Source organism: Acartia tonsa, chromosome 8 (genome assembly GCF_053477335.1).
Source record: "Acartia tonsa isolate MP-2025a chromosome 8, ASM5347733v1, whole genome shotgun sequence".
Taxonomy (NCBI): domain Eukaryota; kingdom Metazoa; phylum Arthropoda; class Copepoda; order Calanoida; family Acartiidae; genus Acartia; species Acartia tonsa.
The window spans coordinates 7864229-7936317 of record NC_137267.1 but is presented as its reverse complement, the minus strand read 5'-3'; the positions used below and the strand labels follow the sequence as shown (position 1 = coordinate 7936317).

Below are 72089 nucleotides of genomic sequence, written 5' to 3'. Positions count from 1 at the left end.
GACAATTTTGGATGTATAAATGCCAGTGTTAGATTATTATGACAGTTACATGAAGTATGACTGTATTTTTGGCAGAGTTTTTTACACTTTAACAAAAAAACATCTAGCTATATTTCTGCTGGTTGTTAAATAATAATTCATATGGATTTTCTTAACAATATTTTGTTTGACAATCCTATTCCTTGACCTCAACTAAAAAAATCTGTCCATCCCCCCTTCCTCTTCACCCCAAAATATTATGAAAAATAATCCGAACCCCTCCCCACTTCTCTGCCAGGGTAGTTTTTCACTTTTACTTTTGAATCTAAAGGGAGGAGACTATGTACTATATATCAAACACTATATCTTTCTGATCAGATTTACCAAAGATATTCATTTCATATTACAGTCGCAGACACGGAAATATATAATTGATAAAGAATGAAAATCTGAAAATCACAAATTAACCAACAGCCAATGGGAGATATTTCTGGTGTTCAGTATACATAAAAAGAGAGGGAGAAAATTTGGAAATATAGAGAAAGATGTAAAATATATATATCTGATGTATGATTTGTGCCACCAGCCTACAAATTGTGTGAAATTTCGTTTTCCTTATTCAGTTTCTTATGAAGCACAAGCAAGCATATTAATTTATAGAGTAGCTGCGCTTCTATTTATATTATAGCTTTGCTTTGCTAGTAATAGGAAATAGAAGGCAGAGAAATTAACCTGCTAAATTGGAAAAAGGGATAGTTAAATGACCTATACCTAAACCCTCACCACCCTCCTAGTGAAATTCAACACTTTGACCGTTGATACTAGCTGTCTTGAAATAGAAGCCAGAGTGGAAAAGAAGAGCAAAGGGGAAGAAATTGGAGAAATTCACCACCCCTTTTTTTGGATGCAACTCCTGCTATGCAGTTTCTCTAAGCCCACCCCCATGGCTAATCTTAATTAAGAAGAAGAATGGGGGAAGGGGTAATTAATTTTACCTTTTGAACCTTTGTCAGGGTTACCCATGGATCTGATAGCCTGATATCTAGTTGCCGAAAGTGTACGCAGTTTCCTGGGTGTTTCCTCATCCTCGCTCAATATTTACTACTAGCTACAAATCTTCAAACTTCCCTTAAAAAAATCAAAATTTGAATGTGTAAACGATTTATACAATATACATTATAAATTTGAATTTTTTAAATTTTGATTTTTTTTTTTGAAGTTTGAAGCTTTTTTAGCTAGTAGTAAATATTGAGCTAGGATGAGGAAACACCCAGGAAACTGCGTACACTTTCGGCAACTAGATATCAGGCTATCTTGGATCTTATTACAATAAACTGGGTGTTGTAACAAAGAAACAGATATTAATGACACTGTAAAAATGTAAATTTTCCCAGCCATAGCAAGTTTTTGGACATCTGTGGATTTGTCTGCAAAGTTATTCTGAGAAAGTACTTCATACTGCAGAAGAGGAGTTCTGTTTTGTGTGCTGAAGCTGCATTTTTAAATTTATGCATATTTTCCCATAGAGTAGTACTATGGATGCCTATAGAGTAGTACTATAGATGCCCATGGAGTAGTACCATGGATGATGTCTGGTCAATGGAGCAGTACCATAGCTGGATGAAACAATTTTACAACAACCTGATGCTTCCTGTGGAGTAGTACCAAGAAGGAAGACAATATTATGTTGTTTATGGAGTAGTACCATAAATTCTTCTTATTAGATGAATCATAAATAAGTTAAACATGATAATAATAACATTAATTTTATCAAAATGTAGCTATTAGAACAAAAACATTATTTTATTTTGTATTGTGCATGTACAATTTTAGTTATTTATGTATGGTATTTTCCTCAAGATGAAATATATCATTTAAAACACAAAACACCTAGTCTTGAAATGAAACTCATTATTTGAAAAGTACTTAGACTAATGTAAAAAATTATGTATATAATTAATTGCTAAGAAGATAGAAAAAAAAACTTTCTTCCATTTACCTAATACTTGTCTATACATGTAAATGATTATGAGGATGAATAAATTTCATCAAAAAGACATCTCTTTATCCAAAGAGAAATAAGTTTGGTCAAAGCAAGATGTTTTACAGAGAATGATAAATTAATTGAAGGAAGTGGGGGGCGGAAATTTTCCAAAACAAAGTATTAATTTTTAGCAGTTTTTCAACAAATTTAATTTTAATTTTGTTTCGACTTTATACATTTATATTCTGATTATTTAGTTCTGACACTTTACAAGTGTTTATGTTCGTTTGTCCTACTGTTTCTGAGCTTTGCTTTTATAAATGTTGTTTGTCATCCTCATTAAATTGAACTAATATCATTATAGACTGAGTTCCATAAAATAGCGTAAAACCTGTCCTTAAGCAATATATGTGCTAACAGCTAAACTAATATGGTTCTCCTTAACAACATAGCTTCGGATTAAACCACCTGTATTTCTTCAAGTGCTTTAGAGGCCTCTAGGGGAGTGGCTGCTAGTTATAAATAAAAATTACTTAACAAGAATGACAACATTCATAAGTACATAAATCCGACACATTACAATCATTATTTAACACAACTTGAAAAAAATCTTTGGTGCTTTCCTTTAAAGTTCCTAGCGAGTTCAGGCACTCCATCTTTATTATTGAATAAATTTCCCTTATTAAACAGAATATCTTTAAAACAAATTTTCACTTTACTCTACCTCTAGTGCCCGTAGTTGCCTCAAGGGGCGAAAAGGCTTGTTTATACTTCACTTGTCTATTTTATTTATTGTTTTTTTGGAGTGTTTTCTATTGGGAGATTGGTGGTACTCTTCCCTAAAATAGTTATAAACCCTTCCTATGGGAAGTTATCATTCTTTCAACGTCTTATCCCCTAAGATCCCTGATATTTCCTATTGACAATAATGATTATTACTAAAGTCAGACAGACCAACCCTTATTTTGGATAAGCTTTGCTTTTGATAATAAATAAACTATTACTTGAGATCAGACGTCCAAGGGGGGGTAAAGTTGGGATTTCCCCCCCCCCCCATTTAGGAGGAGGTATTACCTCCCCCCCCAAAAAACAATTTTGGGGGTAAATATCCCCCCCCAAAAAAAAAAAAAAATTTTAACAAAAAAATTTTGGCGCGCTTCGCGCGCATTTTTAATGCTAATTATTTCATAAAATTTAAATTGCCCTCCCCTTAAAAAAATTTTATCCCCCCCCCCACAAAAAAAGCTTGGACGCCCCTGCTTGAGATGCAAAGAAAGGATTGAAAGATTTAGTGTGAGTGGGATGGGAAAAACAAATGAAAATAATCCCCCTCCCCCCCCCCTAAGTATCATGTTGTAACATAATTATCAACATTTCTTTTCGGACTCATAACTTGACCTCGTTTGACCCCCCTTTCCCAACACACACATCTATCTATATTTTGAAGAAGCGCAGCTTCTCTTTAATTTGTTTGTCTGTACGTCACAACGTATCTCCATCAAAATAAACATGTAATCTTTTGTAACCTAAAGTAAAAATTTGTATTAAAAAATTTTAAAAGATAAATAAAAATTTTAGACATACTTCAAGCTCAAACTGATTTATATTTGGATATTATTTTCCTTGTTTCAATAATATTTCAAGGATTATAAGGAAATTCAATCATAAATAATAAAGAATAAGGATAATTTTCATTAAAAGGGAAAATATCATACATGTAAATAAAAATAGATTGTATAGTTTGTTCTCAGGGTAACGTATTAAATAAGACAATTAAAATTATACATTTTTTATTGCTAAAAGGACATCTGTTTTTAGTCCAATTTTCAACATAATCACTTAAAAAACAAGATGACAACATCATAAGAGCGTACCTTAAGGGCATATATGCTTGATGTTGTCATCCTTTTTAAAAATAAGAGGTCCATTCTTACATTAAGATATCTATTTGAACAAAAAATGGCACCTAAACATTAACAAGATTCGTTGAATGTTGTCATCCTTTAAAAAAATAACAGGTCAATAACAATTACGTGAGTTATAGAGTGGCTACAGCATTGAAAGATATTTTGTTAAACAGTTCCTCGCCGCCAATTATTATATTATTGTCAACTATATTTTTAAGAAGCGCAGCCTCTTGTCCGTACGTCAAATTAATGTAAAAACAAATATCAATCCAAAATTGTATCCTTAAGTTAAAAAAATTTATTAAATATTTTTAAAGATCAGGAAATTTTAGACATGCTTCTAATATTTTCCATGTTTCACTAATATTTCAGGGATTATTGGGAAATTCAAAAGATTCCCCCCCCCCTCCCACCAAAAAAAAAAATAAGTTTTTTGTTTAAATGATTTAGTTTACGAAAAATATCATCCTAATAATAAAGTAACAGGATGTGTGTTTGTGTGTCTGTACAAAAGGATCTTGCTAACTGCTGAACCAATTGGATTTTCCTTTACAGAGTAGCTTCTCATAGGTCCCGGAAAGGTTATTACCTATTTTGGGGGAGGGTACCACCACCCTCCCAAGAGAAATCGCCCCTAGAAAAAAATTACCACCCACCCAAAAAAAAAAATTATTATTTTTTTAGAATAAAATAAAAAATGGGGTATTAAAAAAATTTAATTAAATGAAATAGGTTTTGAGATTCAACTCCCCCCCTCCTCAAGTGCCCCTAGAGGCCTCTAGGGGGCGTAGCTGCTAGTAGATAATAAAGAATAAGAATAATTTTTAGTAAAAAGGTTAAAAAGCAACATGAAAACAATGATTTGTAAGCCTTCACTAGGTTTAGTGATTTTGTTGTTAAAATGATTTATTCTTTTAGAAAAAAATCATACAAAATGAAATAAGTAAAATACGATAAATAGATGTGTTAGTAGGTTAAGGGTTAGCTGTTATACATATAAAATATAAATAACTAACATAATAAACTAAATACACAATTAAATTAATAATGTTTAAATTGGTTTGGTGTTTGAGTTTCAGTTTGTTGGTTGGTTGGTTTGTTTGTTTGATAGCAAGCATTTTGGGCAGGAGTAGATTATGGAGTTGGAGGTTTCCCAGTTTCAGCTTACTGGGCTCTTTTGGGGTCTTACAAAATTGATGAAAAGTCAAAATTGTAAGGTAGTCTTATAGTAAAAAAGACTACAAAGGTTCTTGTCAAAGATTTCTTAAAATTCACAATAAGTGATCCGCTCCTTGACATATGCGGATAAAGATAACCCCATGATATGGGGGAGAAGGCACCAGAATAAAAGGGAAATATATTTCCCTTTTTCACACATTAAATAGAATAGTAATTAATAGAACACAGAAATCAGGCGGGAAGACATTCAATCCAAAAGGGGTAGAACAGGTGCAGCAGAAAGGGGTGGAGGAAGGGATGGTGGCAGAAGTTGGAGGGGAGGGAGGTAGATCAGACTGTTGTTGATAGGGCGGGTTTCTTAGCGTCATCTCGACTCAGCTTGGTTTCAGATTTCAAAACAATATTTGCAGCACAAAAACTGGATATATAATAACCGAAAAAAACTTGAAGCAGGAAAAAAATATAGGCAGACAGAAAACTGATTCTTCTCCAGTGATGGTAGAAATCGTCTGTGACCGATTACCAACATTATCTTCAAAGCACCTAGCGGAAAACAACGAAGATTTTGTTATAGAACAAATAACAAAGAATGTTGACACAAATAATGTGTGCAGCGGTTAGAGTAGCACACATGATGCGTGTTACCCGCTCCGCGTCCTAGCGCAAACTGAGGTTTAGTGATTTTAAAATAAAAAAGAATTACCATGTTTATATTAAAATCTATGAATATTACATAAAAAATCCATTAAACCTGCAATATATATGAAATTGTATAATATTGCAAGTTAAATTGTAAAAAAAATATATTTTACATTCACAAAAGATAATTAATTCTTCAATATTTCCTGTATTTCACAGTTAATGATGTTTACTTTCTTGTTAATGGATGAATATTGCATATTTTTAAACAAAAATTTATGTCATAACAGGTAATTAGTATTGTCGCAAATTAGCAATATTACATGAATTTTAATTTCGTCAGCCCAAGGTACTATGTCTGGTTTTTTATTAAATGAATAAGTTAGGGTACAATGTTTGGCACTTTCGATATAAGTAAATGATAATAAAAAACCCATAGAATGCGATAATAACTTCAGAAAAATCGAAGAAAATAGTTTTAATACTTAATTAACGTTTTTAAGTTTTTCTTCAAAAAGTTTAGATAAGATGCCTTTAAAAGTCGTCTATGATTTTGTCAGGGATAAAAATGTAACTTTAAAATAAGAATTACAACATATTTTTTCAATTAGTACAAAGTAAAATTTTGAACATTTTATTGATCAGTATATTTTTTAAAATGTGAAGTAGAAACCTGAATATTTTATCATGAAAATTGTGTTATGATTTGATTGTCTGCTAGATTACAAGAAAAAAGATACTGACAGTACTTGTTGGTTCTTTAAAAATAATTAGGTAGATTACTTTCAGAACCCCTCTTTTTGCAACGTTATTTCAATAGAACAGAGCCGTAGTCTTAGTGTACTCAATATCCAGACAGCCAACCATTGTTTTAGAATTGTTCAATTTTTTTAACTTCTGATAAAAACAGAATTAATGGTATTTTTGTAAATATTATACCTCCAAGAAATGGCTATACTTCCCAATCATATGTTGTGTGATATTTAAGAGGAATTATTTTGATATAATGTCATTAAAATATTCGTTAAAAAAAGTGCTATTCTAGCTTATACTTTACATTTTAATGTGTATGATAATTCAAATAAAAGATAATGAAGATTTATATTATATTTAATTGTTATAATTATAAAGAAAAACCTGGAAACAGTAAAAAACTGACTTTATTTTATTGACGTAGGGAAAATTTTGTCAAATATTTGAATAAAAAAACACTATAAAACAAAATAAATTATTTTTAATATAGTCACAAAAAGGCTTAATGAGTTTAGGAAATATTTCATTCACTAATCATGTCATTTAAACTCTATTACACAGAATACATTGTAAAAAGATGTTCTCGTTTTAATTTTAAGTAATTTGAAATGCATTTTAATACCTTTTAATGATTTATTTTTTGAAACATCTTTTTATAAAATGTTATTGATTTTTGAAGTTATATGTTAAAATGTTTTGAAATTTTGTTGACATTTTGTTTTAAATGTAGAAAATTGGTAATTCTAAACATTCAAAAAATGATTTTATTAAATTTTCATCACTTAAATTGCATGTTTGATGAAATTTTCAACTGATAATTCAAGAAAAATCGTTTAAGTTTTATTATATTTTACTTTGAAATGTTAAAAAAATATAATTATTGTCAAAAATGTGGAAGTTATACTTTCCTCAAAAAAAGACCTAAAACATGCAAATTAACACGTGTAATGAGATTTTTTTTCTTTCAGGTTTAATTTTAAGTAATTATTGATATTTTTTGTAAAAAGGATTTTATATAAAAAGTTTTAAAACTCGAGTTATGTAGTGGTTCTAAAAAAGGTTGCGAATTTATGCAATTTTCTTGCAAAAAAAATTTTCTAGGATTTTAAAAATAGCAAAGGGTGTTATTAGACGTACTTACAGATACAATTGCAAAGTCATTTTGGCCAAACACTAAAATAAAGTTTTGACATCTGAGGGTCCAACCGTGGTAAGTTAGCTAGTGTGTTTAACTAAAGCTAAAAAAACTTTAAAACATTTTTATGAGTAACATGTAGATAAAAATGGATAAATAGTTTATTCGAACTTAGGCACAAAAAAAATATAATTTAGATTCAAGCAATAGCTTTCATTAAATTAAACAATATATTTACTGATTAATATATAATATCAAATATATCTTGCTATTAACTAAATAAATTTTTTATAAAATATGACTTTCATTTTTTACTATGCTACTTTTGAACCCCAAATAATTTATATATATTTAAATTGGCTTAATGACTTTTTTGTTATAAATTTTGACTCAATATAGGGCATGTTTTGGTTTTAAAGCTCCCCTGAAATACAGCTACTCTATAATTACTTATTCTTTGCATTTGCTAATGTACCTGGATGGGGGACTGCCATTTACACATCCAGCAAACTTACAGTAGATGTATTTTTGCCAGTGCATTTCAATAAGTTTGGCAAGATATTTTGACTGTATGACAATAAAATCGATTCCCCTGGCAAACTTTCAAGTAGAACATTATTTATGCTGTTAATAATACAACTATGACTGACAAAAGGACATCTATATGTGTGTCTGTTTATATTTCGTAACCGTTTTTCAGACACCAGTTTACCCATTGTTTTAATTATTCAGGAATGCTTAGTGTTAGACTAAAATAACTCCCGTTAGAAAATAAATAAATTCATTTTGTTCTTTCTCAATTGGTGGAATTTATAATGAAATTGTTTGCATGTCCATAAAAACTTAATTTTATAATTAAAGCAAAATTTTAATTTTCAATGAACTTAATACTTTGAGCCAAAACTCCATACATATAATAATATAAATTTCATTTAGTATTTTTTTAGTTTAAATTTTCGCCACGACTCGTATCGATGGAAACTCATCGGTACAAGTCACGGAGAAAATCAAAAATGGATATAATATTACTTGGATCTTGACACAGATTTTCATGTTCTCATGCGAAACTTGTAGTGGGCTAAAATAACTATTTCCCCCTTCTACCCAATTTTACCCCATCCCCTCTCCTCCTACGAATGAACGAACTGACCAACACACGAGCTCCACGTTAGCAACCTAAATTGACGACAATTTTAGCCCTGTCATAAAATCCACGTATATTCTACATCCATTTCTAATATAGTGTTGAGAATTTAAAATCTGAATGTTTAATGACAGGTTAATTCAGAGACCCATTTTGTTCATATTCTGTACATATGAGTTTTTCTCGAGTTCTAAAAAAAACATTTTGAAAAAAAATTATGTACTTTAATATACAAAACATCCATAACATATGACAACATCCATAAAAGCAACGCACTGAAATCAGACTGTAGAACTAACAAACATGAACACTTGTAAAAGTGTCAAAATCTAATAAGTAGAATACAAATAAGTATAAATACTTGTATAAACCTGTTGCAAAATTGCTTAATATAAGTTAGCTAGTGTGCTTAACTAAAGCTAAAAAAACTTTAAAACATTTTGATGTGTAACTTATAAAGATAAAACTTTATAAATAGTTTATCTAAACTTAGGGGAGAACCTTTTTATGCCTAATACCCTTTAATGACATACTTTTTTTTTTTGAGTTGAATATAGAAATGGTTCTATTAAAGTATTGTACCCTGTTGTTCTGGGAGTCATCATCGAATTATATGAGTAGGATAATTATGTCACATAAAAAAAGATCTATATGTAACATATGGACGGGCCGACCCTAATTAAGTTTCAAAAAGAGTTTTGTGGAATGGGATTTTTTCTTCCACTGTGGGCCAACCCAAATTAAAGTTGCCCCTTGAATAAATTCACAAGCATATAAATAGAATAATTTCAATATCATATAATTGTTTTTAGTTGGATGTCTCGGTACACTTCGTACATTATTAAAAACAAAGCTTTGGTGACAGATACCCAGTACATAGAAAATGTACTATATCAAAAAAATATTAAATTGAAGACAATTTATCTATAATACAAAGTAGAACGATGTCTGTTTGTTTGTAGCGAAGGATCTCGCTAACCGTTGAACCGATCGGGTTCTCCTTTACAGGGTAGCTTCTCATAGATCCCGGGAAGGTTTATAACTATTTTCTTGGGGGGTGGGACACTCCCAACCCCCACAAAAAATGAAAAATACCCCCCCCCAAAAAAAAAATCTTTTTTCCTTTTAAAACTAAAATTAAAATAGTGGTGTCGACTACCCCCCCCAAAAAAAAAAAAAATTCCCCCTTCCAAAATTTTTTTTTCTTAAAATTTTTCTTTTAAATCCAAAATACGAAAACTTGGTTTGATTAAACCTCCTGGGGCGAAGCCGCTAGTTTATAGTACAAAGTAGAACAATATCTGTTTGTTTGTCTTTCTGTTTTTAGCGAAGGAAATCGCTAACCGCTGAACCGATCGGGTTCTCTTTTACAGGGTAGCTTCACATAGATCCCGGGAAGGTTTATAACTATTTTCTTGGGGGGGTGGGACACCCCCAACCCCCCCGAAAAATGAACAATACCCACCCCCCAAAAAAAAATTCCCCCTCCAAAAAAAAACTCTTGGGGCAAAGCCCCTAGAGGCTAGGGGCGAAACCGCTAGTATATATAAGAGTAACAGGATGTTTTGTGTCCGTTTGTGTGTAGAGCAGGATATCGATAACTACCGATATGGTCCCCCTTTTAAATTAATTTTCATGTAGGTCCAGGGAAGGTTTATAATTAATTTTGGCAGGATATAAAGTATCAAATTATAAATTATTTCAAAAAAGCTAAAACATTTTTATGTTAAAAATGGACATATGGGCTTTTTGGAAATGATAGTAGAGTTACTACGCTCTTGAAATGGCAACTAACGATAAAGCTTACCGTTAAAGTTAAAAATTGTTAAAACGCTACGCCAAAGGCCCAAAATGTTTTTTTACCATCCTTGTTTGTTGCTAAACTCGGCCAATAACCCGAGGCTTTATATTTACATGCTTTCAAAATTCAATTAAAAAACGACATAAAAGTTGTTTAATAGTTAGTTATTGCATCGTATTATAGACAGCTTTCCGCGGATATTAAATGAAAAACAATAAGATTAAACTAGTTTTGTTAGTCCCAAGAGGCCGAAAGTCCGGGCTTATAAAACTGTTATTGATTTTATGATTTAAATTTTATTATTCGTGGAAAATTGTCTGTAACACGATGCTATACATGTTCATAAAGTATGGCTGATAACCAGTTCTAATCCAGCGGATATTAATCTGTTTCGTAGCCACACTGGAAATTTTCTTCTATTCATAGTACAAGTAATAGACCTAATTTAGATTCAGCAAAAAAACATTTTTCACAAATTGTTGTTAAGAAATTTAATCAAGGGACGTCGAAGCTTTTTTTTGATGGGAGGAAAATGAGGAGTTTTATAAGTTTGAGGGGGGTAATCACCCCTTTACCCCTATCATTGAACGTCTATGATTTAATCCTTATCTTTTTTTTTTACAATTTAACATATTTTTATAATATATGCTGAACTTCCATTGGCCAATTATAATGTATACTGGCCTATGAATTGGCCTATCATTGGTCATTTGTATTGTATGACGTCATTTTTTATAGGCACTTTAAAGATCTTCATTAGAAATATATAACGCTTTTCGCTTCTTCTAAAAGTGACCTGTTGACTATAATAATCAGTATGTAGTAGTTATCCAATAAAATGACAAGAAACAAGGATGATAACATCCATAAAAGCTAAGCACTGAAATGGTAGGAAAAACGGACAGTAACACTTGTATAGTGTCAGATCTGAATAATCAGAATATAAAAGTATAAGAGTCGAAGCAAAATTGTAAGTAAATTTGTTGAAAAACTGTTTGATACAGGATAAAGTTTACGAACATACTTATATTTTTAGGGCTTGATTATAGAGTTGCTTCGCTTATAATATTGTACTTTGTTGTCCCAGGAATCAATATACCAAAAATCAGATCAAACGGATAATTAGATCTCATAAAAATTTGTTTTTAAAAAAGTAGAAAAATCAACGTGTTTAAAATGAACGTACGGACATTCTAGTAATGATTATAGAGTTGCTACGCTTTCTAAATCGTACCTAACTACTACAGGAATCACCATGCAAAGTTTGAAATCGATAGGACAATTCTAACATGCCTAAATTAACAAATAAAAGCTATCTATCTCGGGCGGACGTATGGACGGACGTACGGACGGACCATTCTAATTATAGAAAATCTTCGCTTTTAAAAAAGGCTTCTTAAAAAGCAGAATTCTAGAACCTCAGTTGGTCAGGCACCGTACTGCTTTGTTTTCTTTGGATGTTGTCATCCTTCCTTGTATTATAAATGGATGTAGAATATATGTGGATATTACGACATGGGAAAATGTCAATTTAGGTTACTATTTCCCCTATTTCATTTATTGATCAGATCGTAAATTTAATAGGGGAGGAGAGGATGGGGTACAGGGGGGAGATGCGGAATATGTCTCTTTTAGCCCGCTACAAGTTTTACTTTATTAGAGTATATGATACTCTGGTGTAAGATCCAAGTTATATTGAATCCATTTGTATAGTGGTTTATCTGAGCATAAAAATATATTACCAACATGAGATCCTAATAATTCGGACATTTTGTAATAATCTTTTATAAAAAAGGAAATGTAATCCTTTGGTGAGGGTACATGTCATTGGTCTAAAGGGATAAGACAATAGCCAATGATTTGATGTACATCCCCAATGATGATAAAAAAAACTTTCCCCTTATGTAGATTGCAATTAGTGGTTAAAACTTTTGGACACTCAACTGAATGATCCAACCAATCAAAATCCAATAAAAAGTCAGTAAAGTTGTTAACCCTACAAATAAGAAAAGGTTTTTATAAAACTTTGAAATGAACAGCCCTTCCTCCCTGTTTTTTTTTTACTTTTTTTTCTGTTGAAAAATTAGTGCTCTGTGTCGGTCATGAGAAAAAAGACCAAAAATGACTGGAATTCTCTCTTTGTTCATTTTTGTCAATCAAGGCAAATTTAGAAATACGTTGGATGCTTTTAATGGTGTTCCTAAGAAGCTGCAGAGTCTTTAGAAAGTGGATAGCTCCAAATTCCTAATATTTTGTTTGGCTACCCAGAAATATTTAGTGGCTGCCAAAGTTTATGAAATTGTTGAAAATATAACTGCGGCCGTTGTGTTTCTGGATAGGGCGGCTGTCTGTGGCAATCAGTTAAAATAATTAGGGTTGCGACGGTTGAGTAATGAAATAGTGAGTATAGGATATACGTGCATTTATTGACAGAGGGGAAATTTGACGTCAATATAGCTTGCTAATATAGACCTTATTTATTGATCTGTTCCACATCTATTAGGAGGGAAGGGGATAGGTGTAGCGTTAGTTTAGCCAGCTGTGAGTATTACTTTATCAAAGTATATAAACAAGTAAGACAGTCACTAAAACCCATAGAACAATTTTCTCAATAGTCTCTTTGCTATTATGCTAACATTACCCTTAAAAATGCCCATTTGTAAATTTTTATTTAATTTTAAAAAGGATTTGCTGTTCATAAATCTAATATTTAAATTTTTTTATTGCTATTGCCTTTGCCCCTACAGTCTAGGGCTTCTTGATTCAAAGGAGCAGAAAAAAAACTAAACCCATACCAAGAATATATTAAACTAAACCTATTCTGTAAGCGATTTTACTTTTTCCTAAAATGGATAATTAAATTGGTAAAAAGGTTAGCGAAATATTCAAATAAAGATATAAAAACAGAATGACAGTTCGCTGTTCTTTTTAATATGGTGTTTATTTGTGTGTTGTGATACTTATGGCAATAAAAAGCTTTTGAAGAATTGTATACTTTTATAATTTTTACATTTTTAGCTTTTTCGTTCGGACACTTCTTTTACGTACTACCCAGGGAGTAAGGGAGGGGACAATGGATCGAATATTCAATTTTTAGGAGTCTCAGACTTTGGGCTCTGGGTTAAAGGGAATGTGCAAGAATTTAGCAGGTTCTGACTGACTTTGGGTACTAGCGCATCATTGCCGCTAACTCGCTGAGTTAGTTTTGAATATAGCAGACAAGTATCAATAAACTTAATTTCTAGCAGGCAGAAAAATGTGTTATGAGATGGCTGGTTTTAACAATTTTTTTTCTCTATAAAAAAATTTTATAGATAAAAACTTTGTTGTGTAATAAACAATCTAAGAACCCTTAATTTTAATTCTTGTACATTACAAAATGGATGATCTGGTAATCTAATTTTCAAATGAATGCTTTTTTTCTTAGAACTTTTTTTCTTATTTTATAGTTTTCTAAATTTTATTAACATACCCTTCACAATTTTCTTCAAATTTTCTGGATAATTCTGGATTTCATGGCCTTTCAGCAAAAACTGTTAAATTGAATCAATTACCCATTGCCCTCTCCCTTACTACCACTCTTCAACTCAATGAAAGGTCAATATATTTGAAAATTTTTTACAGAATTCTTAACATTTTTCAACTATCTGTTTTACTGTAAACATTCAGCTAGTATTTGTTACATCTTTTAAAGAAAGGTTTAGCTGGTAGAATGGATAAGACATTGGATGATAAATTTATGTACTTTCAATTATAATAAACAAGATTTGATTTAAGTCCCCTAATGTTTTTAAAGCTATTAGATAAGAGAACATTGGGGACCAGTGTTATTTCAATCTTATGCCCACTGACAAAAGTAAAGTTAACTTAACAATTAACAATTTAACAATTATTTAAATGGATAAAGAATATTCGTGCATATAATGACAGGGGAAAAATTGTCGTCAATTTAGATTGCTAACATGCAGGGAAAATGAAATGTGATTCTGATAAACAATTCTAAAGGAAAATTTCCCCACAATCCCTTTCCCGTTTTCCTCCCCTTCTTACCCAACCCTCTTCAGTTACATAAGAAACAAGATATATCCCCACTTTACTTTAAAAGGTTTCATGATTTTTTGTAGAATTGATTGTTAGAATAGCTAGGCCTGGCTAACATGGAACTCATTTATTAGTCAGTTTATTTATTCTATAAGAGAGGATGGGGTAAAGGGGGTAGATGGGGGATATCGTTAGGTGGGGGGGGGGGTGGGGGTATAAATGCTAGTTTCCTTTTTTAATCCAAGTAATAATAAATCCATTATTAATAACCAAACTAAATTGTTAGTAGTGCTTATGGACAAGCCCTAATTATAAAATCGTTTTCCTACTAAAAATTGGATGCAAAAGTACTTTTGCATGATTTAATTATTAATCATAAAAATTTTAATTTGATTTTTCTTTAAAAAAATATTTTATTTCATTACATAACACTTTTAACCTTCAACGCAACAAACATTAACATAAACAAGGATGACAACATACATAAGTAGAGAATCACATAGAAACACGTTTTGTCAAACAGAAAAATGAATCATGGATGAACAAGGATGACAACTTCCATAAAAGCGAATCTCTGAAACGGTAGGACAAACGGACATTAACACTTGTATAGTGTCATAACTGAGTAATCAAAATACATATAAATGAATAAGAGTCAAAGCAAAATTGCGAGTAAATTTGTTGAAAAACTTCTTGATACAGGATAATATTTATGGACATACTTACATTTTTAGGACTTGATTATAGAGTTGCATTGCTTATAATATTGTACTTTGTTGTCCCAGGAATCAGTATACCAAAAATTTGAACAATCGGATAATTGATCACATAAAAATTTGTTGATAAAAAAGTAAAAATCAACATGTTTAAAATGGACGTACGGACATTCAAGTAATGATTATAGATTTACTACACTTTCTAAATCGTACCTAACTACTATAGGAATCACAATGCAAAGTTTGAAATCGATATGGCAAGTTCTAACATGCTGAAATTAACGAAAAAAGCTACCTCAACAGATTATGACGTCTTACGATAAATAAGCCAATTAGATGCCAGTATAAACTGTAATTGACCAATAGTAAAATTTATGCTGGCCTCTCATTGGTTATTTTATCGTATGACGTCATAATCTGTTGAGGGACTCTAATTATCCATCGCATCGTTTCATAGTTTCCACGGATAGTGAAATAGAAAAATTTTAGGATTAATTTCAGCCATGTAAGCCCTTATAGGCCAAAGACCCAGGCTAACAAAACTGGTATTTATATTATAACTTTTATTTTAATATTCATAGAAAATTGTTTACAGTACAATGCATGAATTTTCAGTATGGCTAAGAACCGATTTTGTTCAAGCAGATATAAATTGGTTTTGCAGTTATACTGCAAAAGCTCATAAAATCATAAAATTTTTATGTGGAAAGACCTTTTTTGTATACTATTTCAACTGGGCAAAATTAGATTTGGGCATTTTTTAAAACCAAAGCATTTCTATAATTGTATATTGTATGTAAATATATAATAACTTTTAATAGGGACTTAACTGCATAAGTAAGGTTTATTGTTTTTTTTATAAATGACTTAGTTATGTGATCGTTTAAAGCATTAATTTAAGTTGCAATGCCACTCTAATATAATTAGATTAGCCCCGAGGTGCCAAAGGCACCGGCTAAAAAAACTGGTTTTAATCTTATGATTGTACTCTTTTATATTCGTAGCAAGCTGGATATAATACGATGCTAGACATATTTTTTTCGTATGGATGAGAACTGGTTCCTATCCACAGGATTCGAATGATTACGAGAAATTCTTTTTATCCTTGTAAAACAACAGATTTTGAGAATTTTTTTAAAAATTTCAAACGAGAAATATACGAATGTAGCTACTGTGTACATGAATCCAAAAGTAAGCTTAACTTTTATGAATTTTTCCATCCTTGTTTTTCTTCTATTTTTTATGCGGTAAGGTCTCTTTCATTTTTTGCAAAGAGGTCCCTCTATTCACGATCTAATCTCATTACCCTTTGTATTACAGGGTTGCAAAGGACTGAGCATAGAAATTTATATAAAACTATAATACCACATTTATAAACGCTAGTACTTACATTTATACAAAGCTATAATCTCACATATATAAACGCTAGATCAATCTAATTGTCAGGGCACGGCAGCCTCAAGGCTCAGCCACGCATCCTATATAAGCCAAGAAAGGAGTCTTAGCCGCAGCCACACCCATGCCGCATTTATCAACGCGGCTAAAAGAACAGCTGCCGACCCGTGCTAATTGTATTTATTAAGAATTGCACGAATGAATAATGAAATTGCGAATAGTCAAAGAAATGGATATAGGATAAATGGATATATTGACAGGGGAACATTTTTCGTCAATTTACCTAGCTAATTTGGATCTTATAAATTGGTCAGTTCGTTCATACAGCAGGAAGGAAGGGGAAGGAGTGAAGGGGTTAAAGGAAAGCATTTTAGCCAGCTGCGAGCATCACTTTATCAGAGTACATGAAAATCTGATGCAACATCCAAGTAATATTATATCGATTGTCAAAGATGACGACAAATTAGCATGAAGAACCGAAAAGAGATATTGAGATGTTGAGGTCACTTTTAATTCTATCTATCGTAAACAAGGATAATAATATGCACAACAATAACACATTCAATAATCTATAATACAAAGAAGAACGATGTCTATCTGTCTGTTTGTTTGTCTGTGTGTCTGTTTGTCTGTTTATCTGTTTGTTTGTAGCGAAGGATCTCGCTAACCGCTAAACCGATAGGGTTCTCCTTTACAGGGTAGCCTCTCATAGGTCCCGGGAAGGTTTATAACTATTTTCTTAGGGTGATGGGACACCCCCAACCCCCCAAAAATGAAAATTCTCCCCCCCCCCCAAAAAAAATTTCTTTTTAAAACTAAAATTAAAATAGTGGGGTCGATTCCCCCTCCCCCCCCCCAAAAAAAAAAATCCCACCCCCCGCAAAGAATTTTTAAAAAAATGTTTCTTTAAATCTAAAATAAGAAAAATTGGTTTAATCAAACCTCCTAGGGGTACAGCCCCTAGAGGCTAGGGGCGAAGCCGCTAGTTTTAATAATAGAAATAGAAAATTTATTTTTAATTGATTAATAAATTCTTTTTACTTTCATTTAGCCTCTGATAGCCTTTAGAGGACGAGATACATGTATATCAAATCTTGCTTAATGATGCGAATTATTATATGGTCAAATAACATTCAGACAACCAGCCCTTTGATTGATTTTGTTTTTGGCCAAGGCATTCCCTCTACTCTAACTATTTATCTCGTGTACCTGACATAGCAGCAGTAGATTTTTTATGTCCCTAGTTATGACTCGGTGTTAGGCAGAGATTCGAACATATCACCATTACGATATCGATATTTTCATTATGACATGCCATATTATGGTTTATGTTTTTATCTGACATATGTAAATTTTTATTTGTGCTTGATAACTTTGTTTATAATAGTCCTTGTTTAAGTTTGTAGATTCAAATGCATGTCCTCAATTAAAGGTTGCAAATAGATTTTAGAAAGGAATATTTGGAATATCATACTGACATTAGAGTAAATCACTAGAGTTAGAAAGGGTAAATAACTGTATCGCAACCACCTTGTACAACCTTTCTATTGAGTCATTAAAATCAACCAATGGTGTCGCTTATATTAACACAGCCAAGTAGCAAAGAATAATTTAGAAGCAGACGAAGAAGGTCTTTGAAAAAAGGAAAGGAGGTAGTTGTCTGTATATACATCTATACTATATGTAGATATGTTATAACAAATACTGGATTTGGCTTATTTAATAGGTCTTAATACAGTGGCTTGCACATGGTCGGGGTGCCCGAAATACACCCGAAAAATTTGACATCCCCTTTAACCCAAAATCAATGGATACACCCCCTTCTACACGCCTCTGACTTAATAATGTCTGAAAAGCTACAGCCAACGTAACCGTTCTTGTTAGTTACATTATATTTTTCAGAACCATGAAAAAAACAAGGATCATTTTAGCAGATTTTATTTAATTTTTGTAGATCTTTTATGTGATTTTGGAGGATTTTTTACGAAAATTATTTTGCGACACTAAGCGATTAGTGGGGCAAATTTCTTTTAAGAATCCACCTCAGCAGGTATATCCACAATTGAAATATTATTTTTTAAAAGAGGATATTAAAATCAAACCCACTTTTTTAACAATTAGTCTGACTTACACGAACGAGACCCTAATCATACAGTAGCTGCACTACTAACAGTTAAAAGTATAATTATTTCTAAATCAATAAGTTTGATGTGCTCTGTGTATCTAATTCTTTACTTTGTACTACAAAATGTTTTTCTGGTTAAGGTTCACAAAATTTTATTTTTATTTTAGCATCGAAGCTACTCTAAAATTTACTATGTCTGTCTGTCCGTCAGTCCGTAACGCTTTGTGGGAAAGGGATTTATTCAGCCGCTATTAAAGCAAGACCTCTGAATTTTCTTGTCAAAATTCCATTCATTGTAGTCTTATTTCTAGCAGCTTTTTAGCCGCCTTTTTCTATATTTACTGATTACCACGGTGTTTTTTGTCCGATTTTCATAAATAATTTTGGCAATAGAAATAGAATTAAATTTCCCTTCGTTAAACGGGATTTTGTGTTCATAGAGGAAAGAACAATAGTATTTTTTATTTTTTATATATTTATGATTATCTCTATTGCTATTTAAGATAGATTGCTGATTTTATTTGTTTGCTTTCAGCTTACTTTGTCTGTTGGTCCATCGGTCATGAAACTAAAAACATATATAAACTTTTATGAAGGTTTCGTGATTTTTATCATTCCTAATATGGTATATTTATATTTCCTTCTTTCTATTTTTCCGACAAACCCCAAACTGTCCCACTTTGAGAAAGACGATTCCAGTGACGTCATATATGTTTCGGGAAATAAAAAGGGAAGGGGGGAAGAAAATCTCTTTAAAAGAGATGGGAGAAAAGGGAAGAGAATTTCACTGGAATCGTTTTTCTCAAAGTGGGACAGTTTGGGGTTCGCCATTTTTCCCCCTCTCACTGATCATTTGATTGAAAACTCACTTTGTCAGTTTGTCCTTCGCTACTTGTGAATGTTGTCATCCTTGTTTTTTACATTGTTTTGAAAGCAATGTTACTCTTTTCTTTTGTATGTAGCTTCTAGGGGCTCTATATTCAAGGGGGCAAAGAAGGGCTAGAAACCTTCCAAAGACTCAAATCTGAAAACAAAAAAGCATAAAACATCAAATCACTTATGTAAAGCTTACCAAATTAGAGAACCCAATCAGAAGTTTTTGGTAGTTATAGAGATCTTAAGCTTTATACAAAAAAAATTACTTCTTTCTATAAAAGGATAAATTGTAAAACCTTCCTAAAAAAACTTACTTTTTCCAAATATTTTTGTAATATTTTCACTGCTATGAAAAATAACAAGGAGCCTACAGAATTTTGTACACTTATATAACTTTTGTTCATGCTCCAATGCATTTTATCACTGCACCTGCCTAACAATGTGCCACTAGAGGCGTGCATTCAATCCTGCAAATGTATCATATGATCAAATCATCATTAGAACCGCAACATTTTACATCAATAGTCACACTAAAAAAGAAGGGGGGGGGGGGAAGTCCCCCTCCGTTTTTCAGTTCAGTTTTAAGCAGGAATAGTTATATATTGCATCGTATTATTATCAGCTTTCCGCGAATAAAAAAATTTACAATTATAAGATTAAACAAGATTTTTTTAGCCCCTAGGCGAGTAAAAATATTAATAATTTCAATTCTATCAACATAGCTTAAAAATATCTCTTTAGATAAGTGGGTGTTAAGTAATTAATATCTTAAAACAATGCTTTTTGAGGTTTCGATTTATTTTGTCAAATAGATATGCTTATAGCAATTATAAAAAATTACCCTCTAAAATATATACATTTCAAGTGCTTAAAATAAAAATTAAAAGAATATAAAGTCTAAAAAATGTGGTTAAAGAGATCTTAAGGGATAAGACAATGAACAAAAAGTTGATGTACATATAATGCCAATTACAATAAACAAAATTACCCCTAATATATATTAAGAAAATATTGATACACATTGCAGATTTGCACAACCCAAAGTTTTGAAAATCAACAAATGAGGAGACTGCATTTATGTAAACTTTGAGGACCAGAGCTGGATCTTTTAGTGGTGAGCCGAATTTCAGCCAATCACAGGGCGGTATTTCATAAAATGCTGTGCTCTCATTGGTAGAAAGTTGGCTCACCCCGATCTGGCTCACCACTAAAATGATTTAAAGATCCAGCTCAGTAAAATTTACAGTCCAACGACCTCTTTAAAAGGAAAGGTTTCAAGTAAAAACATGAAGACCAATCGACAAGGATGACTTTAGAAAAGCTACGCTGTTCTAACTTGAATTAAAGATATTATCTAAATAAAAGGTGCTTAGTTTAGAACATGGAAACTTTTACACTCACGGTTTGTTTGTCTGTGATTAATAGATTGGATCACAATACCTGATGACTCCTGTAACAATTTGGAAAAATATGGTTGGCGTATCAACACTATGGTCATTGATATCATTCTCATATCAATTTGATTTTGAAAAAAAAGGAATTCTGGAACAATTTTAAGTTTTTTGCATTAAGATTTGTTTTGAGACCTATAAATAACTTGCTTCATAATCTATTTTTAAATATCGTTTTCCAAGCTTTTTATGAATATTATCGTGTTTCTATAATGGATGTAGAATATACGTGGATATTGTGTACATCACTCCTTGGTCAGTACATTCATCCACTAGGAGGGATGTAATAGGTTAACGGTTGTGGATTGTTGTGGGTGAGTCGTTGTTTTAGCCAGCTGCAAGTTTCTTTTTATTAAAGAACATGATAATCTGGTGCAACATCCAAGCAATAATAAATCCATTGTTTTTATTGACGCATTTAGTAATTTATATTTCTAATTCAGAATATATCTAGAACTATCCAGAAGCAATAACTTGATAAAAATTTAGTATATTAAAACAAGGTCGATTACGTCCTAAGGTAAATTTATGACAATCAAAATCGATATGACTAAAGTTAGGCACAATATAAAATAAATTTTGATACACTAATCGTATGTTGATTTATAGCAGGGGCCTGCTATCAGCCAATTTATTCCATTTAAAATTGCCAAAAATTAAATACTTTATTGAAGTAAAGTTGGAGTTAAACTTGTTTCTTTTTGGGTAGCTGGAAGGGAAGTGGGTAAGAAGGGGGAGATAAAAGGGAAGTGGGTTGAGGTTAAATTTTTACTTATAATTGTTTATCAGAACCACATTCCCTTTTCCCTAAAAAGTGACACGATTCCCAGAAGAAAGGACGACTTAACAGGGAAACGGTGTCGTTCACATGGGCTTGCCATGAAATTGCGCGAAGCGCAGTGGAAAATTTGTATACTCCCTTTAAACCAAAATAGAATGATTGTAGGGAGGTATAATTATAAAAAACAAGAGGAGAGAGGGGTTTTATTGCATTTTAAGGGCAATGGATACACCCCCTTGGTCCCCAAAAAAGGTCTATTTTTTGTAAGTTGACTTTTTACCTTAACAAAACTCTTGGCTGTTTTAAGAGGTGCAGGGGAGTGAATACCTTAATTTTGACAGGGGGACTGTATACCCCTTTTTTGCATGCAGTAAAAAACAGATTAGGCTTGAAAGATGGATAATGATATAATTATACAATCACAACTGATCAACTTATTACAGTTGATTAATATAGTATCTTTGCCAAAAGACAAAGTTTAAACGAGTGTTTTTAGAGTATCTTTGCTACTACTAAAAATAACAAGGATGACAACATCTATAAAATACAACTTGTATAATGTCAGAACTGAATAATCGGACGAGGTATCACATAGCCCGGGCCTGAGAAACCCAGCAATAGGGTATTTTAATTTCCCGCCTAATTTTAAAGGTCTCAATGTTAATTATTGGGGTTGAACACCCTGAACAGCGCTAATAAGCATTATAGATAGAATTTTTAAACTGCTTTGTTATTTTGTGCCAAAATATTCAAATAATTTTGAAAAAATATGTTGAGTTTTTAAAAAAACTGATTGAAATGCTCAAAAATGGTAATTTATAAAAAAAATTACTAAAATAGACATTTTATTATTGTAGGTATTACTGATATTTACCCACCCTCATTAAGAGAATTTATTATACATGCCATATAATTCCCTTTCCTAATGTATCCCCTCCCCTCTCCCCAAAATTCCAAATGTGTCACTTCTTCTTCGCCCCCCCCCCCCCTTCATGGCAATAAATACATCATGCATGGTGTTCATACATTACTATTAAATAAAATAGGAAATGATCATAGATAGAGTTATGTGAAAAAGAGCCTTAACTATCTTAAAATATTCAATAATACTGTTATTCATCTAATATTTGATTTAACAATATTGTAGGGTCCCCAATATAATTTAAAAACTTATCTTTGCTGAAATGAATTGACACTAATTATCAAGCATTAGTAGTATGATTAGGATTGCATACAGGTCAGCAAATTAAAATGCTAGCAAAAATTCATCTACCATTGTTAAACATAATCATGAAACTAAATTAATTTAAAGTAATTAAATTAATTCTTATTCTTCAATTAAAACATATAAATAATACATATAAAACATAAACATGTAAAAGATTTTTAAAAGTTTTACAATTCCAAGTAAAGAGAGGGGCTACTCCATAATTTTCTTTGAATTACAAATTACCCTTCTGTAGATTACAATTAGTGGATGAAATGTATGAACACTCAACTTAACTAGTGTAATAAACAGATCAACCCATCCTCTCCCTGCATTATATAGCCTTTTACCTCTTTCCTCTACCCCCCCCCCTCTCATGGCATATATATAACTAGATTGAGTATAGATTAATTCTGTATTGTGTTGGATATGTTGAAACCGGTTTGTGGCCATTTCCCTCTCCCCCTTTATGGCCTGAAAATGGGGAACACTTTCACTTTCATGAAAAATCTTGAAAATGGTTTCAATAAGTGGGCTCGTATTAACCCCTTAGCTGACGATAACGTGAACAGTCTTAAATAATTTATTTTAAAAATGTTTTTTTTTATTTTCATTTGGGGTTTATGGTTTTTAGTGTCGTTTTTTTTCAATTGTAATAAGTTTTTTTGTATTCATGTGATATTAATGAAATTTCATACAGAGACTACCAACTACTTTAACTAGCTATGTTTAAAATTTCATCGATCTACATTGAAAGGCCAACGAGTTAACAACACTCAAAGACAATCAACATTTTTTATTTAATAGTATAAAAAAAGACTTTTTTAAATGTAGTACCTACGGACAAAGATTGCATAATTAAAGGGATTTAAACGTAAAAATCGATCATGAAGCATGAAAAAACTGCGATTGTCATTTGTCTAAAGAATCTACACAAAAATTTCAGACTCCTATCTTTATTTTATTTTTTTTTTGCACGAAAAGTTAACGTTAATTTTGTGAAAGGAAAAAATAATTGATCCGAAATTTAAACGAAAAACCTACGGACAAAGATTACATAACTATAGGGGTTTAAACGTAAAAATCGGGCACAAAGCATAATAGAACTGCGATTCTTATTTGCCTAAGGAATCTACACAAAAAAATCAGACTCCTTTCTTTATTTTTAGTGGGTTTTTTTGCACAAAAAGTTAATGTAAATTTTGTTACAGGAAAAAAGTAATTGATCCGAAATTTAAACCTAGTAAATGAAAGCTAGCATAAATCCTGCCATGTGGGTCTGCCCCCAACCCCTTACCCCTTACCAATAAATGAGGTCCATATTAGCAACCTAACTATACAACATGTTCCAATTGGTACCCAAACTTTTATAACCATTAGTAAAAATTGGTTTGTAAATTACATTTGGTACCCAAAGTTTTATAACCATTTGTAAACATTGGACTGTAAATTACACTCGGTACCCAAAGTTTCATAACCTTTAGTAAACATTGGACTGTAAATTACATTTGGTACCCAAAGTTTTATAAACCTATATGGCTATATCCGCTAGATTATAATTGGTTCTCTGCCATACTAAAATGCATCATATTACAGACAATTTGGCACAAATATTGTAAGTAATTTAATGGCTTTAGAATCGTTTTCACGTTGTTTTTATGTTAAAAATCGTCCAATTTAACAATACTTTTCAACAAATATTATTAGTAATTTAATGGCTATAGAATAACGTCTTTTAATCCTTTTTTACATTGTCTTTACGTTAAAACCATCCAATTTAACGATACTTTTTATAAAAATATTTTTAGTAATTTAATAACTATAGTATAACGTTTTTTTTAAATAGTTTTTTACATCATGTTTACGTTAAAACCGTCCAATTTAACAATACTTTTTAACAAATATTGTTAGCAATATAATGGCTATAGAATAACTGTTATTTTAATCAATTTTTTACGTTGTTTTTACGTTACAAACCATCCAATTCAACGATACTTTTTAACAAATATTGTTAGTAATTTAATGGCTATAGAATAACGTTTTTCACTTCGTTTTTAAGTTTTTAACTCTTGTATTTCTATTTTAATATCTGCGGACAGCTGTCTATAATACGATGTGATAAATAACTATTCCAGTAAGGCTTCCAAACCGATTTATATCCGATTTAAAGTGCGATTTATATCCGCTGGATAAGAAACTGTTCTAAGCCATATTGAAAAAGTCATGTATAGCATTGTATTACAGACATTTTCCCACAATTACTAAAATAAAAATCCTAAAGAATAATGTAAGTTTTTTTAGCACAGGCCTTCGGACAATTATTGCCCACAAAACTGGTTTTAATTGTATCATTTTCCATTTTAATATCCGTGGACAGCTTTCTATAATACAATGCACATTGGGGCATATCAGCCAAAAAGGGGATTTAATTATTTAGAGCCCGAATTTCTTGTTCAAAATGTCAAATTAGAATGTTTGAGGTCAGGGAATGCATTTCTTAAATTATCAGAGTAGTATGAAAATTTTTCAGTAGCGCAGCTACTCTATCACTAGCTTTTTGGGCCCTTTAAAGTGTATCTATGTCAATTGTAGTCCGATTTTAGTGTTTAAAGTGTCAAATTAGGGGTTGTTGGGGCCTGGAAATTCAATTCGGTAGAAGGGGAGGGGATGGTGTAAAGGGGGTGGATGGGAAATCCTTATTTTAGTCAGCTACAAGTTTGTTCAGTGATAATAAATCCATTATAAATGTAGGCATGATTGACATCAATTTTTATAAACTAATATCTATATTTATAATGAAATTATGATTCTTGTTTACTGTTTATCTGTATATTAACCCTTAACAGTTAGGGGGAGGGGGTCGTTTCCCCCCCCCCCCCTCCTCCCCTCCGGTTTTTTTCTATCATATTTTCTGTGTGTGAAAGATAGAGGGCTATAAATGAGTGACTTCTTAACTATGGCTATGCCACATAACTGAGAGTTGGAATTTTTTGAATATCTCCAGCCTGGCGGGCACTGCATGCCAGCAAACCTGACAGGTTCATCCAGATAAAAAGCAAAACATTTTTTCTGACTTAAACAAAGCCTTTTATCTTACTAAAATATCATAAACCCTTATTTAAATATAGGTATTCAAGTCAATTTTAGGTTCCAGGTATGATCTTGAAGGTCCTGATCCTCCAGGTCTCTAGAAATCTTTAAAAGCCTCCTGTGACCGCAATTTTTGACTTAGAGACTTCAAATTTTAAATTTAAGCTTTTCTTGTATGTCTACATAACGTAATAAAATTTCCAAAAGATCCGCCGCCGTTTTCCCGCCACCCACCGACTGCGGCGGCTGGCAGCTGCCAAGTACAAAATTTATGTTTTGAGATTTATAACATAAAATTTACATAAAGATAAACATTGTATTTGTAGCTTCAAAAAAAAGAAAATAACAGCTTTTTGAAATTTTTAAGTAAAAAAGGACCTAAAAACAAAGGTTGTTGAATAAAAGAGCGAAGTAAGCAAAAATTGACTTTGAATCACTTGTAGTCGGAAATTCATTATCAATCAGGGGACCTGCAAAAAGAACCCCCTCCACCCCGACCGATAAATGTGCGACAAGGGGCCCAACTGTTAAGGGTTAATTAACAAACAGGGATCTAAGGGACAAAACAATGACCGATTAATATATGTATCATTGTATATTGTATATACCTACATAATATTGATACATCAAATTATAATACGAAATTGATTACTGTAGATGACAATTAGTGATTAAAATATTTCAACACTCTACTTAATGAACCAAGCAATAAAAAATCAATAAAACTTCCTAAAGTTTTTAAGCCAAAAAATATAAAAATATTATTTTAAAACTTTGGGGACTAGTGTAATAAACAGCCCAATGTCCCCTCCCTTCCTAAATAAAACTGCAGATTTTAAAATGAAGACCAAGTAATTACATAATTTAAAAACAAAGCATTACCAATAGACAGACACATAACACTTGCTAATTCCAATTTAAATTAATTATAAGAACACCACGTTATTTGGATATTAACTTAACCTTTGGGACATTTGGCTGTTTATAACACTAGTCGCCAAAGATTTACAGTTGTGTGTTAAAATGTTTTGAATACTAATTTTTATCTATACAAGAGGTAATTTTGTGTTTTATAATTGGGAATGTACATCAATTATATTGACCTTTGTCTTATCCCTTTAGATCATTGATAATGGTAATAATCCTTAGAAACAATTATTTAGTACATTAAAACTTCGAACATAAAGAGGTGTTGATTTAGGCTTAGCCCCTCTCCCCACCATTTAGTGCAATATCTATCATCTATCATCTATCCATCTATCTAGTGTGATAAATTGCAAAATCATCTATCTATCAATCTATCTATCCATCTATCTATTTATTTATATATCCATCTATCTATCCATCTATTTATCCATCTATCAATCCATCTATCTATCTATCCATCATCCAACTATCTATCTATCTCAACCTCTAAGGAAAACAATAAGGATGATACAATTCATAAGTAACGAAGCACAAAAAATCTACTGTGATAAATTGCGAATATGGTCAATTAAAGAGCAAATGCTTAAATTTAATAGTAAATTACATACTGAATAGCTTTTATCTAAACACTCTAAAATAATAGACATAATATACGTGGATATTATAACTGGGTAAATTTTGTTGTCAATTTAGGTTGCTAATTTAGTCCTCATTTATTGGTCAGTTCTTACATCCAGTATGAGGGGAGGGGATATCGTTATATTAGCATGCTGGAAAGACCATTTCATTTTAGTTGGAGAAAATATGGTGCAACATGCAAGTAATTATATATCCCTTATTAAGATTCTAATTTCGGGTTGTTACAATATTGACATGAAGAATTATCTAATAAATTAGCGCAGCAATATCAAACTTGAAAAAACCCATATATTTTAGAGGTAAAATAAAGCAGGGATTTAATAAAATAAAACACCTATGTTATTAAATATATTTGACTTTAAAATCGCCTTTAAAAGCATTTTCTTACAAAGTTTTTGTGCACCCACCTTCAGAAAACAGGCAAAAAACCCCTACGGGGGCGCGGGGGGGTAAATGAAACCAGTACTGGCGATTATAATATGTCTTTTGGTAATCAAATATCGCTTTTTTAGCCGGTGGCACCCGGTGAAAACATGTTTCCTGATACTGTCTCCTTAAATGTTGATTTTAAAACAAACAAAAATAAACTAAAATCTTGACTTCAACTAGAATTATGTAGGACTAATATCTTCAATTTGTGCTTTTTCTTTTATATTCTCAATATACATGTAATGCATGACTCAACAAAAGTTATTTTGTCTAATTACGTTAATTCTAAGAGATTTTATAATACTTTTAAAATTGTTGGTGAAACACACAAAATATGCCTTTTTCTGTAAGAAATTTTTTGCATTTTTTAACTTCCAGGCATTAGAAAGCTTACTTAAAAAGCGTAATTTTACGATTCCTTTGAAATCTGATGTAATATGGCTATAATAATACTCATAGAATGATTAAAACTTGATTTAGGGGTGGTGAATAAAATCCCCTGGTTGCCCGTATGTGCAATGCAATAAATAACTATTCCAGTATGACTTCCAAACCAATTTATTTCCGCTGGATAAGAACCGGTTCTAAGCCATACTGAAAAATCATGTTTAGCTTTATATTAAAGTCAAATTTCCACATTTTCCCACGATTACTAAAATAAAAATCATAAATAATAATGTCAGTTTTTTTATCACAGGCCTTTATTACAAAACTGGTTTTAATCTTATAATTTTCAATTTTAATATCCGCAGACAGCTGTCTATAATACAATGCAATAAATAACTATTCCAGTATGGCTTCAAACTGATTTATATCCGATAGATTAGAACTGGCTCTAAGCAATACTGAAAAATCATGTTTAGCTTCGTATTACAGTCAAATTTCCACGATTATTAAAATAAAAATCATAAAATTAATGTTAATTTTTTTACCACGGGCCTTAGGCACATCAGGGCCTACAAAACTGGTTTTATTTGTATATTTTTTCATTATAAATAACTGGAAAGCTGTCTATAATACAATACGATAAATATATATTCCAGTATAGCTTCAAACCGATTTATATCTGATGGATTAGAACTGGCTCTAAGCAATACTGAAAAATCATGTTTAGCTTCATATTACAGTCAAATTTCCAATTATTAAAATAGAAATCATAAAATAATGTTTAATTTTTTAGCATGGGTCTTAGGCACCTCAGGGCAAACAAAACTGGTTTTATTTTTATATTTTTTTATTCTAAATAACTGCGGAAAGCTGTCTATAATATCTATAAATACCTATTCCAGTATGGCTTCCAAATCGATTTATATCCGCTGGATTAGAACCGGCTCTATGCAATACTGAAAAATAATGTTTAGCTTGGTATTACAGAAAATTTCCACAATTATTAAAATAAAAATCATAAAATTAATGTTAAATTTTTTAGCATGGGCCTTAGGCACCTCAGGGCCCACAAAACTGGTTTTATTTGTATATTTTTTCATTCTAAATTACCGCGGAAAGCTGTCTATAATACAATGCGATAAATACCTATTCCAGTATGGCTTCCAAACCGATTTATATCCGCTGGATTAGAACCGGCTCTATGCAATACTGAAAAATAATGTTTAGCTTGGTATAACAATCAGATTTCCACAATTATTAAAATAAAAATCACAAAATTAATGCTAATTTTTTTACCATGGGCCTTAGGCACCTCAGGGCCCACAAAACTGGTTTTATTTGTATATGTTTTCATTCTAAATAACCGTGAAAAGCTGTCTATAATGTGATGCAATAAATTGATTAATTTAAGCATGTTAGAATTGTCCTATAATTTTCAAACTATGGATTTCCAGCCAAAAAATTGATGATCAACAGTGCAGTTACTCTTTAATTTATTTGCCTTGTGGCTTTTCTTGGATGTAATTAAATATATAGGTTTACAATTCAAATATTATGCTTATTTTATTCTAAAATCTTTTTATCATTTTTAGTCTTTTAAAATCGCTAGGATTTGTAGTTGCACTTAAAAAAAGAGCGAATAATGAGATTTTCCTTTTATTATTGTTATTATCATAAACCGGTTAGAAGATATATTTTTCATGTCAGATATACTTTATCTACAACCATATAACTAACAAACTAACAACCCCTGCACTCATTGTTTTGTTCTATAGAAACTCAACCCCCTCCACTTAACACTTAAGTCAGGGTTGTATATTCTGCACAAGAATAATTTTTTTTACCACTGCTGCAAAATGTTTTTTTCTTCCCCCTACTAGTTTTTTACATCAAGAAAGGTGAAAAAATAGAAAAAAAACATTCAGAATTCTTAATTTTATTCATATTATTATATTATCCCACATATTCTTTTAGATTTTTTTTCAACAAGCAAGAGAAAAATGGAAAAAAATGTTTTCATTTCTCTTAATTTTTTTACATTTTTCTCCCAACTTTATATTTATAATTCTTCCCCCCACTTTAGCAGGGTCAACCATGCAAAATATATACCCCTGGTTTAAGTTTAAACCTGAATAATTTACCTTGAATTTGATGGGAAGTCCAAAATATTAACTTTAAATTCTATTACTGGCTTTTTGAGGCGGGGCATTTGAATGTTTACCCGAATAATCATAATATAATGTATAAGAATCAAAGCAAAATTGTAAGTAAAATTGTTAAAAACTGCTTGATACAGAATAATGTTTATGGACATACTTACAACTTTAGGATTTGATTATAGAGTTGCATCGCATATAAAATTGTACTTTGTTGTCCCAGGAATCAGTAGATCACATAAAAATTAGTTGTTAAAAAAGTTTTAAAAAATCAACATGTTTAAAATGGACGTACGGACATTCTGGTAATGATTATATAATTGCTACGCTTTCTAAATCGTACCTAACTACTACAGAAATCACCATGCAAAGTTTGAAATCAATAGGAAAATTCTAACATGCCTAAATTAACGAAAAATGCTATCCGTTACAGACGGACGTACGGACGGACCGAACCTAATTATAGAAAAGCTTCGTTTTTAAATAGTTGTATATTAAAACTAGTAGTATTACCATTACCATGAGACAAATCTTGATGCTAATTGGGACAACTAAACCAATTTTTGTCATCAAATTCAAAGAGCAGGGATGCTCAATCATAAATGTTACCAAGATATACTAAAAGAATGTTAATTTATGAATACATTTAGTTTACCTTCTGTACCTGCTTTACTGTTATTATATCAACATAAGAAATTAGTATTAATGTCATTATTAGAAGAGAAATTCTCATAACTATTAGCTATGCCTATGACCTATTTTGTATGTTAAAATTGAAGTGTAGTTTTTAAAAGAGAAGCTTTTTTATGATTAAGGTCGGTAAGATTAAGATCGCGTAGCAACTCTATAATAATTGCTAGAATGTCCGTATGTCCATTTAACTGATTCCTATAACAAGGTACAACATTATTAGCGAGTCTTCTCTATAATCAATTTCTAAAAATGAAAGTATGTTCATTTACTGCATTCTGTAATTACAAAATTTTGCAACAAACTTATGTAGAATTTTGTTTAGACTTAAAAATTAATGTTCTGCTTATCAATTGCTAACGCTCTCAAAAGTAATTGTTCGTTTGTCTGATTTTGGAGGTTCACTTTTATGGATGTTATCATCCTTGATATATTAAAATGTAGATAACATGTCAACCATAGCAGGATGATATTCGCCTTCAACATCATATTGATTTTTTGTTATTTCAGGGAAAAAATATAAAGTTGCATATCCTTTCTTTTCTTCTTGAATAAAATTATTCCTAATGATAAGCTTAGATAACCTAGTTTAAATTCAAAGTTATATAAACTAATTTTCTTGAAATTTCAAAGTAATGTTCTTTTGCTTTTTATAATATTTTGAAGAAAAAAAATAGATAAAAGCACCAGGAATAGTTATTTGTCGCATCGTATTATAGACAGCTTTCCCCTTATATTTAAATGAACTAACTATAAAATGAAAATCAGTTTTGTTAGCCTCTGGGGGCCGAAGGCCCGTACTAACAAAACTGGTATCAATTTCATGATTTTAATCCTCGTTGAAAATTGTCTGTAATACGATGCTATAAATGATTTTTCAGCATGGCTGAGAACCGGTTCTAATTCAGCGGATATTAACCGGTTTAGAAGCCAATCTAAGGACAAAATTTTCGGCAACAAAATTTATTAAAAAGTAGAAATGATATAAATGTATGTATATCTGCTAATATGTCTTATCTAATTTTTTTTTGTCATTGCTTATTATGGATATTATTGTTGCTGTCTACCTTTATCTACAACCCTGTAATTGCTTGGTAACTAAAGGATCAACTGAAAATTGATTACCCATTTGTTCCCTAATTTCCGAAGTAGTGCGACAGATAATCCGACTATTGCAAAAGCTATTTTCAGCTACTTAGGTCAAAGGGAAAAGCGATATCCTTATACTAAAGTAACAGGATGTTTGTCTGTCTGTGTGTCTGTCTGTCTGTGTATACCGAAGGATCTCGCTAACCGCTGAACCGATCGGGTTCTCCTTAACAGGGTAGGTTATAACTATTTTGGGGGAGGGTACCACCACCCTCCCAAGAGAAATAACAAAAAAATTGAAAACTATTTTAAAGAAGGGAGACTTCAACGTAAAATAAAGAGGTATTGTACTAAAGAATTATCGTAGACACTTAACAAACAAAAACATTTAAAGTGCCACTAGAGGCCTCTAGGGGCGTAGCCGCTAGTAATGTATAAACGATTTATACATTATACATTCAAAATTTTAATTTTTTTAAAGTTTAAAGCTTTTTTTGGCTAATAGTAAATATTAAGAAAGGACGAGGGTGATACGTACACAATCAGAAACTAAAAATCAGCTGACCATCTAATGAGCCTAAATATATTTTATATACATCTACACATAAAAATATATTTAATGTTTAATGAAAAGAAGATGGTAGAAGTTGATAATCATAACTATTTTCTGATATCTTGATTTACCCCCTCTCTTTTTTCCTTTCCCTATTTTTGGCGTCATTTTTGAGTCTACAGGTGTTCATACATCTGTTTAATTTTCCTTTGCAATTAAGCTTTTTTTTTTAGGTACAGGGAAGGTTTTTAACTATTTTGGGAGAGAGTATCTCCACCCTCCCAATTTAAAACCCCCCCCCCAAATTTTTCTCTCTCAATATTTCTTATTAAAACTCAAATTAAAAAGTAGAAGGGCGGTTGACTTATCCCCCTCCCATCAGAATTTGCGTCATTTGCGTCATTTCTATTTTAAGATATTTATTACCCGTCATCGAAAAGAAAAAGCATAAAACACACCCCCTGCTAGTTAGATTGGTCTGAGTATAATTCTAGGGTTCCCAATTTTTTTTTGCATGAATGTTATGGTCTTTTTATATTAACCTATTTACAAGATTTTAATAACTTTTTTAAAAATGATATTTTATTACACAATAGCCTATCACAAACATTAAAATTATCCGTTCTCTATAGATTATGCTAGAAGTGTAGTAGAAAATACAATACACAATAGGTAACTCATGTGTGTTACTGTCTTAGCTGCGGCAGAATCCTGCAAATTTCAGCGGCTATTAATTGGTGCTGCATAGCTGCGTCTACGGATTGTCCGTTTTTTGTCGGATTGTATAAAGAATTTCGACTCGGCTGTGGCTACTATTGATATTTTTCAAGATCTGTAAAAGCGCTGTTAATCTCTGAAGGTATTCATCGCATCGTATTATGGAAAGCTTTCTGAGGATTAAATTGAAAAAAATATAAGATTAAAACCAGTTTTGTTAGCCCCGAGGGGCCAAAGGACCATGCTAACAAAGCTGGTATTAATAATCGTTAAAAAATTTATTTGTAATATGATGCTATACATGATTTTTAAATATGGCTGAGAATCGCTTCTTATCCATTGGAAATAATCGGTTTCGAAGCTACACTGGGAAATTTTTTTTATAAATAAAAAAAAATTTCTTGTATATTTGTGGCATCCCTAATTAAATACGTAGTATTGTATAACATAACCAAGGCGCAAAGACTTCAACATTCGGTAAAAACAACGAACAATAGCCTAAAACCTGCCTTTTACAAATATAAATCTTATTAAAAATGTTGGTTTATATATTATTTTGTTAAAGTCCACATCAGATAAAATTATTGGTTGTTAAAGAACATTTTAGCCAAATAAAAACATTTTTTGAGGTTCATTTAAAAAAAAAATCAAACTTATGTAAGCTTTTTTAAGCATGATTTTTTGGGGGTAGAGTGTAGGCGAGTCTAACCATTGACAATTGATAAAAGGGTTTCTACAGCAGTCTTAAAAGTACAAATTTAGAAAGTTTTGCTAAAAATACATTTTACTGATCCATACAAACACTGTGGGGGGCAACGAGCGTATTTGGAGCGCATTAAATATTTCTGTGCGCGCAGAGAGCTTCAGTTCGTGTACGACGCTCGCTAGGAACAGAACAACAATCTTGTGCGCTTGTTTTGCTCAGTGGCTTGTGTTGACTGATAAAACTCTGTTGCTAGGACATAAGGTTCGAGTCTTGTCTATTTTATAAGTGCTTATATTCTATACTTTACTTTGTTAGATTTATAAATTAGAATAATAATCTAAAAAAAAATGTTGATTTTTAAAAAGAATTAATATAAAAATTTTGTCAAGTGACCAAAAATTTATTTATCATTAAAAGTTATAAAACAAGAATGACAACATCCATAAAAGCGAAGCACTGAAACGGTAGGACAAACGGACATTAACACTTGTATAGTGTCAGAACTGAATAATCAGAATAAAAATGTATAAATGTCAAATCAAAATTGTAAGTAAAATTGTTGTAAAACTGCTTGATACAGAAAATGTTTATGGACATACTTACACTTTTAGGACTTGATTATAGAGTTGCTTCGCTTATAATATTGTACTTTGTTGTCCCAGGAATCAGTATACAAAAAATCAGATCAATCGGATTATTAGATCACATAAAAATTTGTTGTTAAAAAAGTTGAAGAATCAACATGTTTAAAATGGACGTACGGACATTCTGGTAATTATTATAGAGTTGCTACGCTTTCTAAATCGTACCTAACTACTACAGGAATCACCATGCAAAGTTTGAAATCAATAGGACAATTCTAACATGCCTAAATTAGCGAAAAAAAGCTATCCGTTACGGACGGACGGACGGGCGTACGGACCGACCCTAATTATAGAAAAGCTTCGCTTTTAAAAATTGTTTTAAACTTGAATATAGAGGACAATTGCGGTTTAATCTATTTACACACTTACATTTACAAACCTTCAAAAGGCAGAATTTCACAGATTAAAAATAAATTTTTATTGATAAAAGATAATATTTAGGTATACTTTTATCTATATCACTTGTTTTCAATGTTTTCAAATTTTTAAGTAAACAAAATATCAAACCACTCCAAATTTATTCAAAAGATAAATTTAAGAGATTGTAAAAAATGCACTTATTGACTGTTGACAAAAAAAAATATGACGCTAAAAATTGCTTAAATTACAAAAAGTACTTACTTGTAAACAAAGTTATTTAAAGAATTGTTCTATCAATCTTAAACTTAAACTTAATCTTAATTTAAACTATAGCTAAAACATCAAAAAACGTCGTCAAAATTTGTTAGACATTAAACCTATAGAATTGATCGATAACGAATCATCGTGACAAAAAAAAATCAATTAACAAGGATGACAACATCCATAAGTAGCGAAGCATAAACAATTAAATAAGAATTTATATATTAGTTGACAAAAGCATGTATATTAGGAAAAAATCACGAAACCTTTTCAACATTTGTTTTTAATTTCTTAATATTTATTTATATTTCAGTACTATGACTAACAGACTGACAGTCAAAGTAAATTACATACTGGATGCTCAGAACAACGGGAAATTTAATTTTGATATTTTTAACTACAAAAATTTAAAAAAAAACGGACCATAAACACCAAAGATATGAAGAAAAATGTGAAAAATATAAAAATAGCCAAAAAATTGCAAAAAGGCAGTCTGACCGCCACTGATGTGTTCTTGAAACGAAAGGAAATTTAATTTTAATATCTATAACTGAAAAACTTTGGAAATTGGGCCATAAACACCAAAGGTATGGGGAAAAATGTGAAAAATACAAAAAATAGCCTAAAACCTGCTTAAAGATAGTCTGACCGTCATAGTTGTTTTCTTGAAACGACAGGAAATTTAATTTTGATTCTGTAACTGAAATAATTTTGGAAATCGGACCATAAACACCAAAGATATGGAGAAAAGTGTGAAAAATACAAAAATAGCCTAAAACCTGCTAAAAAGCGGTCCTATCGCCATTGATGTTTTATAGTTAATTGTGCTCCTTGCTAATGGGAATGTTGTCAAAAAATTTCAGCCTTTTATCTTTTATAGGAGCCGAGAAAATCAAGTTTCCTCCAAACTAAGACGGACAGACGGACATACGGACATTTCAAATTCTAGAGTAGCTTCGCTGCTAATAAAAAGATTGCTTGATAAAATTGAAATGAAATGAAATGAAATATTTATTTTATGACACATAGTAAAATAGGCATACATATATACATGACATAAATAATCACAAACAAGCAGTAAAATTGATCATGATTAATTAATTACAGTATAATAACAAGGTTAATAATATCCACATAAGACAAAAAAGTTAATATACGTGTCAAAGGACTAAATAATCTCTCTCGAGGTGATATTAGATAGCCTTTGCAAATATCAAAGAAAAATAAACTAAAAGGTAGTGTGAATCTTTTTATTAAAACGAGTAAGTAAACATTTTATAAGGGTATATTACAGGGATATGAATAGAGAAAGGATTTGCAGACGGAAATGGTAGGATGATTGTGTGAGTGTGTGTGAGTTCATATTAATGATTAAAATACTTATAATTAAGTAAAGAATGGAGAATTGATTAATCTAAGGCTTGAAAAACAGACAACATAGAGGTTTTACATTCTTAGGTGGCAAGAACGACAAAGTAGTCTATTACATGTTATATCTATTCTTGAGAGAATACATTTTTTAAGCTGCTTCTTAAATTGATTTAGGTTTAAGGCATTTTTTATATTGTCACGGTCATTAAAACTATTCCATGTATTAGGTAGAGAACAAAGAGGAAGCCTCTCTACTAAGTTGATTCTGGAAAAAGGAACAGTGAGATTATTATTGTTCCTCAAATTATAGTTACCATTTAATTCCCCCCTTCTTGGCCACATGTTATTAAAAGACCTGGGCAACAAGTTATTTATGTACTCATAAATAAATTTTAATTTAAAATAAAGTGATAAAGATTCAAAGGGTAAAATATTGAGATCTTTAAATATAGGTCGAGAATGACTATAATAAGTTGCTTGCTTAATACATCTTACAGCCATTTTTTGTTTTGTTATGATACCAGTAAGATTTGAATGTGATGCACACGAATAAATAAGAATTCCATAAACCAAATGACAATGAAAAATAGAGAAATACAGAGCCTTGAGGGCTTTTTCAGTAAGTAGACTTTGACATTTTCGTAGACAAAATAATGATTTAGAGAGTTTTTTGTTCAACTCATTTATATGAACTTTGAAATTCAAGGCTGGGTCCAGAAAAATACCTAAAAATTTTATAGCTGGAATATCACAAAGTCAATTCTATGTCTAAGTAAAGGGTTAGGGTAAAGGGTATTTGGTTCATTATCATCAAAATAGAGATTGATTTCATTCCAAGGAATAAGAGAGGGGGTAGGATAAAATATAGTGAATTTTGTTTTGTTGGGATGTAATGACATTTGATTAGCCCTAAACCACTGGGAAATATTTTTGAGTTCTGCATTAACAAATTCAACAAGCTCATTCAAGTTTTTACCAGATGCTAATATAGTGGTGTCATCACAGAAGAGAAGAACTTTTAAAAGTGTTGTTTTAGGCAAGTCATTAAAAAATATAAGAAACAAAATAGGACCTAATATGCTACCTTGGGGCACTCCACTATCTATCTCTAATGGATCAGAATCAAAAAGGCCAAATTTAACAAATTGATTTCTACCTGTTAAATATGATTCAAACCAATTGAGCATATTGCCATGGATGCCAAATTTACGTAACTTCATCAGAAGAGTATTTTTGGGAACACAGTCAAAGGCTTTACGAATGTCACAAAAAATTCCAATTGTATACTCCTTGTTATTCATAGCTTTACTAATGTGATTAAGTAGGTGAATCATGGGATGAAATGTTGAGTTATTTGGCTGGAATCCAAATTGTAGTTCGTCAATAAGATTATTTTCAGAAAGATATGCTTGCAAGTTAATAGCAATAAACTTTTCTAGAATTTTTGAAAATATAAGAAGTAGAGAAATTGGCCTGTAATCATTAAGATTAAATGGGTCTCCGCCCTTTTTGAAGACAGCAGTTACTTTTGCAATTTTAAATTGGTCAGGTACCGAACCAAGTTCAATTGATTTATTGAAAATATGGCATAAAGGATCTAAAATATAATGGACAACTTTTTTTAATAAGAATGATGAGATTCCAAGGTTGTCACAAGATTTTTTTATCTCAAAGTTATTAACAATTTCGGTTATATTTGCAGGTGTGATTGGGGGAATATTAAAAAGATTGCCAGATTCTTCAAGATAAGAATCAGGTGGTCTGTCAGTAGGTGGTATAGTCTGTCGAATATTAAGAGCAATACTAGAGAAATGCCTATTAAATGCCTGTCCTATGTTCTTTTCACCAAGAATGTCATTACCTTCAACAATAATTTTATCAGTTGTAAATTTTCTTTTTGAGTTCAAACCAGCTGCATCTTTAATAATTTGCCAACTCTTTTTAAGATTGTTTTGGTTTGAGACAAGAAGATTACTGTAATATAACTTTTTTGCAGTTTTTAAAACTTTGTTATAAATATTTTTATATTTAGTATACAATTCCTTATTCTCAGTTGTTGGAACTTTTGCTAATCTAGATTGTAATTCAAATTTCTTATTCCTAGACCTTAATATACCTTTGGTCATCCATTTTTGAATGAAGTGGTAATTTTTATTAAATCTGATTTCTTTAACAGGAAAGTTTTTCTCAAAAGAAGATTGAAATAAGTTTTGGAAAATAGCATAGCTTTCTGTAGGGTTATTTTTTTCAAAGACTTCATTAAAAGACAAATTACTTAAGTCATCTTTAAAGCTTTCAATATTATTGTCAGAAAAGACTCTAGTGGAAATTACTTTTGGGCTTGGCTTGTGTTTATTAGTGCTAATAAAATGAAAAGTTGAAAAGTGATCACTCAAATAAGTGGTTATTATTCCAGCAACCATTTGATCCTTAATATCATTTGTCCATATGTGGTCAATAAGTGTAGCTGTATTATTATGGGCTGACACTCTAGTAGGATTAGAGATCAGCTGCAGGAAGCCAGCGCTGAAGAGCATGCTGACGAAATCAGCTGTATAGTTATGTACATTGTAAGATAATAAATCTAGATTAAAATCTCCACAGAGAATAGCTTTACATTTTCTCTCATTAATTGAATCTAAAATACCTTGAAAATGTTCCAAAAAAAGCTCAATTTGCATATTAGGTGTAAGATTGTTTACACCAGTGCTAGGAGATCTGTAAAAATTACCAATAACAAGTTTTTTCTTGTTGTTAAATTCCAATTCAATAAATAAGCTTTCAATAATTTTTTCATGAAAAATGGAGTACTCATTTAGAACAGAGAAATTTAAAGATTTGTTAATATAATATGCTACCCCTCCACCAACGAAAGTTGATCTTGTTTTAAATACAATCGGATGATACAAAGATATTTCAAAAATGGATGGAATGACAATGGAGTAACATTCTTGTATACAAATGATGTCAAAAATAACCCCTTTTTCTTTCCAAAAATAAATTAAATCAGAAAGGCTAGAAAATTTAGCATTTATGGATTGTAAATTTATACTTAAAATAGAAATGTTTTTAGAGTTATTAAATTTTTCACAAAATTGATCAGGAGAATAATATGAACTATCTAAGTCTATTTCTTTATAAATATCAAAATCTTCGTTGTCATCATATAACAATCTATGAAAATTGTTGTTACTTAAATTGTCTGTTCCAAGCCTATGGAATGTTTCATTCATTTATATTAGATCTAATAGTAGGAGAGAATAATAATCCCACACACACACATACGTGGTAAAGTATACAGGTAAAATGAAGGGGGAAAGAGTAATCAAAAGGGAAAAGGGGCGGGAGAAGGAGGGAGGAAGGAAATAATATATACATGTGAGAAAAAAAAGGGTTGAATTTATCATTTACGGCTAAGAAATTATAGAAGTTTAGGGTGTCCGACAATTTTTTAAGATAAGTGATAAGGTTAAGTTATTAAATCAGAGTTACTTTAATTGAAGAATGTAGAGGAATTAAATTGTTAAATGAAAAAAAAAGTAAAATTAAAAACTACATGAGGTAGAATTTTAAGATTAAAATGAAATTAATTCTTACTATGAATCAGCATTAAAACGAGAACGAGCAAGATCATTATCATTTGGCAATAAACCTGTAGTTTTCACAACTTCACCTTTAGGAGCTCCATTAATCACATCTTGCCAGCCCTGATTTTCATTTAGAGAATTGATGCTGGCAGCTCCAGGACCATCTGAAGACTTCTGACTCCCATGGGCTCCACGACCTTTCCCAGCAGGCTGACCACCACGTCCACCAGGCTGCCCCCCACGTCCACCAGGCTGCCCCCCACGTCCAACAGGCTGCCCCCCACGTCCACCAGGCTGCCCCCCACGTCCACCAGGCTGCCCCCCACGTCCACCAATCTGACTGCCACGCCCTCCAGATTCTCTACCTTCTCTGCCTGGACCTTTTGATCTCAATTGGCGATTGTTAGAGGGAAGATCTGCTCGGCTTTTTCTACTAGCTGCTGGATCATGAAGTGCAGCTACAGCATTATCAACAACAGCTGATGGCTCAATCCTTATATCATCTACAAAAAATACCTCAGAGTGCTCAGCTTCAGTAGTGCCATCTCTAGAGGCTGCCTGTCCTTTGATATCAGCCAGGGAGAACCTAATGTTACCATCAAAAGCCCAAGCAGCCTTGACTCTAGCGTCTTCTTTCAAAGCTAAGATATACTTGTGATTTCTAGCAGTTAGGTCAGGATAGGCAGAGTAATATTTTACCCCCATAGTGGCCTCAGCAGCAGTTGGATTCGGCATATATTGCCTCTTATATCTAAGGAAAAGATTTCTCATGTACCTGGAAACAAATCTTATAATTATGGTTCTAGGTTGATTATTCTGTTTCCTACCAACAAAGTGACCATTTGAGAGAAGGTCAAAGCATTTGGGAACGCAGTCAAGCTTTTCAGGACCCCATTTAGTGTTCACATCAAGGACTTCAGGCTTAGGGGTAAGCTTTCTCAACACAGGTTCTATGACAGCATTATAAGCTGTTGTCATACAAGCTTCATCAGCTCCAACTTTGTTGACTAGATCAGAAGGCACAGATAGCCCATGTATCCTGACTGCCCAATTTCTTGCATACTGTTCGTTGCTATTGCAATATAGCTCTAGCTTAGAAACATTAGGTGGAGCTTTTTTTTCACTATCTTTCGCTTGGCATATAAGTTCAATGAGTTTTTCTGCTGTCACATTATGCTCAGTGAGAATCTTTGATAGATTCTCAATATTTTTATCAGTTTGAATTTCACTGTTATTAGTCGCCATTTTAAAAATAGAAAATTGTTGGACACCCTAACACCAATAATTTCTATTTATAAGTCATACAGGATATGTAGAAATATACGTCCGGTCAGTTCAGCGGTCAACTATCAACTATGAAAAAATGCCCTCTTAAGAATTGATGGATTGTGTAATTTATCTAAAGCGTTATATGAAATAGCACAAAACAAGTAATGATTTATATTAGTGATCAAAAATGATGAGAATCAAAGTAGCAAAGCAAAAAGCTGCTCTCTGTTTCGTTACAAGGATCTGACAACATAGCCATAAACAAAAATCAAAATTATTTAATTGATATTGAAGCTTGGTGTACTATTGTATGTACTGATTCGTGTACTGCGTAATCTGCCCATAGAATAAGGAGGAATAGAAATGAAAACCCTAAATATTTCTGGGAAATTTGAAGGAATCTTTGACTTGCGCAGTAAAGACAATAATGATAGAGTACAAATCACAATGACTAGTTGGACAAAACTAGAAAAGTCTAATTTGTATCAACATCTAATATAAGAAACATAAGAGCGCAACCTAGTTTTATAATTTAAATACTGAGACCAATATTTTTTTGTAAACTTTCTTACATAATTATTTTTTTAAGGCTTAATATGCACATTAAATTCATTTTTAATCCATTGTGAATAGGGAAGAGGAAGCTGGATTCTTGGCTACATGGCTTTTAGTAAATCATTGGAAAAGAAATTTATTTTGAATATTTTTTCTGAATAATTACTGAAATCATGTTATTTACTAACAGCCTTGTAGCCGTTTTGGTCTTTCAAAAGTTCCAATTTTACTTCAGGCTAGCCAGGCAGAATCTTCTACCTGGATTCTATTCTATACTTTATCTTCTTTGAATCTGTCACTGAATAAATGTTTTTTATGTTTTTTGAAGAATGTATCAATTCTAAATTAGAAGTTCATAAATTTTTAGTAGCAAAGCTACTCTATAATTCTCTTTGTCTGTCCGTTAATAAATCAGTCCGCATCGCTATGGTTAAAATGTGAGTTTCTCGGCTGTTATTTATGATAGACAACTGAAATTTGTAGTACAGAATCCTCTGACACATGCGCATCTAATCTATACATTATTTTGTCCGTCTGTCTAACATATTTTTGGAAGATTACGTGATTTTCTTTCAGTATTGCATAATATCTCTCTTTTTTTCTTTTATGAACATATGCTTTATAACTCACCTAATCCTTTTGTGTATTTTATGATCCTTTTTGTTTATCGCTACTTATAGATGTTGTCATCCTTGTTAAAAAGTTATATTTGCTGTGCATTTCAGCGGAATAAAGAGAGGGGTAGGTTTCTGGTAGAATCCATAAAGGTGTGTGTTTTAAGGCTTAAAAATAGTAGTAGAACGATAATATTCACTAAATATGTGTATTTCTTATATTGAAAAGAACTATAGACAAAATTTTTTTTAAAAAGTTAACATAAATTTTTATCGTTCTACTACTGTTTTTAACTTATAACACATAACCTTTACGGATTTCCCAGAAATCTACCCCTCTCTTTTTTGAAATTTTCTACCTAATTTCACAATTTATAGCCATTCATTAACAATAGACTGAGGCATATAAAATATTAAAATTTTTAATATTTTTGTTTAGATTAGTGTCAGTGGCTTCATAAAGAAACTTTCCAATTTCCAAAACGTATCAAACTCAACAGAACAAAGGTAATTTTTTTTAAATTTTAGGCATATTTCTTTATTTTTTAGGGGGCTAAAATACCTCCCCAAATCGTAAAATATCTTTAAACTGTACAGGACCAATAACACGATTCCCTGGAAAATGTTTTAATCTTTTGGACTTATATTTGTACACAAAAATTACTATTTTTAATTTTATTATTATATGTATAAACACAGTTTGATTTTTTAACTTTTTTTTATTGATGAAATACATATGTTTCTCTATAAAAATAGATCATCAGTTCCAATTAAGATGTATAAAATAAGAGTTAAAAAAATATATGTCCTTTTAAAAGACTAAATAAGAAAGAAGTGTTAGAAAATTATACCCCCTGCGGGATTTTTTTCCGGTTATATCCTCATTTTTTGATTCAATATTTGAAAAGAAAAATTATATTTTTTTCTTACATGATATGCTTACAAAATATTTTATTTTAAAATGCATGTTTTCTTTGAATAGTTAAATCTAATTATTTTGAATTCAATTTTCAAGTGAAATCTTATTTTATAAGATATTTCTTTCTGTCTTTTTATTAGAATTTTATAAAAGTGATATTTTTTATCTTAGAATAGTTATTAAATGTCCTACATCAATTAAAATCAATTATAAGTTATGCCTTTTATATAAACCAAATTAGTTTGCTACAAAAATTCGACGCTTCACTGTTAAGGAGAACCATGCATATTGGTACAGTGCAGCGGTTAGCAAACAGATAGACAGACGGACATGGTGTTACTTTTAAATAAAGTTAAAGGGTAATATTATGCTAAACTAAAGATTAGTATTATGATAGATTTGGTTTGGTATGATAAATTATGATGAGATTATGATTATGGACATGAAACATAAAGTTTTGGCCAACACATTTTTATTATACGTGTGCAATAGTTTCCGCATATTTTCACATCTGCATAGTGGCAACATATATTTGCAATAAGATCACAACAATGGATTTATTATCAATTGGATTTTTCACCAGATTATCATGTACTTATAGCGGGCTAAAATAACGGTTTTCCCCATTCCCTCCCTTTCTACTGGCTTAATGAACTGACCAATAAATTACAGGGGAAATAGCAACTTAAATCGACGACTTTTTCCCCCTGTCATTTCCATGTATATTCTACATCCATTCCTATAACAAATAAGTTGTAAGCTAAAGAACTCATTGCTGGTAAGACTGAAAAAATATATTTGGTTTTAGGCTATCTTAACCTTCCGTAAACCGTAAACCTTTCCCCTTATAATTGGCCTAGCTGTTGGTAACAAAAAAATGAGAGGGGGTGACTGTGCTTTTATAATGCTAAAAATATGCGGTTTAATAATGTGTTACATGCGGGGAAGTGTGTACACACCATTTTAATAACATTATTCTTACTAATGGATATATTATTAGTGGATCATACACCAGATTTGAAGATGATTAAAGTCCCTCAACAGATTATGAAGTCATACGATAGAATAGCCAATGAGAGGCCAGTATACACTGAAATTGACTAATGGAAAAATTATGCTGGCCTCTCATTGGTTATTATTTCGTATGACGTCATAATCTGTGGAGGGACTTTAATCATCTTCCCAGATTTTCATGTTCTCTAATAAGGTGAAACACGCAGCGGGCTAGAAATTAAAATAACAATTTTCCCCTTACACCATCTTTACCCAAACCCCTCCCATTCTACTGGAGGAACTTACTGATTAATAAACGAGTTCTATATTAGCAAGCTAAATTGACGAGAATTTTTCCCGTCATTAAATTCTACTTCTCACTATTAAAGGCCTAAATAAAGTCATTAGTAAAAAGTGTTTCGTTTTGAAAAATGATCGAATAACAAAATAACCCTATTTTTTTTTAATTAGTTTAACCATTTTTTGATAACTTATTTTTTTATTCTTGTTTTTTTTACATCAGGGGATGTAATTAAGATAAATTAGGGTAGTGCCATGGATATAGAGATACGTCTATGAAAGAAAAATAAATTTTCCTCTTATTTTTTATCTAAGCAGAAGTAGAATTTTCTTTTTTTTTCATTATTCATCGAGGGAGGGGACATTGGGCTATTTATTACACTAGTCCCCAAAGATTTATATTAAACTATTCGGATTATTGGTTGGTTCTTTAACTAAAGTGTTCAAATGTTCAAACCATTAATTATAATCTATAGAAGGGGTAATTCTTTGTATCATCCTTGGGGATGTACATCAATTTATAGGCCATTGTCTTATCCCTTTAGATCCCTGCTATTTATTTTTAATGTAAGTATAACAGACAACCAATCCTAAGATAGCACAGCCATTGCAAGGGCGATTCCTGTGCTTTGATGGCCGTTTTTGCATCTTACATAGCAGCAGTAATGTAAGATTCGAACCCTAGATCAATTTATCCTTACCGACAACCCGAGATTATACGCAGAAGAAATCTAGAGCGTACTTTTGATAAATTATAAATATTCAGAGCATTTAAATTTTTTTGGCACTCGTTGATAAACAACATATCATAGATGCACAAGGACAAACATTTTCATAATATCCATAATGTACAGTACATACAGCTATATACCTTAAGGGATCTTAAGGGCTAAGACAATGGACAATAAATTTATATACATCCTCAATGATGATAAACAAAACTACCCCTTTCTTAAATCACAGTTATTGGTTGAAAAGTTTTGACACACTAGTTGAAATCTAACCAATCAGAGTTTAGTAAAAGTATCCAAAGTTTTTAAGCTAACAAATAAGATAACGGTATTTTAAAACTTTGGGTACCTGTGTATTTTACAGTCCAATATTAGGTATTTGAATTGAGAGAGCTTTGTATCCTTATACTAAAGTAACAGGATGTCTGTTTGTCTGTGTGTTTGTGTGTCTGTACCGAAGGATCTCGCTAACCGCTGAACCCATCGGGTTCTCCTTAACAGGGTAGCTTCTCATAGGTCCCGTGAAGGTTTATAACTATTTTCTTGGGGGGTGGGACACACCCAACCCCCCCAAAAATAAAAGATCCCCCCCCGAAATTTTTTTAAAAAATTTCTTTTACTAAAATTTTAAAATGAGGGGGGGCACCACCCCCCCCCAAAAAAAAAATTAAAAAAATTTCGCCCCCCCCCAAAAAAATCTAAAATAAGAAATTGGGTTATTAAATTCGACTCTCTCCTCCTTAAGTGCCCCCTAGAGGCCTCTAGGGGCGTAGCCGCTAGTGATTTATATAGTGTTTAAATTATTTACTATAACAATCTCTAATAAAAACAAAGATGAGAGAATCTAAGAGTTATAGAAGACAAAATGCGTGTTAGAATTATGTATATTAATGATTTCACGGTCTGATACTAATTACAACATGATAACAAGGATAAGTTTGATAATTGGTAGCGCAGCAATATCAAGATTACAGAAATTTATGTCGGAGTGGATTGTTCCATTACGTACACATGAACCAAGTTTTTTCTTCAATTCTAATACGTCATTGACTTAAGGGTATCACTAATATATATGTTTGGGAGCAGACATACTTCTTATAGAGTAGCTGCACCACTGATGTTTTATGTAAAACTAGCGGCTATGCCTCTAGAGGCCTCTGGTGGCTCTTTAAATGTTTTTTTTTTATATAAATAATACGATACCCATCTATGTTGCTTTCAAGTCTCTACGATACCTTGCAATATTGCGTTCAAGTCTTTATGGGTAAACAACAATAAAAAATCGTTTTTGTGATTTCTGTTGGGAGGGTGATGGTACCCTCCCCCAAAATAGTTATAAACCTTCCCGGGACCTATGAGTAGCTACCCTGTTAAGGAGAACCCGATCAGTTCAGCGGGTAGAGAGATCCTTCGGTACAAACACAGACAAACACACAGAAAAACAGACAAACAGACATCATGTTACTTTAGTATAAGGATTATATGTACAAATGTTCTAATTAGATATAATAATTAATGAAATAAAGTACAAAATATTTAAAGTCATCTGCAGACAAAATAAGTAGTATATAAAAGGAATCCCCAGGGTCTATGAATATACTTTTTTTCCTTTAAAAAAATGAGAAGTAGGTTATGATTTAGGTCAGGATATATGTAAAAAAAATGGGAAGTGGGTTATAATAGGTCAAGAGATAGTGGAAGCACCCCTGTGGAAAATCTCTTTAGTCAACATTGAAAAATCATTTATTTTTTCTGCCTGATTTTTACTTTGACGTTATGTCCATTATTCAGCGCTATTACATGAAATAATAAAAAAAAGTGAATCAAGTAAAATTGTAAGTAGCTACGCTGCATGTAAATGGTCCCTACAAATTATGTTTAGTATCTGATTAACCAAAAATAAATGTATTTTATTTTGCCCCAGGTTAGGTAAACAACCCTGGTGGTACAAACAACCAGATACCTATTCTTAAAAGGAGATCATTACAGTCGTATATTGAAGTTTAGTTTGACAATAAAGCTTTTTATAAAAAAGGACATCATACTGGCCTACCATTGGTCGATCAAATGTATACTGGCCTGCCATTGGTAATTAAGTTTGTGTATTTGCCTACTCAGGCACAATAAACTGCTTATTTGAAAATTTTTTAATTTTCTATTTCTATTGATTTTAGGTTGCAACATCCTATTTTTTTATATAACTATCCTTATCCTCAAAAAAAAATGCATAGGTAATTACTATCTTTAAACTCATATTTTTATAATTTATGTAGACTTGCTACAGGGGGCAGTACACAGCTGCTTGAATAGGCAGTGAAAAATTAGACAAAGACTCCAGATTTTTAGGGGCGTAGCTACTCTTTAAGTTGATTGATTGATGAGCCACAGTTTCTTAGTCGTCATGTAGGTTGTGACACTCTTATATATCCATTTGGTCCACCTCTTTATCAAGTTTATTTATCAAGCATATTATGACTTGACCAGCTATCTATTGAGAGCTCCTAAATAACCTTATAAAATTATATAAGAAATACAATAGGCATATCTTTTTCAAGCCAAACGTGTAACATAATTAGGGTATTGTCAGTTTCGTGACATCGCCTCTTAGGGGGCGTTTGTCGTATATTCACAGTGGCTTTGTTAGGATGTTTTAGTTTCAGTTACCCACACAGGGTCAGCTAATTGGCCCCGCAGGGTTAGAGCCCCCCAAAAGTACTATAAATAGGAAAAAAAGCTACTGTGAAAAAACGACGAAACGCCCCTTAAATTGCAATATCACAAAACCGACAACAACCCATAATTTCTAAATGCTTCGCTATTAATGCACATAATCTTTGTTGTTGAAGATATTACAGTACAAAACAATTCTAAGATAATCTTTCAAGATTAAAATTTAAACTTTTGTTCTTTCATATTTTTGAATAACATATTAGCATATTCGAGTGGGTAGCAGGCTGAATAAAAGAAAACAAATTAAAATCTAGAAAGTTTTTTTAAAATAAAAAGAATAGTGATAGGAAAAAAGCTAGATTTAAGATAATTTGTTAATTAGATATAACATAATAAAAAGAGGAGATAGGAGTGAAAAATAGAGAAATAAATATGGCGTAGCTGTGTTTAGTGCCCTAGGAAAATGGGGATAGATGTCACAGCTTTTGGCCTACCTATTCTAAGTCACAGTAGAGGGAAAGATAAAGGGAAAAGAAACCCCTAGAAAAGAGAAAGAGAAAAGAGTATTTCCTGACGCCAATAGAATAGGTAGGCCAAAAGGAGTGACATCTATCCCCCATTTTGCAAGGGCGCGCACTATACACAGCTTCAAATATGACGATAAAAAATGAAGAAAAAATCTACGAATAGACAGAAAGACACATACATACTAAGATATATAAGTTGGAAGGAATTTTAATGTTAGAGGGAGATTTGAAATCTGCATCAAATTTTAAGGATTGTTTATAAAATTCGTTTTTTGTATAATTCTTTATCTAAAAGCGGAAATACAATTTAAGTTAATTAATTTTGACATCTGTGATTGGTGGATTGAAAATTATCTTCGCTCTGATAGGAGAAGCTTAAGCGTCGCACATCATTCAACCAATTAGAGCGCAGGTAGTTTCCAATCCACCTATCCTATTGGTCAAAATTTATGAACTTTAATTGTATTTCCCTTTTTTAGATAAATAATTATACAAAAAACTAATTTTATAAAAAATCCTTAAAATTTGATGCAGATTTCAAATCTCCCTCTAACATTAAAATTCCTTCCAACTTATATATCCTAACATACATACAGACAAAGAGAGACAAAAAACTGATGTTATGATAAATTGGGTATAGATGCACCTGATGATTAATTCACTTGCCAACGATTAACATGAAGACTTAACATAAGGTGAACTCAAAAACCGCAGAAAATACTTTTTTCTTGTGAATCGCACAAATGAAGATGTTGTAAGTTTTCTATGGATTTTACCTTATTTGTTTAAGAACCATTCTTTAAGAAATATGCAATATATTTAGATTTTTTTATATAGAAGCAATTTTAGATTTTTTTCAGTTTATAGAAACAACCTTTAACAATCAAGGCGCACAATAGTTTTAATTCAAAGCATTGACTTAGACAAATTTTAACTCCATATAAAGATGGAAGATGGCTTGTTTTTGTTGTTGATAAGATTTATAAGAATAAATGAAGGGTAAGTAAGCTTTTTAAGCCTTGATTTTTTGGTTTAGACATGTGGCAAGGACGTTCAAGTGGGAGGGTGGGGGCAAAGTGTTGAATAACCCCCGCCGACCAAAAAATATACTAGATTTCTCCCCACCCCATCAAAATTTATCTCAAAGGAGACCATAGGGACTCCTAAATATAACCTTTAAACCTATAAAAGAATATAAGGATACTGTACAGAATTTTTTCTCATCCATTTTTCGGTATAATTATAATTTTGATTGATTATACACTATGAAAAAATGTCCATAAAATCTCTATTATTATTTCAACAAATCTTAAAAATTTTAATACATTGTGTTTAAAACTAATAGGTGCGCTAGGCGCAATGGTTATTAGAGGGAACGCCCATTTTTCACTATTTTTAGTATAACCAGAATGATATTATTCAAAAGAGCTGAATTAATTATTTTATTAGCGTATTTTCTCTGCAAAACATGAAAGTATTTTCATAATTTTTAAAAATTTAGTAAAATAAATCTAATTGTATTTTACATTTTAATTCTATAAATGCTTTTATTGAAAAATTTGACCAAAATTGTTGCCCTTAAAAACCATTTTTAAAATTTACTCTGTTTTAAAATCTTTATCTTTCAGCTGTTTCCAACGATTAAGCAATTAATCTTTTTTCTAAAAAAAATTAAATGATTTAAATTTTGATTCTTTATCATTTTTTGTTATTTTAATTTTCCCCAATTAAATGTTTCCGCATGAAAAAATACATCACTTTTTTTCTCAAAAATTCTTGTTCTGTTTCCATCGATATTCCTATTGAATATATTTTTTTTTAGTAATAATGAACTTATGTTCTAAGTAGGTAATAATAATGAGATCTTTTTTTCGGGATATTTTTCACCATGTCTGAAGAAAACCTGCTTGTAAATACAATGTAACTTGATTATATGCATGTTTATTAAATGAATAACATTATACAAGCAAGAATTTAGTGCATTTGCTTCAACATCCAGTTAGTTGGGTCACCAAAAGATATTACAAAGGGTTTAAATAGATTAGAATAATTATGTCAATTAATAGCACATAAATAACTGGTTTACTTTCTATCTCAGGAAAATAGAACACTAAAGTGTAATACACAATACTGCAGATTATCTGTGAATGTTAAATCTGGTGCTTTAATAAAAAAAAGACAACTGAAAAATAATATTTGTAAATGTTGCTAAGCTATGAATTATAATATAAAGAAAGCTCGCAAATTCATAGCCAGACACATTCAAACTATATAAATAGCTATGATTATGGTTATAGTTACAGTGCAGTGGTGTGCACAGCATTTTACCAGGGGGGGGGGGGGGTAGAGAATCTTTAAATGTTGAAGATTGGGGAAGGTGGTTTTTTATTAAATCTTGTTTAAGGTGGGTGTTGACAACCCTCTTTTACTTATCAATAGTTGGGGATAAGGATATAAAAAAATTACTAAAACCCTCTAAAATTTTTAATATCATGTCTATTAATTTTGAAGTATTTTCTTAAATTGAAGACATCTTATAATTCAACTAGCAGCTACGCCCCTAGAGGCCTATAGTGGCACTTTAAATATTTTTTTTTATTTCACAATTATCTAATTTAAGAAAAAATTTGTCTATGTTGCGTTCAAGTCTCTACGCAAAAGCGAGAATATTTTGAAAATTTTCAATATTTGTGATTTCTCTTGGCAGGGTGGTGGTACCCTCCCCCAAAATAGTTAAAAACATTCCCTGACCCTATCAGAACCTTCACTTTAAAAAAGAACCATATTGGTTCAGCAGTTAGCGATATCTTTCACTACAGACAAAAAAAAGCTTACTGCTTTATATAATAGGATAGGTTGTAGAAATACAATATAATTTTATACAATTGTTGATATTTTTTCTTATGTTGCTGTACCGAGGTTAACATGCAAAATAATTGAAAGATCCCGCCCAAAAACTTCTTTAAAGATTTAGCATAATAAAATTGAACTTGGCATGGTATTGTATTGCAGAGTTTGAACATTTTAGCAAAAAAACACATAAAGTTAAAAAAATCATAAATTTTGCAGTTTTATTCATTTAATAAAGAATAAAACCTTATACTGCTTTAGAACTAAATTTTATAAGGTTGGATTTTTGTTAATTTTCAGGATTATAAACTTACCTTATAATCTATATATGTTTTAAATACATAGTTTGAGATTAGTTATTTCTCGCATCGTATTATAAACGGCTTTTCGCGGATATAGAATCTTTTGATTGTACATTTTTATATTTGTAGAAAGCTGGATATAATACGATGCTAGACATAGTTTTTTTGTATTGATGAGAACCGGTTCCTATCCACCGGATTCGAATGAATACAAGAAAATCAATTAAAATCTCTAAACAGCATATAGTCCTTACTTATAGAAAGTTCAACAGCCACTGGAGGACAAAAAGTATAATTAACACTGGGATGTAAAGAATAGATACATACTACTTACAATAATCTTAACAAGCTACAGAGACAGGAAGATTGATTTATGATTCATTGTTCTACACCTGTTCCCTAAGATCAAACTGATCTACTTCTGACAACAGCTAGCAGTGTGAAGTTTTTTTTGCATAAGCTGAATAGGTTTTTCATATTCACTTACAAGATTTGTATAGTATAATTTGAAAAAGGTTTTATGACTGAAGATTTTCATTTTATAATTTATCTTTATATATTTGACAATAGAGCAACTGCAAATTTTAAAACCAGCATAAATTCTGCTAAATGTCTTTTTTTGTCAAAATGTATCAACCTTAGCCAAAAATACAGTCATACTGAACCATAATAATATATTGTCTACTGTCATTTATACCTCCATTAATTGTGTATAAAATGGAGAAATTACAATAATGTTCTAAGCACAGAATCTTTTGATGCCATACAACTCTATTCTAAAAATAAATGATCATTTTAAAATGTAGAACTGTACAAGTCACAGAAATAGATTTAAAAAAAATTAACCGGGTTATTGCCCTCTTTTCTTGCAATTTTTTGGCCTTATCAACACATTAAAAAGATCTGGAGGTGTCTTTTTTACAGATCCATTTTGTTACTAAGCAATATAAACTATCTATTTTGTTTTACTTTAGATGATTATTTTAGTTTTGCTTAAAACTTTTATTTGTGACTCCATTCTCAGTCTGAAAAGGCTTTATTTAGTAAGGGGAAGTGGTTTAAACCTGTAAAATAGCTCAATATCTGCCTTGCACTTTTATCAGCATCATATAGGTAGAATAATCTCAAAGTCGTCTTCTAAAACAAGTGCCTTTGCCCAAAGCCTCTAGTTGATTTTATTTTATCTAAAAATAAAGATTTTTTTTAAGTAGGGGGTTTGGGGGGAACCCTATTGGTTCATGGTTACTAAGATTTTCAATTTCAGACAGACAGAAGGACAAACAGACATTAATCTACTTTTTTCCATTCACCTTTTTAAAGTTTTAGGAAGTCCCATATCTATATGATAGAGTAAAAGGATTTCTGTATGTACCGAAGTATATCGCTAACTGCCGAACTGATATTGTTCTCCTTTATAGTGTAGCTTCTCATAAGTCCTGGGAAAGTTTATAGCTACTTTGGAGGAAGGCACCATCACCCTCCCAAGAGAAATCTAAAAAAACATAACTAACCCCATCTAGCGATGAAAAGTATTTACATAGATTTAAAAGAAAACATTTACATGCCACTAGAAGCCTCTAGGAGCGTTCAAGCTAGTTACTAGTATTAGGTATTTCAGCAAATGTGTAAGGAATATAAACTTCAAAATGTAAATTGAAAGTTTCATAATTTGGAATATATTATTTACAGTGTATGTATTCCGTGTAACTTATCTAGATCTATACGGCTCACGGCTGGACCCTCAGATGTCAAAACTTTATTTTAGTGTTTGGCCAAAATGACTTTGCAATTGTATCTGTAAGTACGTCTAATAACACCCTTTGCTATTTTTAAAATCCTAGAAAAATTTTTTTGCAAGAAAATTGCATAAATTCGCAACCTTTTTTAGAACCACTACATAACTCGAGTTTTAAAACTTTTTATATAAAATCCTTTTTACAAAAAATATCAATAATTACTTAAAATTAAACCTGAAAGAAAAAAAATCTCATTACACGTGTTAATTTGCATGTTTTAGGTCTTTTTTTGAGGAAAGTATAACTTCCACATTTTTGACAATTATTATATTTTTTTAACATTTCAAAGTAAAATATAATAAAACTTAAACGATTTTTCTTGAATTATCAGTTGAAAATTTCATCAAACATGCAATTTAAGTGATGAAAATTTAATAAAATCATTTTTTGAATGTTTAGAATTACCAATTTTCTACATTTAAAACAAAATGTTAACAAAATTTTAAAACATTTTAACATATAACTTCAAAAATCAATAACATTTTATAAAAAGATGTTTCAAAAAATAAATCATTAAAAGGTATTAAAATGCATTTGAAATTACTTAAAATTAAAACGAGAACATCTTTTTACACTGTATTCTGTGTGATAGAGTTTAAATGACATGATTATTGAATGAAATATTTCCTAAACTCATTAAGCCTTTTTGTGACTATATTAAAAATAATTTATTTTGTTTTGTATTGTTTTTTTATTCAAATATTTGACAAAATTTTTCCTACGTCAATAAAATAAAGTCAGTTTTTTACTGTTTCCAGGTTTTTCTGTATAATTATAACAATTAAATATAATATAAATCTTCATTATCTTTTATTTGAATTATCATACACATTAAAATGTAAAGTATAAGCTAGAATAGCACTTTTTTCAACGAATATTTTAATGACATTATATCAAAATAATTCCTCTTAAATATCACACAACATATGATTGGGAAGTATAGCCATTTCTTGGAGGTATAATATTTACAAAAATACCATTAATTCTGTTTTTATCAAAAGTTAAAAAAATTGAACAATTCTAAAACAATGGTTTGCTGTCTAGATATTGAGTACACTAAGACTACGGCTCTGTTCTATTGAAATAACGTTGCAAAAAGAGGGGTTCTGAAAGTAATCTACCTAATTATTTTTAAAGAACCAACAAGTACTGTCAGTATCTTTTTTCTTGTAATCTAGCAGACAATCAAATCATAACACAATTTTCATGATAAAATATTCAGGTTTCTACTTCACATTTTAAAAAATATACTGATCAATAAAATGTTCAAAATTTTACTTTGTACTAATTGAAAAAATATGTTGTAATTCTTATTTTAAAGTTACATTTTTATCCCTGACAAAATCATAGACGACTTTTAAAGGCATCTTATCTAAACTTTTTGAAGAAAAACTTAAAAACGTTAATTAAGTATTAAAACTATTTTCTTCGATTTTTCTGAAGTTATTATCGCATTCTATGGGTTTTTTATTATCATTTACTTATATCGAAAGTGCCAAACATTGTACCCTAACTTATTCATTTAATAAAAAACCAAGCGTGGGCTGTCATACAATTTTATTCTCAGAAGATGTGCTGAATTGTAATTTCCAAATGTGTACGCAGTTTCCACGGTGTTTCCTCATACTATTTCAATATTTACTACTAGCTAAATAAGCTTCAAACTTCTAAACTTTCAATTTATACATTCAAAACTTTAATTTTCAAAATTTTTCATTTTATTTTTGGAAGTAACTTTTAACTAGTAGTAAATACTGAGATAGGATGTGGAAACACTGCGGAAACTGCGTACACATTTGGAAATAAAAATTCAGCACATCTCTCAGAAACATGTACCTTTATAGTCCGATACGTAAAAAATAGTTTGAATTACTATATTTAGTAAAATTGATATGCACCTAATCAAAGTAACTAAAAAGGTGTAGCAGTTGCAGATTTTCTTTAATTCAGACATATAAAGAAGAAAGAAAACATTAAATAATTAAAAGTTAATATAGTTAATATTGAAGATTAAATATTTTGAAGGATCAAACTCTGGTTGACATTCTATGTAGTAGGTAGATGATACAGAAAAAAGGGGGAGAGGATGAATGACATTCTAGAAAGGTTTCTTAGTCATATAAAACCATTGGATCACTTTAAATGACTGTTAGAGTTATCCTGCTTATGAAATGTGATTCTCTAATACATAAAGACTTTAGGCTCAGATTTACAAGAAAACAATGCAAGTAATATTTTGTATGTAGATTTTTTTCAAAGATTATTTGCAGGTCTCTGCACGAACAAACTCATATTAACTTTTGTCATAATTCAATCTTTTAGGCCACATCTCTTTAGAGGATACACCAACCATAATCAAATAGTCTAAAATTCAACATCTATAATATACAAAACTAGCGGCTATGCCCCTAGAGGCCTCTAGTGGCACTTTCAATGTTTTTTTGAAATGATGCGTAACTTTTCTATGTTGCGTTCAAGTCTCTGCGTAAAAAAATATAGTTTTTTGTGTGATTTATCTTGGGAGAGTGGTGGTACCCTTCCCTAAAATAGTTTTAAACCTACCTGGGACCTATGAGAAGCTACCCTGTTAAGGAGAACCCGATCGGTTCAACGGTAAAAACAAACAGACAGACAATAGACAAACACATCTCAGAAATTGTCGGTTCGAAGAAGTAGTAATTTTCAGAAAACCTTTATAAAGTCATGGTGTGGTTTTAGGCTTTTTTTCTGACATTCCCTACCCAAAGGCTAAATGCGAAGCACCCAATTTATTCATAGAAACAAATGTTCTTTACAATAAAATAAAAAATAAAGAATTTAAATCTATTTTATAATTCTAATGAATAATTCAATAGCATAAAATTGAAGCCATGACCTTTTTAAAACGTGTCAATTTAGCAAATTTGTTCCAACAATTACCATACAAAATTTAATGAATATTCATTTTTTTTATGGGCGCAAAGACAGGGCTCTACAGACAATTCGTCCGTTCAGTAGAAAAATTTAAGCAAAATCGGTTTAAATTGGCGGATTAAACGCGGCTGCCATGTCCTGAGCTAAGATTTAAGATATTGAAGTAGGACAGGTACTAGTGTCACGCATCTAACATAGGAGAAGTAGGTATTTTAAATTTGATTGTCTGAATTGCGTTAATGTTTGGGATTACTCTGCAAATTTGTGATTCTTTAATACAAATAAATTTGCAATTTACAAGAGTTTTTGCATTGTGTAGAGATGGTAATACCGACAACGAGAGAATTTGTGAAAATCATAAATAGAAATATCGTGAAAGCTTAATCATGTTTGTTTAAATTTTTAATTAAGGTTGGGCCGGATATCCGGCCAATTTTAATTTCCGTCCAGATACAGGATATTAAAACTATCCGGATACCGGATATCCGGCTGATTTCTAATGACAGATATCAGGTTATCGGGCCATTTTCAATAACCGGCATTATAAATCTGTCGCATGTCCGGTATCCGGCCAAAAAAGTATCCGGCAAATTCCTATTTTTAATATTTGTATTTTATAGAATGACTGACAGACCGACGGACAAAGTAAATTACATTGGAAATATTCTATTAAAATTCAGCCGTATATTTTGAATAGCAGCTGAGAAAACCCATTTCTCTTAGAGCGTTACGGACTGAATGACAGACGGACAGACATAGTTAATTAAAATCTACCATGGTAATTCATTCTGTGTCATAACACGTAGTGATGTGTAAAGGTTTTGGGTAGGTGGCAGGTTCGGATCCTGGCCAATTATCCATTGCTAAACAGACGTAGATTTGGTCCCTATTGCTACTGGATGGTTAAAATAGATGGAATGCCATGGCTCAAAACAGGCACAACTAATTAACCAAGCAGAATGATAAATGTCTACAAAAGCAAAAAAATAAAACAAACTAAAGACTTCGTGTAGTTTTTTTTAGTTTTATAAAAACTCTTTAGAGGAAGATAAGTTCAAAGAATCATTGCACATTTTTACGTGCTAAAGCATGTTATAACTTAATTCGATTTTATAAATGAAGTTTTAAACTATAGGCGTGCAAAAGGGTGTTTTTTTTATCCAATATAAAAAGTTTATTATTTTTTTGTGATTTAAAAACATACATGACTCTATTCTAATTTTGGATCTTCCATAAATGAATTGCAAGTTTTATATTGTTTAAAAGATTAAAAGTTTAATTATGTATTATTTATTAACTTCGGATATTGTCAGAAACAATTATTTAGCAGATTATTACCACAGTACATACTAGGTTATAGCTTACTTTTTATTGCTGCGCTACTTAAAAGAACATATTAATTGATTTAATTGATAGTTGTATTTTGTATGATAATTAAATATTTTCAAATGTTTTCCTATCATTGCTGTATCATAATTAACTGTTCTTTTTATATAGATTATAGATTCTCCACTTTTGTACATAATTGTCAAAACAGATGCTTTGTATTATCATTCTAAGACCAATTTTGTTTTGAAAATTATTATCACGTTTCAATTAATTATGGAATAAATTATTGTTTTCTTTAGATTTTTATTAGATTTTTATAAACCATTTTAATTAAGATTAGATTACAAAAACAGGAAAAATCTAAAGCTGTATGATATTAATTAGGTGCCTAATTTTACTCTACCAAATAAAATATTTTTAGAGCTTTAATAAAAATAAATTAAACTATTTGTTAACATAAAATTTTTTTTGTACATGTCATAATTATTTTTCTGTTGAATTTATCAATTTCTTAAATTATTATAGTTTTCATTTAGATTCTTTTTCTAACTGTATGGAAGGGCAGAAAAATAGCCTAAAACCATACCCAGACTTATTTATAAAAAAAAACCATCTCAGGAACTTTAATAAGATTCACTGTAAAGGAGAACCATATCGGTTCGGCAATTAGCGAGATGAAACACCGTGTATTGGACTTGTCAAATAAAAATAACATGTTTAATTAAACTGTCTTGATCACTCTATGGTACTTTATATCATAGGATAAATGTTTTGTATAATTATTGAAGAGGAGAATATTTTATCTCTAATTTATCTATCCCCTCATACCTGAATCTACATGAATTATATCTTTTAACACATCTCTCGATGTCTCTTTTCAATAATACCTTTGTTACAAATATGATGTTTCTTTAAAAAAGGAAATTTAACTTAAATGGATAAAGTAAGTCTAATAATAAAATGTTGAAGACATTAGAACAATTTATAGCATTTCGTCAGCTTTTAGCTATTGTTGTTAAGTTCTTTTAATGGGAATAGATGTCACCGCATTTGGCCTACCTATTCTATTGACGTTAGGAAATACCCTATACCCAATCTCTTTTCTTTCCCCCTACCCTCTACTATGACGTCAATAGAATAGGCAGGCAAAAAGCTGTAACACAGCTACCTTTTAATGTATATTTTGGCTATTGTATTTTATTTGCTTTAATGTATGAATGCATCTAAAAAAATAATTATTTTTCATGGCTTATCATAGACAAGACAGTCGCAGATTAGACATGACAATGCCATGGCCCATAGACAAACTATACAGATATAGTTCATAGACAAGACAGTCACAGATTAGACATGACAATGTCATGGCCCATAGACAAAATAGATAGATATTGTTCATAGACAAGACAGTCACAGATTAGACATGACAATGTCATGGCCTATAGACAAACTAGACTGATATAGTTCATAGACAAGACAGTCACAGATTAGACATGACAATGTCATGGCTCATAAATAAACTATACAGATATAGTTCAAAGACAAAACAGCTATATGGAATTGAATTAAAGTGGATGTCTTTGAATTTGCCTCTCTAACTTTTAATTTCAAATAACGCTATTTTTATAATCAGATTACATGACCATGACTTAATTAAAAGAGCAATACTGTTATAAAAGGCGTAGACACCAGACAGACGGACAGACAGATAGACAAGTAGACAACGATTAGACATGCATAATAAATTAAATAATAAGGCATATAAAACATTGTTGAAATTTTAATTTAATTTTTCTCTGTTTTATTGTTGTGTTATATGAATAATAACAGGGAAAAAGGGGACATTGGACTGTAAATTACACCGGTACCCAAAGTTTTACAACCTTTTTGTCTTAATTGTTGGCTCAAAAGCTTTGAACATTTTCTGTTTGGTTCCAAACTATTACTGTCTAAATACTTTAACCAATAATTTAAATCTACTGAAGAAGTAATTTTACGTTTAAAACCTAATGTTTTTTCAATTAAAAATATAAAAGAATTTTAATTATCTTTTAAAAAATTTAAACTTAAAAACCATAAATACTTTGTAAAATAATTAAAAACAAAAATTGTTAAATTTTAAGAAATGGCAATTAAAGAAACAATAGCAAACTTCCACATAAATCAAAAATGTTTCCATTAAAATTTTAATTTTATGTTTACATTTTGATTTTTTAAAAAATCAACAAAAGATTTATTTTGAACTCAATTTATTTTAAGATTTGCTTAAATTAAAGCCCATTATTAGATAAAAAGCACGTTTCTTTTATATTCTATTTTGGATTTAGATCATCGCATTTTTAAATTCTAATATATTATTTAATACGCTTTTTACTAGTTTTACATAAAATAAAAAAATTTCAAAAAACTTTAGGCCTATAACAATACATTTAAAGTCAATGTGACTAAATATTAAAACAAATACGTCCAAATACGTAATCATAACAAAACAACGATCATTTTTCGAATATTGATAAAAAACGGCTCAATAGTAGCTGAGTATCCCCAAATATCCCAACAGTAGCTGAGTATCCACGCATATTTGCCAAGAGTAGTTGAATATCCACACATTTCCCCTATGGTAGTTGGATATCCACAATAGTTTATTAAAATTAATGAAATGTAATCTTAAATACATGGATTAGAATAAGTTCACATCATGCACGTACGGACGACTAACATACATACCTATGTAGTAGCATAGCTTTGCTACTAAAAAAAATAAATAATTGTCATATTATTTTTAAAAAATACTATGATGACAACAATTAGCCCATCCCACCTCTTAGGTGTTCATACAACAAAACTACAATTTAAAAAAATGCCAACTAGGTTATTATTAATTTGTTTTATTTTAAGATTTTGCCCATGATTAAAGCTTTTTACAAATATGTAAAAATAACAATTAGAAGTACCTTAAGAATTTTAAACGACGTATTTGATTACAACCTGCCCCGAGTCATACTGAATATTTATGTATCGTATCGTATTTCAGAGAAAGATTTTTCATAAAAATTTAAACAAAAATTTTAAAATTAACAAAACTGATTTCAATCTTATGATTTTCTCATTTAAATAACCGTGGAAAGCTATCCATACAAGGATTCGATAAATAACTTTTATTGCTAATTTACAAAAACACCACCTATATAAAGCATGACTATAATTTACAAGGGCGTTTTTTTTCTATTCTTGTCAACAATCTACAAAGATATTTTTTAAGTATTTAAAATTATAAAAGTGGGAAAAAATGAATGATCTTTTTTTTTGCTTATTTGCAGATTTAAAGTAATTGAATTTTCTGTCACTAACGCATATGTCATAGTTAGTGATTTATTGCCATTTATTGAAAATATATACTGCTTGTTTCAACCAAGAGTCCAAAAATTTTCAACAAGTAAAAAAATTAAATAAAATTCTGAATAAGTGTTCCCAAAGAAGGGAGGGGATATTGGGCTGTTTATTACACTAGTCCCCAAAGTTTTATTTAAACGTTTTCTTTACAACTATGAGGACTTTTATTGAATTTTGATTAATTGATTCATTGTGTCAAAACGGTTCAATCACTAATTGTAATCTACAGAAGGGTTAAATTTGTGCATTATCATTGCGGATGTACATTGATTTATCCGCCATTGTCATATCCCTGTCTGTCCCCATTGTGGGGGCTAATTTACTCACGATTGTGACGCATACAAAAGACTTCCAATTCTCATTAATTGTTCCCGTCACCCATAAAAAAATCTACAAAATTAGGATGGACCAATTTTGGAGGATTTATTTTACGTGATAGATTTTTTCACTGTTTAAGTGCATATTAAGCAAAAACTGTCTTTAACTTTGAATAAATCATATCATGTCATTTTGTAGTCATAGTTTCAGGAGAAAGTTTTTTTCTTGACACCCATGATTTATAATCTTGCTATTTTTGAGGCACGCCCATGACGCAAAGTGTTTTCATGGTTCTAATAAAGCTTCAATTTCTAACTTTTAATCAAGGTTTTTTTTATAGATTATTTGATATGTTTAGGGGACATACTTTTGAAGTTGAAATCTTGCTATTTTATAGCCACGCCCATGAAAAAGTGTTGTAAGAGACCTTGCCCTACCTCTTAATTAAGCGCTCCATTACAATTTCTGCTATTTTTAGGGAACATCCTTTTTAAGTTGTAATCTTGCTATTTTAAAGCCACGCCCATGACACTGTTCAGTAATGGTTTCAAGGGTTAATTTGTATCTATTGTATTCCATCCATTCTACTAAATATACCTCTCATCTTTCCATCATTGTAAAACATACACACAAACACACACACACACACATACATACACACACACACAAATACACACACAGACATACACACACACACACACACAGACATACACACACAATCACACACAAACAAACACACACAATCACACACACACACAGACATACACACACACACTCACACACAGACAACCTTTTTATAGAATAGCGTGGCTGCTCTTCATGTAATGCTTGTTATTACTTGTACTAGAGTTGGCTCAATATAACTATATCGCTATTGGCTAGTTTTCTATAAGTACATATCTATTTATCTATTTCTCAATAAATCAATTTTCCTCCCCCGCCATAACTATCTAAAAGAAAGAAGTAAATATTTATTAATTCAAATGATTTTAAAAAGATTTTTTCAATTATAATTTTTTTCACATTACCATCACCAAAGGGTTAATATGATTAAAATTTTTGTTTTAATATTTTAACACAAAGGAAGTGTCGCCACAATCGAATTCTTTTAAAATAGAGTTTTCTTAGATTTACTCTATTATGAACGTATTTTTTTTTATTTATGAAATAAGGATTAAATACTTCAATGTAATTCAAATATCTACATGAAGTGAAAAAATTAATTCATTCCATAAACAAATAGAATAAAGGTCTTATCGCTTTGGTCAATGAGAGTTTATTATGGATTATTGGAGCACTATGAGTTTTAAACACTTTACCATTGGAAGACTCGAGCTCGTTTATAGACGTTTATTTCCTATATAGATCTGTCATGGATCTTGATGCAATAAAGCAGGTCATTTTGTAAATGTTAAAAATTAGAAGATTTCATTAAATAAAAGTAATCGCAAATATACTTAGTAAATAATAAATCTATAATTATAGATGTATAACCAGACAACTACCCGTATCCCTCTGTTGAGAACCTTTTTCGTCTGCTTGCATTTTGCTTTCTGCTCTTTTGTAAGAGTGTTAAATTGAATGAAAATTGAGATCTAGCAAATAAACTGGGCGATCGTTTCATGATTTTCAGGGTAGCTTAATATTGGTCCTGGGAAAATAGTGTTCTGTTTTGTATGGGAAAAGAATGGATAACTCACATTTTACTCATCAAAAAAATGAAAAAATTTTTAAATGAAGACCTAATTTTATCTAAGAAGATTAAAAACAAAATAACTTCTTAATAAAATCAGATTTTTATAAAAATTTATTTACAATTTTCTTTGTTTTAGATGATGAGAGCAGCTTTATTGATTTGCATCGTGTTGGTGTGTGTGGCCATCAGCCTGGCCACCCCCCTGGACCTGGGCTTCGGTGGGGTGTACAACTCCCCCGAGGCCAACCTGTACTGGGCCCGCAGGTTTCCTGGACTGTTTGGCGGCGCATCCGCTGGCGGTATGGGCGGCCTTAGGGCGCTTCAGGTAATAAATGTTTTTCGTAGAATAGATTTGAAGCTTTTTAGAGTGTCTATACAAAATAACATCATACTGGCCTACCATTTGTCAATTCAAATATATACTGGCCTGCCATTGGTAATTTAGGGTGTGTATTGGCCTATCATTGGTCATTTGTATTCTTTGACGCCATTTTTAAAGGCACAATAATGAGCTTCAATTCATACAGTTTAGTCCTTAATATATGATTAATCAATAATTAACCTGATTTTAGGCCTTCCATTCCTCCATCATTTACTTTTTCCATTATATTTCCCATGACTTTTAGACAATAAAAAATCGGTAAAAATAAAAATTTTACCAACAAATTGAAATCTAAATAATTTCTATTTCAGGAGAGTATCAATGCAGGAGCTAGAGCAAGAATTACTCCTTAAATCCTCTATCTACAAATCCTTTTTTAAACTGAGCTTTTTAAATTTTTAAAAAATTGTTATTTTCATTGTTTTATTCCTTTTAAGAGGCTTCAATCTTACAAAATTTAATAAATTTTCTTTTTTATGAATAAAAATCAAATTCCTGTACAAGCCTTTCTAAAAATAAGCCTTGACTACGTCTCTATCTCCTTCAAATTCATACAGTGTACATTTCTATATATCCGGTGAGATTTTTTCTGTCAAAATTTTTGAAAATGGGACACTCCATCACTTACACAAAATAGTATTTATTCCTACAAGTACAAATATAAAAATTCCATTGTTCTTTTAATAGCCAATGCATATGTTGTTGATAACAAAACATTATTCTTTTCTCTTTTAAATATTCAATGCATTTGTTGAAATTTCAATCTCAAATCTCAATAGACCTAAAATTGAATTAAATTCTCTTAAACTTTTGCTTTGATCTCATGACTGTATACATCAGAAAAGATCCCTTTTGATTGTAAATGTTTTGTTGAAAGGAAAATCCTTTAAAATTTTGTTGTTGTGTATATAACTGTACTGTGAAGATGCATCTTTTGTAAATAAAACTGCTGCAGCGTTGTTATTGTTGAGAAATAAAACTTTTAAAAAACTGTGCGTTTTTTTTCCAATCAAGAATGACACCTTCCATAAAAGCGAAGTTCTGAAACGGTAGGACAAATGAACATTAACACTTGTAGAGTGTCAGAACTGAATAATTAGAATATTGCAGGTAAATTAGTTAAAAAAAACTGCGTAAATACAGGATATTGTTTATGGACATACTTTATAGAGATGATTCGCTTATAAAATTGTACTTTGTTGTCTAAAAAATCCGTATTCTAAATTCAATCGGATAATTTTATCACCTAAAAATTTGTTGTTAAAAGGTTAAAAATCAACATGTTTAAAATGGACGTACGGACATTCTAGTAACTATTATAGAGTTGCTACGCTTTCTAAATCGTATATAACTACTACAGGAATCACCATGCAAAATTTGGAATCGATTGAACAATTCTAACCTGTTTAGATTAACGAAAGAGCTAACTGTCTGTGACATACGGACCAACGCTAATTATAAAAAAGCTTCGCTTTTAACAAGGATAACCACATCCGTAAGTAGCGAAGATAAAAAAAAATCATCGTTGGATGAACATAAAAAGAAATAAGCACTAACACACCAAGTTGGTTGTATACTGGTCGCTCTCGGTTAAGGGAATCTTCCCAAAAATCAGCTGACTATATCTTAAATAGTAGCTTATAAATTCATATTTCCCCCCTAGCGGATAGACGGAATTCCAAACAGACGGACGGACAGAAAACGTAAAATTATAGAGTATATAACAGCATAAATTGTACATTTCATTATTATTCTTGCAATACATGTATGTGTGAATATGTTGGTTTTAGTTCACCAGCAATAGATTTATTATTACTTGGATCTTACACCAGATTATTATGTACTCTAAAAAAGTTAAACCTAAAGCTGGCTGAAATAACGATTCCCTTCATACACCACCTTTACCAGATTCCCTCTCCTCCCACTGCACTGGATGAAAAAACTAACCAATAAATGATATCCATGTTAGCAACCTGAAATGATAAATATTTTTCAACTGTCATAATATCCACCTATATTCTACATCCATTTCATCAGCACCTAGCTAATTCATAGAATAGAATGAGATTTTGGCGGTTTCATCTAGATTAGACTTGGATTAGTTTTATGCCCAATAGAAATAAATTTACATTGAAAATAGTTTTGAAAATCAAAATAGTGTAAATAACATTGAATTAAAAACTAGAATCGCGCCTTATTGCTAAGCTTTATACATATCTATGAATAATACTAAAGTAACAGGATGTTTGTCTGTGTGTCTGTACCGAAGGATCTCGCTAACCACTGAACCGATCGGGTTCTCCTTAACAGGGTATATTCTCATGGGTCCCGGAAAGGTTTATAACTATTTTCTTGGAGGGTGTGACACCCCCCCTTTAGAAAAAAAAATTTCGCCCCTCCCCCCAAATTTTTTAAAAACTTTTTCTTTTAAAATCTAAAATAAGAAATTGGGTTTTCAAATTCCACTCTCCTCTCCTCAAGTGCCCCTAGCGTAGCCGCTAGTCTATGAATATAGTAGTACGATGTCTGTCTGTTTGTTTGATGATTAAGATCTTTGGGGTGGATTTGGCTTTTCAAGGATTATTTCTATTAGACATAACATGATTTCTGGCTATTTTTGTTTGGAGGATTTTCCCCTTATCAAAAAATGATTACGCTTATGTCAGGGTCTATGACTTTTGCTGTTGATGATTTTTTAGAATTTTAAATATAGAGGATCTCGCTAACTGCTATTACAATATGATTCTTCATCAAAGTGAAGCTTCTTATATGTCCATAGAAGATTTATAACTATTTTGGGGGAGGTTATCTCGACGCTTATAAGAAAAATGATCCACCAAAACATGTTTTCCTTCTTTTTTTAAAGTTGAATATTATAGGGGGGGGGGGGGGGGGTTCAATTTCCTCCCCTTTTAACCTTAAGGGCTCTTAAAGGCTTTTAGAGACGAATCAGCTAATGAAATAAAATGTGGTTAAAGATTATTTATCTTTACCTCTAGGTATATTCTCTGTAAATAGATCAAGATCGGTTCACTGATTACCGAGATCTTAAGCATCAGACAGACAAACAGACATTGTACTACTTCGTATTAAAGATAACGCACTATGAGCTGAGCAAAACCTACAAAATTTGGCAATTGAGATAATGCACATTATTTGTATAATGCATAAAGCTTCATACACAAGGGCGTGTAGAGGATTGTTATTAATGGGTGGGGGGGGGGGCGTATGGGGCTATTAATTTTAACTCTAGGCTAAGGTTGGTATTAGTAATCCCTCTCCTTAATTATAATTTTGTAGAAATTAAAGACTTAATATTATTCTCCCCCTTCCCCCAAATTATAATTTTAATATTCTGTATTTGGTAGCACTTAGATTTTTTAAGAAAAAGTTCATTATTCGTTATTGTCCCAGCTCTCCCGAGAGAATTGCAGTTTTAGAATTTTTTTTTTTTTTTGGGGGGGGGGGGAGGGGTCGTTTGATATTTCCCCACAATTTTGCACATCTAAGCATATCCTATGTGCTATCCAAACGGATGAAACTGTCACAAAATATTCACAATATTCTAACACTGAAAGTATTGCCTTAATCGATATATTATTACTTGGATGTTGCACCAGATTTTCATGTACTCTGATAAAGTAATGCTGGAAGCTGGCTAAGGTAATGATACCCCCCTCCTACTTGATGAACCATTGACCAAAAAATTAGACCATATTAGCAAGATAAATTGATTTAATATATTCCCCTGTCAATATATCCACGCATATCTTATATCCATTATTACCTAATGTATGTTAGACCTGTTTGAAATGCAGTTTGTTTTTTCTTGAACCGAAGCCACTCTTAAAATGCATAGGTCTGTTTGACAGTTTGTCTATACACCCGCAAATTATTTATATGAATTATTTAACTTTTTAACAACAAAAAAAGAGTTTAATTTACATTTGAAACAGTCAATATAAATGATTTGACTTCAGCAAAGATATTTTTTCCCTTCAATAAAACAAGTAACTGTGTCAGACTGTCTCGAAGAAGCTTAAGATCCCACTAACCACTTGACCATTTGGGCTCTGAATGAATATCCCTTCTAGGTAGCCATATATAATGGGTTTAGGCTATTTACTAGAGAGTGGTGTGGGACACCCTACTATTTAAAAGATCCCCTCCCTTTCCCAAAATTAAAATATGTTATTTACACAAATTTTCTATTCCTGTAGTTCAACCCTAACCTCTCATGGAGCGAAGTTCTAAAGTAAAGGATCTAAAAAATCTTAAAATAAAGAAAAAAAAGTGAACAGTTCTACTCTATTATGATATATTTGTGAATTTTATATAAGGGATAAATTCTTATTCTATACCATACATATCAAAGTCTGTAAAAAAAGAAAATATATCAGAATTGAAAACATAGTAACTCTTCCATTTTTAAAGCTTCTCATTGGTCATAGACATAATTTAATATATTTTAAGAGATTAAAGGGGGGGGGGTAACTTTCTCCCTCCCCCGACTTAAACCTTGAGAGGCTAGCGGCACAGCCTCTTGTAATAATCAAAAAGGTCAAATCAGTTCAACTACTTTTTTTCTTTCATTAAAGAAAGTTTTCTTCAACAAGTATTTTTAGTTTTAAGTGTGATAAATGGCCTAACTTAATTTAAAAACAAGAATGACAAAATACATAAAAACGAAGCTCCAAAATTTTAGAACAAACGAAAATTAACACTTGCAGTGAGTCAGAACTGAATAAGCAAAGAAGTTTAAGGTTTATGGACTTACCCTAGAAATGAGTGTTCCAAAATTTAGAAAATTTTAAAATTTTGACGAAAAAGTCAAAAGAACATATTTTAAAAGAACGTTGACTTTCTTTTAAAAATAGAGTTGCAACGTTTAAAAAATAGTGCCTAACTATATAAGGAATCACAATGCCTTATGAACGATAAAGGGCAAATAGACCGACCCTTAATTTAGAGAGAAGCTACGATTAATAAAAGGTCAAAGGGGGTCAGACTGTAGAAATTTATGAACCTAAGGCTACCGACCTTTCATTTACATGGAATTTATACAGGTATACAAGGATAGGATAATAGACTATAAATTAATCCTCATCCCAATTTCTATGAGTGCTAGTTTTACTTTGTAGCATATCTACATCCCAGTTATATTAGCTACTCTATAATTCGAAATGTCCGTCCGTCCATCCGTCCGTCTAAGACAGAAATTGGGGAAACGTGTTTTTCTCGGCTCCTATAAAAGATAGAGAGCTGAAATTTTTAGGGATTAATTATGTTAACAGTCTTCATATTTTCACCAAGTTTCATATTAAGATTCGTTTGTTGGTAGGGGTGCTGGACCGATTCCTACATTTTTAATTTTTTATGATTTTCTCAACTCCTATTCAACATAGACGGCTGAAATTTTCAGGGATTGGATACTTTTATTTTTGGCATACTTTTATTAAGTTTTATTGAGATTTGCTTATTGGTTGGGGTGCTAGTTCGATTCCTAGATTTTTAGGTTTTTTTTATAATTTTCTTGACTCCTATTTGAGATAGAAGGCTGATATTTTTAGGGATTAAATAATTTCACAATTTACATAACCCTACAAAGTTTCATTAAGATTTGCTAATTTGCTGAGGTGCTAGATTGATTCCTAGATTATCTACACCCTAGTTATATTTTCAAGCTTTTATACAACCAAATTTGTTTGATTTGGGAGAAAGGAAACATTGGACTGTAAATTACACTGATACCCAAGGTTTTATAATCTTATTCGTTGGATCATAATTTTTGGGTACTTTTATTAAATTATGAATGGTAGGTTTCAACCAATCAGTGTCTAAACTTTTCAACCAATAATTTTGATGTACAGAAGAGGTAATTTTGTTAGTCATAATTGGGAATATTTATCAAATTATCGTCCATTTTGTTGTTACTTTAGATGCATGATATCAACATATTGTAATTTTCTTGGAACAGGGGCTTCATTAGAGTAAAACACTAGATGGAGAACGGGTTAAATAACTGCATCTCCCCATCGCAACAACCTTGTGCAACCTTTCTATTGGGTCATTGAAAATCAACCAAAATGGTATCGCTTACATTAACACAGCCAAGTAGCAGAAAATAATTTAGAAACAGATGAAAGAGGTCTTTGAAAAAAGGAAGGTAGGTAGTTGTCTGTATATACATCTATACTATAGATCTGTTGGGGCTTCAGAGACAATTGGTAGAAAAGGGGGTGAAGATCAAATTCATCATCATTCTAAAGGTTAAAAGGTTAAAGGTTGTTTTCCTAAGGCAGGATTTAAGTTCAAATGCAGAAAAAAGTTATTTTTAAAAAGTAAATATTTTCAACATCTATGGTCAGTTCGTCCATCCGTAACGGATGGTCCTCATCGTTATTTTAGGCGTGTTAAAATTGTCCTTTCGATTTTAAGCTAGCTTTCGATATTGATGATTTCTATAAAATTAAGGTACTTAATTTAGAAACCGTAGCAACTAATTCTTTATTCATTACCACAAAAAAACATATGTCCCTTTTAGTAGCGAAGCTACTCTATAATTCGAAATGTCCGTCGTCCGTCTGAGACTAAAATTTTTAGGGATTGAATATTTTAACATTCTTCATATTTTCACCAAGTTTCATTAAGATTCATCAATCAATTAGGGTGCTAGATCAATTCCTACATTTTCATTACCACAGAAAACCATATGTTTTTTTTTCACATGAATATTTATTTTCAAGAGCATCTTATTTTATATATCTTTAATTAAGCGATTAGGTACACTTCTTCAAGCGAAGCTTCTCAATTATTATGTAAATTGTATGACCATATTCAGGGGCGTCCAAGCCTTTTATTTTGGGGGGGGGTAAAATTTTTTTAAGGGGGGGTAATTCGGTTTTGGGGGGGGGGGGGTAAAATGGCGCCGCAAATTTTTTTTACCCCGCCTAAAATTTTTACCCCGGGGTTAAAATTTGCTTGGGGGGGGTAATTACCCCCCCTGAAATCTGTTGGCAGGGGTAAAATTTGTTTACCCCCCCAAAATTTACCCCCTGGGTAAAATTTTTTGGGGGGGGTAATTTAAATTTTATAAAAAATTAGTATTAAAAATGCACGCGAAGCGCGCAAAAATTTTTTTTGTTAGAGATTTTCTTTTTTTTTTTTGGGGGGGGGGGGTATTTACCCCCCAAAATTGTTTGGGGGGGGGTAAATACCCCCTCCTAAATGGTTGGGGGTGCTTATGGCATCCCCAGGGTAGGGGTAAATTTTAAATGGGGGGGGGGGGTAAAATGAAAAAAATTTTGGGGGTGCCTACGGCACCTCCAAATTCGTTTTGGGGGGGGGGGTAATCGCCCCATTACCCCCTCCTTGGACGTCTATGACCATATTAACATTCTATATTATTTGCCTCTTTTATGAGAAAACTTAGTATAAATTCTTTATTAAATAATTTATTAATAATACAGACAACTCTAAATGTAGAAAAGCGTTGCTCTATAAAATTGTACTGACAACATTTATTCACTCGTCCCTGAAACTTAAAACATGCAAACTATTTAACATGATTATTAAGATATATAAGTTTTCTAGAATTTTAATGTTAGGGGGAGATTTGAAATCTGCATCAAATTTTAAGGATTTTTTTTATAAAATTCGTTTTTTGTATAATTTTTATCTAAAAGCGGAAATGCATTTTAAGTTAATTAATTTTGACCAATAGGTTAGATGGATTTTAAACTACCTGCGCTCTAATTGGTTGAATGATGTACGCCATCCAATCAGAGCGCAGATTTTTTAAATCCACCAATCATAG

At 31.2% G+C, this 72089-nt stretch overlaps 1 long non-coding RNA gene across 1 annotated transcript; it reads left to right on the top strand.

Moving 5' to 3' along the window:
- Window positions 1-34631: 34631 nt before the first annotated feature.
- On the top strand, window positions 34632-65232 carry LOC145325914 (uncharacterized). Its single transcript, XR_013881665.1, has 4 exons — window positions 34632-34757; window positions 43597-43664; window positions 64028-64216; window positions 64585-65232. It is a non-coding gene; the product is annotated as an uncharacterized LOC145325914 (long non-coding RNA).
- The last annotated feature ends 6857 nt before the right edge of the window (window positions 65233-72089 follow it).